The 71,845-nt window shown below is 32.0% G+C and overlaps 6 protein-coding genes across 13 annotated transcripts; 2 read left to right on the top strand and 4 right to left on the bottom strand.

Moving 5' to 3' along the window:
- Positions 1 to 20,706: 20,706 nt before the first annotated feature.
- LOC137822009 (pentatricopeptide repeat-containing protein At2g27800, mitochondrial) lies at positions 20,707 to 27,583 on the top strand. 6 transcript variants are annotated; one of them, XM_090297558.1, is made up of 4 exons: positions 20,707 to 20,807; positions 21,512 to 23,273; positions 23,817 to 23,861; positions 26,846 to 27,583. In XM_090297558.1, exon 2 carries the CDS (start codon positions 21,598 to 21,600, stop codon positions 22,915 to 22,917), a length of 1,320 nt encoding a protein of 439 aa, XP_090153684.1. In that variant the 5' UTR covers positions 20,707 to 20,807; positions 21,512 to 21,597; the 3' UTR covers positions 22,918 to 23,273; positions 23,817 to 23,861; positions 26,846 to 27,583. The 6 variants fall into 6 exon arrangements, with proteins under 6 accessions (XP_090153684.1, XP_068482986.1, XP_068482999.1 ...); XM_068626885.2 differs by having other exon boundaries at positions 23,784 to 23,861; XM_068626898.2 differs by having other exon boundaries at positions 23,534 to 23,861.
- Positions 27,584 to 28,976: 1,393 nt separating this feature from the next.
- Positions 28,977 to 29,775, bottom strand: LOC137827787 (uncharacterized). Its single transcript, XM_068634111.2, has 2 exons — positions 29,598 to 29,775; positions 28,977 to 29,499 (listed from the first exon to the last, which is right to left on the bottom strand). Exons 1-2 carry the CDS (start codon positions 29,681 to 29,683, stop codon positions 29,286 to 29,288), a joined length of 300 nt encoding a protein of 99 aa, XP_068490212.1. The 5' UTR covers positions 29,684 to 29,775; the 3' UTR covers positions 28,977 to 29,285.
- Positions 29,776 to 32,547: 2,772 nt separating this feature from the next.
- On the bottom strand, positions 32,548 to 35,469 carry LOC137827779 (vicilin-like seed storage protein At2g28490). The gene is made up of 5 exons (XM_068634100.2): positions 35,010 to 35,469; positions 34,388 to 34,569; positions 34,200 to 34,280; positions 33,405 to 33,806; positions 32,548 to 33,040 (listed from the first exon to the last, which is right to left on the bottom strand). The coding sequence occupies exons 1-5, from the start codon at positions 35,452 to 35,454 to the stop codon at positions 32,669 to 32,671; spliced, it is 1,482 nt and encodes a 493-aa protein (XP_068490201.1). The 5' UTR covers positions 35,455 to 35,469; the 3' UTR covers positions 32,548 to 32,668.
- Positions 35,470 to 37,304: 1,835 nt separating this feature from the next.
- Positions 37,305 to 40,942, top strand: LOC137827763 (exonuclease V-like protein). Of its 2 annotated transcripts, none has more exons than XM_068634074.1 (7): positions 37,305 to 37,841; positions 37,945 to 38,049; positions 38,751 to 38,872; positions 39,391 to 39,540; positions 39,640 to 39,793; positions 40,074 to 40,150; positions 40,450 to 40,942. In XM_068634074.1, the coding sequence occupies exons 1-7, from the start codon at positions 37,518 to 37,520 to the stop codon at positions 40,694 to 40,696; spliced, it is 1,179 nt and encodes a 392-aa protein (XP_068490175.1). In that variant the 5' UTR covers positions 37,305 to 37,517; the 3' UTR covers positions 40,697 to 40,942. The 2 variants fall into 2 exon arrangements, with proteins under 2 accessions (XP_068490175.1, XP_090153070.1); XM_090296944.1 differs by having other exon boundaries at positions 37,427 to 37,841; positions 39,396 to 39,540.
- Positions 40,943 to 41,385: 443 nt separating this feature from the next.
- On the bottom strand, positions 41,386 to 44,327 carry LOC137827771 (Ribosomal L28 family). The gene is made up of 3 exons (XM_068634088.1): positions 44,147 to 44,327; positions 43,766 to 43,975; positions 41,386 to 42,139 (listed from the first exon to the last, which is right to left on the bottom strand). The coding sequence occupies exons 2-3, from the start codon at positions 43,960 to 43,962 to the stop codon at positions 41,629 to 41,631; spliced, it is 708 nt and encodes a 235-aa protein (XP_068490189.1). The 5' UTR covers positions 43,963 to 43,975; positions 44,147 to 44,327; the 3' UTR covers positions 41,386 to 41,628.
- Positions 44,328 to 47,272: 2,945 nt separating this feature from the next.
- Positions 47,273 to 71,436, bottom strand: RNL (RNAligase). 2 transcript variants are annotated; one of them, XR_016517404.1, is made up of 27 exons: positions 71,073 to 71,428; positions 70,531 to 70,926; positions 69,681 to 69,731; positions 69,476 to 69,558; positions 68,966 to 69,065; positions 68,325 to 68,403; positions 67,679 to 67,802; positions 66,697 to 66,803; positions 66,089 to 66,217; positions 65,753 to 65,817; positions 65,326 to 65,490; positions 64,764 to 64,924; positions 64,610 to 64,641; positions 63,153 to 63,313; positions 61,886 to 61,965; positions 57,358 to 57,423; positions 56,911 to 57,200; positions 56,019 to 56,126; positions 55,641 to 55,738; positions 54,059 to 54,119; positions 53,601 to 53,677; positions 53,447 to 53,513; positions 53,286 to 53,362; positions 50,384 to 50,464; positions 48,757 to 48,859; positions 48,495 to 48,653; positions 47,273 to 47,962 (listed from the first exon to the last, which is right to left on the bottom strand). XR_016517404.1 is itself a non-coding variant. In XM_068624835.1 (27 exons), the coding sequence occupies exons 1-27, from the start codon at positions 71,226 to 71,228 to the stop codon at positions 47,573 to 47,575; spliced, it is 3,471 nt and encodes a 1,156-aa protein (XP_068480936.1). In that variant the 5' UTR covers positions 71,229 to 71,436; the 3' UTR covers positions 47,273 to 47,572. The 2 variants fall into 2 exon arrangements, 1 of the variants encoding a protein (XP_068480936.1); XM_068624835.1 differs by having other exon boundaries at positions 53,442 to 53,513; positions 71,073 to 71,436.
- Between the last annotated feature and the right edge of the window lie 409 nt (positions 71,437 to 71,845).

The following is a 71,845-nucleotide window of genomic DNA, read 5'->3' as shown; positions in this document are numbered from 1 at the left end:
TATGTATTCACAAGTTTTGGTTTAGATTTTGGCCATAACATTGTTAAAAATATATATTAATGAATTTGTGACAATAACATAATCATACAAAATAGAATAAAAAATAAATAAATAGGGACTACTTCAGGGGTGGTCCAACCCTTATACAGAAAAACAAGACATCAAACACCTAAAAATGCGTCTATCAACCCAACACACCGGCACCCACACCAACTCTAACCAGAATCAATGAAACAACCTCATACAAGCCAAAGGATTTAGAACCCAACTAGAATAAGGGAAATAAACAAAATTAGACTTTGCAACAATCCAAGACCACACATTTACTTGCATCGAAGCAAACACTTCAGACACATCTACCACACCTCTATTGAAGATGATCGAATTCCTATGTTTCTAGATTTCGCTCACTATACCAACCCAAATTGCACTCCAGCCATCATTAACTGACTCGGAAGCCTGACTCATCCTGAACTGTGAAAAGTTTGTCAAAGGGTCCTTGTGGATCACGAACGATACACCAAGCCACTCGAAGCACAAACACCAGACACGCCAAGCAAACCTGCAAACAGAAAACAAGTGACAAGACGACTCTTCCTCCTCCCCACACAGACAACACAAAGAATTTTCTACCACCACTCCGCGCCTTGCCAAATTAACCCTAGAGGCAACCCTATTCTCCAACACCCTCCAAGCAGTGATCAAAGCCGAAGGCAAGGCTTTACACCTCCACAACTTACTGTACACCGAAGAGGACTCCCCTCCTTGAACCCTCCTTACGTGAACATAGGCTGAGTTTACAGCATAAGTTAGACACCCCCCAACCTTCCAAATCCAAACGTCCTCCTCTCCCACAAACGGCTTCACCTCTTGTAAATTATGAACCAGTTGTTCCAACAAAGCCTTCTCCCAGTCGAAAAAAATTCTTCGCCATTCCAACCGCCATACCCAAACATCATTAAGCCAATGTCCAAGCTCAGCCACCTTTGCCTCTTTGGCCGAACTTAGAGAGTATAATCTCGGAAAAACTCCCTTCAAAGCACCACAACTCAACCAACTATCCTCCCAGAAAGAGATATCTTTACCGTCACCCACTTTCCACTTAAATCCATCTTCGAAACTTCTTCCCCAACCCTCTGAATCCCAAACCTGCTTCAAATCTTTCCACCAAAGGGAGCCCCTACTAACCTTACCACCCTCTCTTAAACTTCTCCACCCACCGTATTTAGAAACAAGAATCTCTTTCCACAACCCTCCTTTATCCGTTCCCGGTCTCCAAATCCACTTTCCTAACAAAGCCAAGTTAAAATTCCTAATATCAACGATTCCAAGACCACCAATGTCCCGAGGCTCGCACACCTTGTCCCAAGAAGCCCAAGCAATTTTCCTTCATTCGGAGCCCCATCCCCAAAGAAAATTCCTTTGTATTCGAACTAACTTGTCTGCCACCACAGAGGGCATTTTAAGCAATGACATAAAGAAAAGCGGGATAGAGGAGAGAACAAACTTGATCAAACAAATCCTCTCTGCCATTGACAAGCACCTGCCTTTCCACCTAGACAGTATAAATTATGGAAAAAACATAATATAAATTATAATGAACAAACATATAAAAGGAAATATGGCAAATTTATACATATGAAAATGCATTGTTGTATTATTATTTCAACACATGAGAGTAAGAACTTATCAGTAAAAAACAATCAAGAAGAATAATTACTTTTATTGTCAAAAAGCACCACTGTCATAAGGATGAAACAGTATTAAACGTGATAATTATATTCTCGTATGTAAGAATTCATAAATTATAAATTGGATGAATATAAATATTATAATGTCCCAGAACCAATATTTCAGGATATTATTAGTTTATTGTATTTTAAAATCCTAAATTATAGATGGAATGAATAGAAATATGATTATGTTCAATTAGCAGTATTCTAGGATATTTTTAGTTTTTTATACGTAAAAATTGAGAAATTATAAATTGAATAAATACAATCTTTACCTTGTATGTTTGATTTAATGTTATAAGCATGATTGAATAGCGTGTACATTTTTTCTATAAAGAAAGAAAACTTTTACACAATGAAAATAGAATCATAATATCAAGTTTAGATATATTAAATAAAAAATAAGTACTCAAATATATTTGTTGTTCATACCTCATATGAATTAGTACTTATAGGCATCATCATTGAACTCAAAAAGTCTAAGGTGTTAATTGCCGTTTAAAGGAGACAATGAGATATATGAGTAAGAACCCTAAATCCTTATCAATAATAAAAAATTAAGAAGAAGACATTTACAAATTCAGCAGAGGAGAGTAAATATAAAGATGTTAGGTATTTCGATATTACCTTTTCCAATTTTATTTAAGTTTATATGTCCATCTCCAATCATGAGGATTCAATCAACAAATTCTTTGATGTTAGTATCTAGATTAAAAGATGTTAGGTATTTCGATATTACCTTTTCCAATATTATTTAAGTTTATATGTCCATCTCTAATCATGAGGATTCAATCAACAAATTCTTTGATGTTTGCTACATTTTCAAGTGATTGCTATATTCTCTGAAAGTTTCATAACTTTGCAATGTTTACATAATTTTGAAGAGTTTATTGTTGCCTTAAAAATGTCATATTTGGTTCCATTTTTCACAACAGCCAAAATATATCTAACATAAACTCCCAACACAATAACTTTACCCCCTAAAGGTTTATGAAAATATTCTTCATTTTTAGCTATCATAATATCTCTTAAAGTTTTGTTCAAAGCTTCAAAACATAACCTATTCATCATTATAGTCTCATCCCATATAATCAATTTTGTTTAACTCAACAACCTTACACAAAGACTTCTTTGACTTTTGTTGCATGTTGATTCCTCATTTATTAAAAAGAGGAATGCAAAAATTTGAATGAGTTGTTTTAACTCATGGAAGTAATAAAGAAGCAATGCCACTTGAAATTGCATTCAACACAATCATTCCTTTCGATCTAATGGGACCAAATAATGTTCACTACATAAAAGTTTTTCCAGTACAACCATATCCATATAAGAAAAATAAACCTCTTACTAACGAAATTAATGTTGCCATAATATTTTCGTACACATTAACTTGTTTAGCGGTAAGAATTTGAAAGAATGATGCATGCATCTCAAACATACTTATTTTATCCTAGTTCAATTCATCAATGATAAATCTATTTTTATAAGTGAATGAATATGAACGAACAGGTTCTGGTAGAGAACTAAAGTTTTTTTAAAGACTTAACATTTACAAATAATAATTCTATTACTTGCCGAAGACAAATTTTTTGTAATTCATAATCTTTAGTTCGAAAACCTACAAGAAAAAGACATAAGTTATAAATTAAGTTTGAAATAAAAGAAAAATGTATACTTAGTAGGTTGAACTCCTTTTTTTATGTAAAATATCATTTGATATTAATTTCCAAATACTTTTTCAGATTTCATCATGCTTGGACAAGTATTCATGAGTAATAATGTAACAAACAATCTTCTTAGATGATTTTCATAAGCAAGTTGGCTAGATTCTATAATTGCATCAATAAATTCTTGATCATCAAACATCAATCCCACAACATATCAAACCTCTTGGTATGTTTTCGCATTAACACACTTGATACTATCATAATATTAATACAACCTTTTTAATTAGTCAACAATATTCTCAAATAATATAGCTCGTCTAAGCTAGGAGGAACAAAGGTAAGTCTTCTAATACTAAAACCGTGTTTCCTCAATTTTCATTCCCTCAGTTGGGCCATCTAGACGAACTTGCTAGGAAATTCAAATCTTTCCCATCCTCATAAATTTGTTAACCTCAAACCAAGCTAAAAACTTTGTTTTTTTTTTCTTTATGCTTAAAAATTCCATCATCGTCTTTAAATAGAATAGGTTGCTCACAAAATAAATGAAATGTCAACCTTTGAATACGATGTCATCTGTGATGAATGTCAAAAACAAATATTCTCCAAATTGCTTCACATGGAGATATATAGCTACAATCATAGTATTGTTTGATTTCATCTATCTCTAGGGTTTGGTTACAATTTGTAGCAGTTTTGATAATTTTTTTAGTTGCTATATCTGGTTTTTTGTACAAATTTAAACAAATATTTTATAGAATTAGATTTATTGCAATATTCTGCATTAACAAGTGTCTGATACCTCATTAGAAGCAATGAGTTGTAAGGCACAACACTTCTATTATCTAACTTAATTCTATGAACATATCATTATCTCTATGTTTGTAACATGGATATCCATCTTCATTAATAATGCTTGACAATTTGTATTTTGTTAGATAAATTTCGAACATCTACCTTGTCTCGTGCAAGGTGAGTTGAACCTATTAGCTCTACATAAACAATATATTTTGAAACCGCCTCAGACAATTGTGAATACATATTTGGATGTGGTAATTCGACAAAGAGGATTTTATCAATGTCGCTTGCATTTTCCAATTTATTTGTTCAATTTAACCACATTAATATATAAGCATGTGGGAGTCCCTTTTTTTTAAAATCAACGGTGTACATACCTATAATAGTATAAAATGAAGGCATGAATAAGGAGTACATACACAAACAAATAATGAAAATTATTCAAATGAGGTTATTACCTGCATTAACTTTGCCAAAAAAATTATTTTTTTAAATCTTCAGATCTATCAAAGAAATTCACAGTAATTGACATTGCATGTAATAATGATAAACAAATTTGGATATCCAATTTTTTTTACAAATGACCATAGGGTCTTGACAACTGTTGAACATGTACCTCATACCACCAGTAAATGATGAAGGTAAAACTATATAGTTGTCAATTGAAGAATAGTTGGTTTCTCCTTGGTTCTTTGCTTCTTGTACAGCATGAAGAAAATTGCAATATATTTTTTTTTTTGTTCCATAAAATAATACGTTGTGATATGGTGTACTAGAAGTAATGAATCAATGAGTAAACAACTCTTCTTCAATTGGCAAACATGTAGTTCTACCTTCGTCATTTACTAGTGGTATGCGGTACATGTTGAACAATTGTTAAGACGTTGTGACCATCTGTAAAAAAGTTGGATATCCAAATTTGTTTATCACTATTACCTTCAATGTCAACTGGTATGAAATTCGTGATTTTCTTTCATTAAAAGAATTGACCGCTTCTGATAGATCTGACATTGTTTGTAGAGTATTCGATATGAAATTGGATCAAATGATATGTTTGAAGATTTAAAAAAAATAATTTTTTTGGCAAAGTTAATGCAGGTAATAATCTCATTTGAATAATTTTCATTATTTGTTTGTGTATGTGCTCCTTATTCATTCCTTCATTTTATACTATTATAGGTATGTACACCGTTGATTTTCAAAAAAGGGAACCACATGCTCATATATTAACGTGGTTAAATTGAAAAAATAGATTGAAAAATGCAAGCGACATTGATAAGATCATCTCTGGCGAATTACCCCATCCAAATATGTATTCACAATTGTGTAAGGCAGTTTCAACATATATGGTATATGTTGAGATAATAGATTTAGTTCACCTTGTATGAGACAAGGTAGATGTTCAAAATTTTATCTAAAAAAAATACAATTTATGAACCATTATTGATGAAGATGGATATCCATGTTACAGACGTAGAGATAATGATATGTTTATAAAATTAAGTTAGATAGTAGAAGTGTTGTGTCTTACATCTCATTTCTTCTAATTAGGTATCAGGCGCATGTTAATATAAAATATTGCAATAAATCTAACTATATCAAATATTTGTTTAAATATATGAACAAAAGACCAAATAGAGCAACTCAAAAAATTATTAAAAAATGCTACAAATTATAACCAAGCCTCAAAGATAGATAAAATCAAACAAAGATAGATAAAATCAAACAATACTATGATTGTAGATATATATCTCCATGTGAAGCATTTTTGAAGAATATTTGCTTTAGACATTCATCATATATGATTTCCTATACAAATGATGACATTTCATTTATTTTGTGGTTAATTTATTTTATTTAAAGATGATGATGAAATTGATGGAATTATTAACCATAATGAAAATTTAAAAAAAATCATGGTTTTAGCTTGGTTAGAAGCTAACAAAATTTATAAGAATAGAAAGTATTTGACTTTTGTTAAATTTCCTAACAAGTTCGTCAAGAAGGTACATCATACGAAATGGAAACCGAGGAAATACAATTTCAGGATCAGAAGACTTATCTATGTTCCTCCTAACTCATGCCAGTTATATTATTTGAGAATATATCTGACCAATCAAAAAAGTTATATTAATTATGATATCATCAAGTGTGTAAATGAAATAAAATACAAAACATATCAAGAAGTTTGCTATGCAATGAAACTGGTGGTTGGTTAAAAAGTGATTTTAAGATTTTTTTTTTTTGGATTGTCTTAAAAAATTACCATGTAATCTTATAATAAGGGTTTTAAGTTATTTTTAGTAGTTTATATTCAAAGTAATGATTTTGTTGAGTATAAAATGAGAAAACGAAAGTTAGCTACATAGGTTTTTATCGTGACCTCTCTTATATTTTGCTAATTGATGGAAAAGTTTCCACCCTTAGACAAAAGGTGGTTTTATTACTGATAAATTTGTTGATGATTCTAGCTTTTAGCTTTTTTCACCTTTTTTGCCAGTTAACTTTGCATCTTCTGCTATTCTCTGTTACAAATTTCAGGTTGCATTTGCTTCCTGTGAAATTAACCAATAATAAAACTCATGAGTGACTTCATGGTGTGGGTTTATTGCAATTAGACATGGTGTAATTGAGTTCTTCATCTTATAAATTCAATGTCTTGGAATTTAGATATACTTTTTGTTGCTACTTGCATGTAAAAGAATAAGGTGTCCCTCATTTTGGTTTGAATGCTAGCTTCTATTGTTTGGACTCAAGTTTACAATCTTAGGTTTGGTTAAAACTAAGATTGTTTGGACTCAAGTTTACAATCTTAGGTTTGGTTAAAACTAAGTTTGCAAATTGAGATTGAAGAAGCAACAAGTCTCAATTCTACAAAGTTGAGTTTTCAGGCAAGTTTTTGAAGTGCAGATGCACTTTTGTAAGTAACCAAACATACATGTCACGAAACTTAGTTTACTCTTCAAACTGAGTTTGGATCACTGGCCTTTTCTCTTTAAAGTTTTCTCTTTAAGGCTACGTTTGGATTCAGGGGTGGTACTGTTGTCGACGACGGAAGTCACAACACCACCCCGTTTGGATCCATGCATTGTTGCGGGTGAGGGTGCAACGAAAGAGAAAGTTAAGTGAATTGTGCTTCTTCTGAAAGATGAAGAGAAAGTTTCATTGTGCAGTGCGAGTGTCAAGTCATCACCACGAATTTCCAATGTTGCCCTTACTTTTGTGCTGGAATCAAGAAGCACAGTAGCCCTGCATGCATGCCACATGAAAGCATGAGATTCCTGACTTGGCTCAGGAATCTATTGACCATGTGAAAGTTTGAAAGTTCATCAATGAAGTGGGTGAGAGGGAGCAAAGCATAAGCAAAGAGAGCGAAGCATAAGCAAAGAGAGCGCAACATAGAGTGTGTAGTTGGAGAGATTCGTAAGTCATAGTGTGTGTTAGGGGCTTCATTAACGTATAGGTTGTTAATCTGAAAGTGTTGTGTTCTTCTCTGGGTTGATATGTGCCTTCATCTAGGTTCATCTGAGGTGAGTTTATATGTTTGATTGTTGGTTAATCGATTATGGCTTAAATATCAGAGGCAAAATAATCAATTATGGTGTAGATAATCAATTAAGTTAAGCGAGTAACCGATTATCTGTAAAATTTTCCAGCCATAATCGATTATCTGTAGTGTGTAAAAGGGCTCTTAATCGATTATTTGCTGTGATAATCGATTATGGTTGTTTTTAGCCTAGTAGCATAATCGATTATGCTTTGATAATCGATTATCTGAAGTGTGTAAAAGGGGTCTTAATCGATTATTTGATGTGATAATCGATTATGCTTGTTTTTTGCCTACTAACATAATCGATTATGCGTTGATAATCGATTATCCTGTGTGTATAAGTGATGTGATAATCGATTATGTTGTAAAATTTGTGAAATAGAAATGTTTCTTAATTTATTTGTTTTCTGTTGTTTTCAGGTGTGTTGTTCTTCCTATAAGTCATCCCTATTGCTATTCTTAAGTGCTTATCTTCAGGTTTTTTAATTTTTTTATGTAAAATTATTTTATTTAATTTCTGTTTTATATTTATATTAGAATGATAATGGTTTTGTAATATAATTTGTTTAGAATTTATTTTAGTTTATTATGTTAAGGCTGTTGTTGTAATATAATTTGTTTAGAGTTTAGTTTATTATGTTAAGGAGTTACTAGATAGTTAATTAAATATGTTAAGGAGTTTAGTTAATTAAATTAATTTTTCAGTTGATTTATTGTTTTAATTTTCATAGATACTTATTAATTTTTTAACATTTAAGAAAAATATTTATTTCTATGAAATGAATTATTTAAAGAATGGAAACAGAAATTTGTAAAGTTTAGGTTTTTTATTATATTAAACATAAATTATTAATGTTATAAATAAATCAAATAAAAAAATGTTGTTGTGATTAAAGAAAACTGAAAAATTTAAGATAAATATTATTTATAAGAGAATAGATATTGTATAATAATAAATATACAAAGTTAATAAATATTGTATAAGAGAACTGAAATATTGTATAATAATAAATATACAAAGTTAAATTTTTTTAACATTTAATTTAATTGTTTATAAGAGAATAGATATTTTTTTTAAATGAATATTTGTATTTATAAGAAAATGATAAATGTATTTAAAATGAATATTTTTACAAGTGGAAATAGAAATTTGTAATTTGTAGGTTTTTTAAAAAATAATTGATATTTTAGAAGTGCTATTTTTAATTGATATTTTAATTATAAATGTAGAAAGTAATTATTTATTTCAAAATGAATTGTTTATAAAACAGATTTAAAATTTTTTATTTTGACAGAATGGAATTCAAAATTTTAAAAATATTTTGATAGGATTTTATTTTTTAGATTAAACATAATTTATTAATGTTATAATTAAAAACATTATAAAAATGTTGTAGTAATTAAAAAAAACAGTAAAAGTTTAAAGTAGAAATATCATTTTGAGTTATTATTTTTTTAATTTGTATTTCACATAAATTATTGGTGTTAGAATTAAATGTTAAAAAATATGTTATAGTAATTTAAAAAGTCAGAAAAAGTTTATTTTAGATTGATAATAAATTATTACAAAGATAAAAAAGTTTACAGAATCCAAATAAAAATTAATAATCTGTAGTTAATATTATTTTAGATTGTACATAAATTATTACAAAGATAAAAATAAATGTATTTAAAATGAATATTTTTACAAGTGGAAATAAAAATTTGTAATTTGTAGGTTTTTTAAAAAGTAATTGATATTTTAGAAGTGCTATTTTTAATTGATATTTTAATTATAAATGTAGAAAGTAATTATTTATTTCAAAATGAATTGTTTATAAAACAGATTTAATTTTTTTTTTATTTTGACAGAATGGAATTCAAAATTTTAAAAATATTTTGATAGGATTTTCATTTTTGTAGATTAAACATAATTTATTAATGTTATAATTAAAAACATTATAAAAATATTGTAGTAATTAAAAAAAACAGTAAAAGTTTAAAGTAGAAATATCATTTTGAGTTTTTTTTTTTAATTTGTATTTCACATAAATTATTGGTGTTAGAATTAAATGTTAAAAGAAAATGTTATAGTAATTTAAAAAGTCAGAAAAAGTTTATTTTAGATTGATAATAAATTATTACAAAGATAAAAAAGTTTACAGAATCCAAATAAAAATTGATAATCTGTAGTTAATATTATTTTAGATTGTACATAAATTATTATAAAGATAAAAATTTATGTATTTAAAATGAATATTTTTAGAAGTAGAAATAGAAATTTTAGGTTTTTTTTTTATATTTATTTGTTGTTTGATTAAATTATGTTATTGAATGATATAGTAATTTTGATTAATTTTTTTATTAAAATTAATTAAAAGTACGTTTTAGGGTAACTGTATTGGTGTACTTTTACACTGATACGGTAACCGCGTTCGGTATGAATTCGGAAAGAAATTATGACGAGGCAAAGATGGTACACTTTGAGGAAACAGTTGCAATTTATGACGATCTTGTTGTGGCGAACATGAACTTAATTTCACAAATTGAAGAACAAATAAAAAAAATAATGAAGGTGCATCAGTCATGATTCTTTGTATGATTGCTTTTGGATTGAAATTGTTACGCACAATGCCTACTATAAGCAACTGTATCAGTCAGTCCCAACCACAAAAAGAGCGTTGCAGACAAGAATTGATGGAGTACTTGGTTTATACTGAACAATCTCGTCACATTATTCGCATGGGACCGGGAGCTTTCATTAAATTATGTGAACGAATACGGAAAACTGGACTTGTTAAAGATGCATATCGATCAACCGTGGAAGAACAAGTAGCGAAATTTCTCCACATTATTGGGCATAATGTGAAGAATCGAAGTGTGTCATTCTTTTTCCATCGGTCTGGAGAAACAGTTTCCCGTCACTTTCATAATGTTTTGAGTGCAATTTTAAGGTTGGAGGGGGAATTCTTAATTCAACCAAATGGAACGGTTGTACAACCACACATCCTTAACAACAGTCGATTTTTCTCCTACTTTAAGGTTTGTTGATAAAATCATTCCTTGAAATTATGTGTAATGTCTTCTTTAGTTTGTGGTTAATTAAAGTTATGAATTTTTGTTTACATTAGGATTGTTTAGGGGCCATAGATGAGAGTCATGTACGTGCTAAGGTTGCACGTGCTGATGCGCCTCGTTTTCGAGGGAGAAAAGATTGGCCAACCCAAAACATATTTGCAGCCTGTGACTTTGACATGAAGTTCACATGTGTCTACCATTTTTCAATGTTTGTCATCCTAACTTTATTTAAGTTAATTAGATGGATCGCGGAAAAAATGTGGCTTCAAATTCATCAGGTTCTTATCGAGAGTTCACCAAGTGGACGGCGGAGATGGACCTAATTTTGCTCAATGCAATGATTGACGAGGTACGAAAAGGGTGTAGAATTGATGGTAGTTGGACCACTCAAGGATACATTAACATAGTTATGGCTTTAAATGAGGCTGGTTTATCGGGTCTTAAGATAAATAATGTGAAGAATCGGCAAAAAAGCCTGAAGGACAGGTGGAGGGAAATCCATGATTTGTTTGGTGGATTGAGTGGTTTCGCATGGAACTAGAACACCAAACTTTTTGAAGTCGAGGACGAAGTTTGGAGTGAGCTGATTAAGGTACAATGATAATTACTTTTTTACGTAACAATTACATTTAAATTCACATTTCGCATCATATACTAATATGTGAAATGTATGTAGGCCAACCCATCTGCGACAAAATGGCGTTTCAATACCATTCGCCATTATGACCTCATGGAGGAGTTGTGGTATAGTGATAGAGCCACGGGAAGTCGGGTCAGGACAGCCCGTGACATCAATTCACCTCCTCCTGACATGATCAATTTCAGTGTCAACCTTGGGGAGAATAATATGGATTATATCCCCGAAATACCAAACTTTGAGGAGGCAGATGACTACGTCCCACGATCACCTGGTCCTCAATTCCAATCTAATGACACTCCTTCAGACACACCATCAAACACTCCTTCTATGCCATCTGTTGGCTCTGCGGACACATCCTCATCCCGAGGATCAAAGAGAAAAGGCCCCAGTATGGACGACATTGATGAACAATTTGCAATGTTGAATACTAATCTTCAACAATGCGTGTCATCAATGAAGGATGGAAATGAAAATGCCTCTCAGTTGGTGAATATTGCTCGTGCACAGGCAACGGCAGCTCAAGATATAGCTGCCGAAATTAGACGAAGAAACGACCTATATGATGAGCATGTACACCACCATCGACGCCATGCCTCATACCAGTACTCAGAGTCTGATATTTGGGCAATGCTCGTGGAGCTAAACATTCAAGATGAACAACTCATTGATCAATGCTATGAGTTTTTATGTGACCATCCCGGAAGAGTTAAGCAACTATTTGGGATGCCATATGAGCGTCGAATGACAAAATTGTTTGGATTTATGACTAGGCATTGATTTCATATCTCTGCGTGGGGGTTACCTTTAATTATTATTAATCTAATATTCGACTGTCTTTGTTAGTAGCTGAACATGTAATATTTGACTGTCTTTGTTAGTTATTTGACATGTAATATTTTGCTTTGTGAACTTCTACTTTCATTAGCAATGTAATATTTGCTTTCTGAACTTGCACTATTGCTTTATGATATTATGTTAACTTTTGTTTAGTTATTTATTGTAGTAATTGCATTATAGATGACATCATCATCCCACAAACGTAACAGAACCCGTAAGGATAAATCTCAAGCAGAAGATGTTGACGTTCCTCCTCCACCAACGAGGATTTCAGAAGTTCTTGATTATTCAAGATACTTCAGTACCAGGCGTCAAATGGTGGCTTTTGAAAAGAACTTTCACGCAAGAGCAGTATTACCACCCAAAGTGATGCATACTCCATTTTTGCTGGTCCAGGATTTGAATTCCAAAATCTTCTGAATTGGCAAGGTTTACAACCTTTCCTTGGAATTAATCTTCCGTATTATGAAGATTTGGTAAGAGTATTTTATACAAATGCAAAATTCACACCTGCTGGTCACCTTGCCATTGAGATTTGCGGAAAAATGATACACATTAAAGAAATAGATTGGATGATACCTGAGGAACTGAATTTTGATCGAGGTCTAGCATTATCGTCCATGATTCATGAAGATGTTGAAGGTGAAAATCTGAAAAATGTCGGTAGTCTGAAAATGAATGACCGACTGTTGCATTACACATGGGTGCATATCTTGTGCCCTCGAGGAAGCAACTATGCACAACTACTGAATGAAGATATTTTCATGATGTGGTTAATCAAGAATAATGTACGCATTAATTGGCCTCATTACATCATGCAACACATCATCAAATGCCAGGTGTATGGCTTTGACTTGTCGAATGAACAAACAATAATGCTATGATGGAATCATTACTTTGGCAAAAAAAGTATGACAAAATTAAATATATTCCAGGTCAATGGCATATGGCAACTTGGTAGACCCCACCATGCAAATGAAGAAGATGATGAATTGCCAGCACAAGATGTTGAAGGTGGTCAACCTGAGGAGGCAAACCCCACTCAAAGGGAATTGTTAAATCAAATTTTGTCCAGCATACAAAACATGAATACCTGAATGGACAGAATGGAGGTTACTCTAAATGACATTCGACGTCATCAAGACCATTGAGTGTATTATTATTATGTTATTGTCATTGTTATTTTTATTTCTAATTTTCATGTTGAACATTAATGAATTGTGTTTGTTATTTTTGACGTTGACATTGTTATTGTTAAGGTTTTATGCTACTTTTCATGCTACTTATTTACATAATCATATTGTTTTTAATGCAACTTTTTTACCATCTTATTACTTCGACAGCATTGGTTAAGTGTCATTGATGTCTGCGTATCACAGCACGTCGTCATCTAGTTATACTGGTTGTAGTGTGCAAAAACGTGGTACTTTTACCCATGCTACTGGGAGCACAAGTGCCTTCGTTGATCCTATTTGTGATTGTGGACAATTTGTTGTTTTGAGAATAGCGACAACACAAAATAATGTTGGAAAAAAATATTGGGGTTGTCCCAACTACAAGGTAAAATTTATTCAATTAGGTTTGAAACAAACTTAAGAATGTTATTTTAAACTTATTCATTGTTCAATTTTATTGTTTTCTTCAAAACAGATTAGAAGTGGCATGGTTCTAGGCTGTAATTTTTTCAAATGGTGCATTGAAGACGTTGCCGATGAAAAAGATGAAATTATTACCATACAACGAAATAAGATATGTCTTCTAGAAAACCGTTTGAAGGTCTCCACAAGAAGGATTCAAATGTTATTACTGGGAATGTCTTTTCTTTTTCTAATTAACATTATTATGTTCTTCATGTAATGACGTTATATTATATATTTTGACACCTACTTAATATTCATGTTATATTCTAAATTTCTATTCTTTTTAAAATAAATTCATTTTGCTATTCATAATAATGAAAATTATTATTAAAATTAATTTTATATATATTTGTATATATATAACATAACATAATTTATAACATCATTTATAATATTAAAATTATGTAAATAAATTAACTTAAATAAAAAATAATTCTTAATTAATAAAATGTTAAATAATATAATTATACTTTAATTTTAAATTATAATTAACTAAAATATGAAATAAAATTAATCATTATTTATTCTTTTTTTTATATTCAAGGGTAAAATTGTAATCTCACAAACTTTACTATTCAAAATAATTTATAATATTCTTACAACTATCACATCACTCACAATTTTCAATCAACTTTCCTCACACATCCACTCTAACATACCCCAATCCAAACAACCTCAACTTTCTTCACACTTTCTTCATACTTCCACTCCCACTCACCCTCAACTTTCCACTCCCCTACACTCTCTAATCCAAACACACCCTAAGAGAAAACATGATGCAAAACAGGAACTTTAAAACAAACTTTGATTATCACAGGATAACCACCTAAATTATCATAACATGAACAAGAGAATGCAATCTCAGTGAACAAGAGAAAATCATAAGCTACTCAATATCATGCACTTACCAAAGCAGAAAATCCAAGTCAGCACCGGTCACTTCAAGATCTTCACATGGATTATGTTGAGGGTTTAAGCCTAAACAAGTTTAATAAAATTAGAAGGAAAATCATAGCAACCAAATTCTCCTACAAATACTTGTTACAGATCAATGGAAGCCTGCTAAAATTAAGATCACCATATGGACTTAATCCAACAAATTAAGATGTCATTTCATATCCAACATAATGAAATGAAAGGGCAGAAGAATAAGCAAACCTTCATTTTCTGACAATGGCATCCGAACCTCATCAATAACTCCATCATCAACTTCCTTCTGCAAAGCCTATTCTGATAACAGAAGAATAGTCCACATGATCAAAACTGTTCACAAAGCCGTTGCAGAGTTCTTCAGTGGTAAACCTTGGGGGAAGTTGGGACAGTGCCAACTGAAATTGGGCTTGATTGAGGGTAGTCTTGGAGGACTTCCAACGCCTTTGGTAAGATCTCAAAGGAGCCTTTGTTGAACAGGGAGAACTAAAGAGTGCAAATGGGACAGGAAATCGAGTGTAACTAGTGTTGATTTGGAATAAAAAGCATTCAAATTTGTGGGTGGTGCGATTAAAAAAACCTATCTTGTGTACATTTTTCTCAGTGGGTTCATGAAATTTGTGGCAAATGAGAGTGTGGTTTCATCTGGGACATTCCTCCTGAAAGTAGGTAGTACGATATTTATGACTTGTTCAAGTATAGAAGGCAAGAGTGAGTGTGGTTGGGCAGTGCTTACTTGCTTGCTGTGACAACCTTAATCAAACCACCTATGTTGACTGAAACAAATAAATTATTAGTTGCAAAAATGAGTATGGTCAAAGAGAAAAGCAACCTGCAATGCAAAGAGTTCATTGTTGCAGAGAACAGAAGCATGCCTACAGCTGTTGATGTTGATCGCAATATAAAGTAAAAAAAGTAGTAATGGGAGGGTTGTGTTTCATCTTATAGTATCATGTTGATTTTGAGTTTGTGATTTTCAAAATGGTAGGTTTCTATCTAAAGTCCCTAATGAGAAAGTAGGTGTTTATGGGCAACAGAGTTCGCAGTGATTGCAGAAGCTAAGGCTTTGAAAATCTTAAGGAAAAGGGGTCTGTGGTTCGTGTGATTCAAGTAGCAAGACAACTCCTTTAGGCTGTGTTTGGTTCCTTTAGGTTGTGTTTGGTTCAGCATGAGTATTCTGCACGACGACGGAAATGAGGAGGTGCTTCACGTTTGCTTTCACTGATGGAGGAGGGAGAAGGGAAGTGGAAAGGGAAGTTGGATGAATTTTTAAGCTTCTCATTGATGAAGAGAAAGCTCAAGGGGAGAAGAGAAAGCCAGCTAGACATCTCTAAATTACATTTTTACCCACAAAAGTTAATTAAAATTATTTAATTTTTTTTAAATAAACTGTGTATACCCAAATAAATAATAATAATAATAATGTAAATTATTATTAATACTAATAATATAAATATTAAAATAATAATAAGATTTAAAATTAATTTATAAAATAATAATAATAAATGCAAATCAAATAATTTTAATAAAGAATAATAATAATAATTATTATTACTATTTTATTTTATTTATATTAAATATTAATAATTTTATTAATAATAAAATATATATATATATATAATTATTTATAAAAAATAAATTTATATAATAATAAATAATATTAATCATCTAAAATACTTAATTAATTTTTTTATATATTTCTATATATAACATAACATAATTTAAAAATTCACATATAATATTAAAATTATGTAAATAAATTAACTTAAATAAAAAATAAATTTTAATTAATAAAATGTTAAATAATAAAATTATACTTTAATTTTAAATTATAATTAACTAAAATATGAAATAGGATTAATCATTATTTTATTTTTTTTATATACAAGGGTAAAATTGTAATCTTACAAACTTTACTATTCAAAATAATTTATAATATTCTTACAACTATGACATCACTCACAAATTTCAATAAACTTTCTTCACATATCCATTCTAACGTACCTCAATCCAAACAACCTCAACTTTCTTCACACTTTCACTTCCACTCACCCTCAACTTTCCACTCCCCACATCCTCTAATCCAAACACACCCTTAAAGAGCTCTGTGTACTAAGAGCTTTGTTTGGACTTCTTTTATCATTCAGTTGCAATACTGTTTCTATTTTAAGTAGGATTATTATTATTTAAAAAAAAATACATATACAAGAAAGAAAGAAAACTTGAATAATTCATTTTTTAATTTAAGTTGCTAAATTTTTTAATGATTAATAATACATAAACTCTAGGGCCACGTATTAAATATAATAGTTTTATACCTGAATGACCTGCAAATTTTTAAGTCTAGATAAGAACGAACTAGGAATAGCCTATTAGGCATGCCGGTGTTCAAACCAAAACTCTTGCTGCTATGATCTTGGCTAATAAAACAGAGGAATTGGACTTTGTGAACAAAATTAAAATGACATTAATGGTGTTTTAAATTAGGGATGGGTGTTTCAGGATTGCAGGAAGTGAATTTTTATAATTTGAAAGAAAAATGTGAAAAATAGATTATTTAAATTAAGTATATAAAGTGGATTTGTGAAAAATATATATATATTTTTTTTAAGATTTAAAAGTGTAAGTTTATAAATTTATTTTTATCTATAAAATATTTAAATAATAAATATGTATTTTTTATAAATTTGAATTAAATAAAATTTTATAATTATTTTTTATACTTTTAAATGATTACTTTTAAAAAAATACAAATTATTTTTTAAGTGTTGATTGTTGAGTAGAGAGAGTGTGAGTCTTAAAGGTGCCGATGGTTGTTCTCGGAGTGATGGATTGTGTTGACGGTTGTTTGTGGTGGTTTTTCTAGTATAACTTTATTCACTTTCCAAGAATAGTAGTCTTATCATTATGTGAGATGGTTGTTCTAGGAGTGATGGATTGTATTGACGGTTGTTTGTGGTGGTTTTTCCACTATAACTTTATTCACTTTCCAAGAATAGTAGTCTTATCATTATGTGAAACTTGATGTCTGTGAAGCTCGAATACGGCCAAAATCGAGTCGTTTGCACTTCTAACACACCGACGACGCGGATACGCGACGGGTGCGTGCACGACACGGTGTCGGACGCAGCTGTATGGGCTAGATACGGCCTTCTTCTAGGACATGTCGGAGGGACGCGGTTCACTCAGTAAACCCTTATTTCACAAAAAATCTTAACTAAAATCTCAAATAAAACTCTTATTTCACATAAAATCTTAACTAAAATCTCAGATAAAACTCTTATTTCACATAAAATGTTAACTAAAATCTCAAATAAAACTCTTATTTCATAAAATCTTAACTAAAATCACAAATAAAACTCTTATTTCACCGAAAATCTTAACTAAAATCTCAAATAAAATCATAAAATCTTAAACAAATCATTTAAATAAAAATATATATAAAAATCTTAAGAAAATCCATAAATAAAAAAGGAAATAATTTATACATAGTTGTGTCCCGTGTCCTATAATTTTCTATTTAATCGTATTTCTGTGTCCGTGTTCATGTCATATCCGTACCCGAATTTGTATCTGGGCTTCATAGCTTAATGTAACATCCAATAGTACTGATGCATCACATCCCTTCTACAAATGTTGCCAGCTTCCTAAGAAGTATATCAATTGTTTCCAACATTATAATTGCCCTACATAAATACCATAAAAGCTACATATGTTATAAACAACATGCACTCCACACAACCCCAAAAAACATCACCAGAATTATGTGGTTTTTGGTTGCACCAAAGGTTTTCTTCACCCGATGAGCATCCTAGTACTTGCATTAAAAAAACGCACCACCTTCCACTCCTCTTAGCCATCTCACACAGATAAACAAAGTTAAACCAAATGACATAAATTACATATTTTAATTCCCACATTACAAAAAAAAAAAAACAGAAAACTACATAAAGTAAGGCAAGTGAAACTTTTATTCCAACCCAATTATTTTGTTATCATGTTAATGCAAATAAAGGGAGATTGGATCCAATCAAAAAAATGAGAAGTTGACTTTCCTTACTTTATGTTTCATCCATGCCCAATACTGAATTTGTGCCATTGTAAGGATTTCCTTTGCGTCCATCTTTGTTTGATTAAAAATGACATTGTTTCTATGCTTCCAAATAAACCAAAGCACTAAGACCCATAAGCTTTTCCACAAGCTATTAGCCTCTTTATTAAAAAACAAACAGGAGAACTCTTCAAAATGATTAGTTAAGACACTGTGGTGCATAAAGTTAACCCTTAGCCAACTATCACACATATTTCAGACTGCTTTTGATACATTGCATGTGATAAGAATGTGTGATGTTGATTCCTCTTCCCTCCCACATAAAACGCATAATGTATCCCTAAAAACTACTCCCCTTTTGTGGAGGTTTTGCTTGGTTGCTATCTTATCTCATAGAGCCCTCCACGCATATAATTGAGTTGAATGCATCACCTTTAGCTTCCAAAGATAGATGAATGGTTCAAGTACTGGTACAAATATAACAAGTATGAAAATTGATTTTTCCTTCATAGTTATCCTCACAAAATAAATTTTGTTCAACACATTTATTTCACTCACATGTAGTGGTTTTCCTGTGTTTTCTTCTTCCTCTTCCTCAACCTCATAACCTTCAACAAATTTAAGAACCTCTCACATGCACACACACATCACACTTGAAGAAATAAGGGTATCATTAACTTTGAATGGGTGGACATGTACACATCTTCTCATTCACGCTCATCCTCGCATATGAGAGAAGAAAAAAAAATCACTTACTTGTTCGTCTGCACACTCTCCTTCACATCAGTTGATCTAAACATTCAAATTATACGTTCACACATTTGCTTCAAATATCAATACACATATACTTTCTATTTTAATTTTAATTTTAAATAATATAATAAATCATTGTCTAATTTATTACAAGGGGTAGATTATAATTGTCACAAAAAATTATCATAAAATTATAGAATATACTTTCTATCTTAGTTTTATTTCAATTAACATAACAAGTAACATGTTATTTATGATTGTCACTCTTTAATTTATTATGATAAATTATGATAAGTAAATTACCATGATCATCATCATAAAATCATATTTTTGTTGATTTGATTTGGTTCCAATTTATTTTTTCTTTCAAACTAAATCGCATATATATTTTTTACGATTGATTTGAATGTATTTAAAAAAAAATCAAATTACTTTACACCTATTTCAACTCTATTCTAGTCAGATATCATCCACTTGAATAATACCAATACATTCATGACTGGAATCTAGACTTTTATATTAATGTCCATTACTTTTGTTATTAATTTTGACAATATTTTTTATTTATTTAAATGGTTGGATAATTTTTTTTCTAAACTACCGTTATTTAATGCTCAATAATAACTTATGTGAAGTAGATTTTATGAATTGACGTATATTGTAATTACATGCTTACGACGATTTTTTATCATTGATACTAATATTATCTTCTATCAATAATTTATTATCATTATTTTTCTATTGCAAATTCGGAAAACATTCAACCAATTAACTATAATTTTATTTTCTAATCTCGGCTTTAGAGAAATTTTTTGGCCGATATTAATAGAAGAAAAATACTCTAACCAATAAAATTGTAAAAACAATATGGATTAATTTTAGTACAAATAATTATGATCAATATAAAAAAAAGGCTACATATATAAAATAAAGTAGTAGTAAATGTCACTTAAATTTTTTTTCACACACTTTGTAAAAACTAGGTTTAAGAAAATGTAAGAAAAATATTAACACCATATTCTCTTTATAACTCACACATGAGTTATATGAAATATAGTATATAGTATAATTATTTTGGTTTTGATTATTTCCCTCTCTCAGTTCCAAACCCTAATCGCCATCCCCAACCCTTTGACGCCATGGATTTTGTTAAGGTATACACGCTTTCTCTTTATGGGCTCTAACACACCTTCTTCATTCATGTGCACATACAACAATTCATCACTTTCTTTCCACTACGATTCCTCTCTAACTACCTGATTCTGCATGTCATTGCAAATTCACTTGGCTCTCTATTTTTTGTCAAATCCTTGATGCACACAATCATTCTCATTTTTTTGGGTGATCAGAGCACTACACGAGGTTTAGAGATTAAATATGTTAGCGAGGAAATTGTTTGTTTTCAAAACTGAATTCGCACGGATAATGAAGGACTTTTCTCTGTTAGACTGTTATATTTACTTATTCTGTGACTACTAATATATTTCCTGTGATTTTAACTGTTCACTATTCTGATTTGACATTATTTATGTTGTGATTGATTATATTATCATTGAATACTTCGTGGACAACGCAATTGCATAGCTGTATAATCTTTAGTTATTCAATTTGATCCTGCACTATGTATAGTTGGCATATAGCTACACTTAATTTCATTTGCATTATTTCTGCAAACTTCGGTGATATTTGTTTCTTTTGATGTTTTTATTTGATTATTGGGTGTTCTGTACTGTTGTGTTAGTGTTGGAGTTATGCAATTATACTTTTCTGATTAATTGAATCTCTTCTAGGAAAAATTGAACTATTTTTGTATAAAAGAGCTTAAAGATGTGCTCACTAGTTGCACCTTTCAAAGCAGGGGATGATTAAGGTTGTCACAGCAAGCAAGTAAGAGCTACCCAACCAAAGTCAGTTTTGCCTTCTATACTTAAAAAAATCATAGATATGTTTTCTTTCCCAAGAAATTGCTTCAAATATTGTGCCTCCTTCTTCAGGAGGAATGTTCCAAATGAAACCATACTCTCCACACTCTCATTTTGCCACAAATTTCAGGACCCCAATGAGAAAAATTTACACAAGATATGTTTTTCTAATCACACCCACAAATTTGACCGCTTTTTATTCCAAATAAACACTAGTTACACTCAATTTCCTGTCCCATTTGCACCCTTTAGTTTTTCCTATTCAACAAAGGCTCCTTCGAGATCTTACCGAAGGCGAGCCCGAAATAGGTTGTTGAAGTCCTCCAAGCCTACCCTAGACCAAGCCCAATTTCAGTTGGCACTGTCCCAACTTCCTCCAAGGTTCACTACTGAAGAACTCTGCAGTGTGATTTCTCAACAAGATCATCCCCTGGTTTGCTTAGAACTGTTTCACTGGGCATCTCAGCAGCCACGGTTTCGGCATGACGTGTCCACGTACCATGTCACCATAAAGAAGCTTGGTGCTGCAAAGATGTTCCAAGAAATGGATGACATCGTGAACCAACTGCTTGCAGTTCCATTAATTGGTTCAGAGGCATTGTTCAACACGGTTATATATTATTTCACCCAGGCGCGGAAGCTGACTAGAGCTGTCAATGTGTTTAAGCACATGAAAAGTGGGAGGAATTTAGTTTCCTGTTATAGGCCTTCTATTAGAACCTATAATATTCTTTTTGCTGCATTTTTGGGTAGAGGAAGCAACTCCTATATAAATCATGTGTATATGGAAACAATTAGGTGTCTGTTTAGGCAAATGGTCAATGATGGGATCAAGCCTGATATTTTTTCATTGAATTCTATGATCAAAGGTTATGTGTTATCTCTTCATGTTAATGATGCATTGAGAATATTTCATCAGATGGGTGTGGTTTATGATTGCCAGCCCAATGCGTTGACATATGATTGCTTGGTTTACGGCTTGTGTGCCCAGGGAAGAACAAATAATGCCAAAGAATTATGTTATGAAATGAAGACCAAGGGTTATGTTCCTGGTAGTAAATCTTATAATTCACTTGTCAACTCTTTGGCACTTGGTGGAGAGATTGAGGAAGCAGTAAATTATCTGTGGGAGATGACTGATAAGCAAAGGTCAGCTGATTTCATTACATATAGGACTGTACTGGATGAGATATGTAGACGTGGAACAATTCAGGAGGGCAAGAGCTTTTTGCAGTTGTTACAAGAAAAGGACCTTGTAGATGGGCATGCTTACAGGAAGCTTCTATATGTGCTTGAAGATGACTATGGGGATTCAGTAAGCAGAAACATGGGAACTCAGTGAGCAGATTTGACTCAGGCACTGTATATTCCCATTCTTTTATCACTGTAGTGGGCTGTTTCTTTGGTTTGAAGGCCAAGAGTTATTTTAAAATGTTACATGATATGTGCCAATCGTCATTTGTTTTTGATATCACATGTATTGTATAGTAAGGCACATCCAAATCAAGGTGCAATGGCTTTGTGAGAGTAAAAGTTTTGATCAGATGGACTATTCTTTTGTAGAAGGAAAATGGATGGTGGGAGTTATTGACGAGGTTCGGATGCCATTAACAGAAAATGACCTTAATCCTATACTAATTGAGATAAAGACTCATTCTCGAGACACTCTTCCTAGTGAACTGCAATAAAGAAATGAAGGTTTGCTTATTCTTCTGCCCTTTCATTTCATTATGTCGGATATGAATGACATCTTAATTTATTGGATTCAATCCATATAGTGATCTTATTTTTAGCAGGCAATTGATGTGTAACAAGTATTTGTAGGAATATTTGGTTGCTGATTATTTTTCTTTTATTTTTTTTTAAACTTATTTTGGCTTAAACCTTCAATATAATCTATGTGAAGATCTAAAAGTGACCGGTGCTGACTTTGGATTTTTCTGCTTTGGTAAATGCAGGATATTCATAAACTAAGTATTAAGTAAATTACTGAATTATCCCTTTGAAGACAACTATATTATAGCACTGCTCAATTGGAATGTAGTTGGGAGTAAGAAAATGTTTTCTATAGGGAAAACATAGTAAAGTTCCATGAAGTATTTAACTTTATCCACCATGGCATTATTCTTCTATAAAAGTTTTAGCTCAGAAAGTGAAGCATGGCTTTTATGGGATTCTCTTTCCTATTTTTATTATCGGTAAATGCAGACCCTGGATGATATGGTGGGTGGGATATTGCAGAAATACATGTGGGAGCTGGCCTGCTCATGATCAGCTCTTGTTGAGGTATGCATCTCTGAGCAAAAGCCTAATGTGCTTAATATGTATATATTGACCGCCAAAGTTGTTTGGACAAGAGCAAGACCTCTTGATAGCTTTCTACAAATATGATTTTAAATGCAATATTTACTATATTCATCATCCTTCAATTTTAATTTCTCAAGAAATTTACCACTGACTCATTCTTTTCTAAACACGTGCTTGCAAGCATATTCTCATTTATTGCTTAAACTTGAAATGTTGACCAATTTTTTAGTGACAATAAACAGTGATAAGTCATTACAAGTGTAATCAAAGTCAAATAAATGGAAATAGATTTCATTATAAGTGTCTTTGTTTAAAATGGTCAGCTCCTAGTTGTATAACATGCCATGAATATTAAAACTAGACTGCCTACATGTCATTTTTTCAATAAATAAGTCAATCAATGCATGGAAGGATATGCATTAATCGACCATGCACTGAAAATCCAAACCAACGTCAACATCAAATTCAGGTTTTGATACCAAGTCCTTGTCTGCTCTAGTAGGTTGAAATGTTCTCTTCAAACTCCGGACAGGGTTGGTTCTGAACAATTCAAAGAGGAATATGGTTAAGCCATTCAAGCTGAAAACCACATTTAAAATTAGATTTTAAACATAGACTCCGATAATTATTTCACAGGGTCACCAGTTTGTGTATTGGGAGGAAAATGAAGTTTACTAGAGTAGCTCCATCTAATAAAGATTTAGGGGAGCATTGTGAGAGGTACAAAGAGAAAAAAAGAAGAGAAAATCTTCTGTTTAGGGTGCTCCAAACTTAGTTTGAAGTCTAAACTAAGTTTCGTGATATGTATGGTTGGTTAGTCTCAAAAGTGCGTTTGCACTTTCAAATTTTGCCTGAAAACCCAGCTTTATAGAAGTGAGACTTTTTGCCTCCTCAATCTCAGTTTGCAAACTTTAGTCAAAACATGCACTTAATTCTAATAGTTTATTTTCCTGAGTAAATTCCACCACAGAACACTGTCATCAATGGTGGAAGGTCAAAATTCCACAGTTGCCTAAGGAGATTGGCAAAAAAAATCTGCCATGGCAAGCACCATACAAAAACAGTGTCACTCTAAAGAAAATTCAACACCTCAGGAAATTTAATTAACAAATGATACTGCCTCAACATTACAAATTACAATCCCTAAAAATATCATAACATAAGTCTGTATATATATCATCTAAAGAAAGTAACTAAAAAAACTTATCATCAAGTCAAAGAACTTGAACTTATGCGAAAGATATTGGACAATTGCCCCACCGCTCCCAACAATAGAAGCCAGCATTCAAGCCAAAACGAGGGACACCTTATTCTCTTACATGCAAGTTAGCAACAAAAAGTATATCTAAATTCCAAGACATTGAATTTATAAGATGAAGAACTCAATTACACCATGTCTAAATGCAATAAACCCACAACATGGAGTCACTCATGAGTTTTATTAGTGGTTAACTTCACGGGAAGCAAATGCAACCCGAAATCTGTATCAGAGAATAGCAGAAGATGCAAAGTTAACTCGCAAAAAAACTGAAAAAGGCCAAATAATACAATGCAAAGGCTATCCCTGACAATTATGATAGAATATAACAAGATCAAGTGAGGGAAGAACATTCAATATACAGAACAGAAAAATTAAATGGTCAAATTGAAAGTAAGCATCTTTATGAGACAGAAACTCACTATAAATAGTACCTCTCGACATAACTAAAAGATAAATACATGTTTGAATATGATCAATATTAGGGTGGGAAAGCTTTTTAAAAGCTAAAAGCTAGAATCATCAACAAATTTATTAGTAATAAAAGCACCTCTGTCTAAGGGCGGAAACTTTTCAATCAAAAGCAAAATATAAGCTCATGATAAAAAGCTATCAGATTATTATGCAGCTACCTTATTATGCAGCTAACTTTAGTTTTCCCATTTATACTCAACAAACCTTATCTTTCAAACAAAGATATAAACCTTTCAAACAAATCATTATTGGTCACTTCACATGTAGCTGTTTGCTAAAATAAAAAGAGAATTTGACATATGGGTACACGAGTGAGACAATACAGTTCACAATAAATTTTCAGGAACGGTGGAATGCCCTCTGTAAGTTTCTCTGGAATAATAACGCAACTGATGTGTTGCTACACGTGGCATCCTGGATAATCACATTGCAATATGACAAGTAAGATGAAATTCCAAAATTTTCATATGTAAGCAATGCATTGGAAGTCTAATGAAAAATGCATCAGATCACCAAATTGGCTGAACAAATATTATCTGCCTTTATGTGCGGATGCATAAAATTCTTTTGATCAAAATCAAATAAGCAAAACTTATCCAAGCTTGGATTTACATTATCCACAGAATGTTCAACATTAATATAATCAATCAGCTTAAATAACGTCAAAATGGCGAGCAGTTAAAATCACAGAGAAAAATAAAACCAGTCATGGGATGTGTAAATGTTACATACCAGATGGAAGGTTTGCTTATTCTTCTGTCATTTTATTTCATTATGGTTGATGTGAAATTGCATCCTGATGCATTGGATTGAATCCTTATGATGTTCTTATTTTCAGCAAGCTTCAATTCTTGTGTTACAACTTTACAAGTGTTTGTGGGACAACTTAGTTGCTTAAAATTTCCGTTCTAATTTTTTCTTCTCATTTTTGTCTTTAACCTCATCCTAATCTGTGTAGATCTTAAAGTGACTAGTGCTCACTCTAGATTTTCTGCTTCGGTAATATTGAGTTGTTTATAATGTTTACTTGGTCACTGTAATTGTGTTCTCCTGTTTCATGAATTATGATAATTTAGCTGGTTATGCTATGCTGCATTTTATTAGATCATTCACTCGTAAAGTATTGAATTTCATCATGAAAATAATCTGATTTAAAAGTTTCAGCTGATTTGAGAGTGAAGCATGACTTTTACATGATTTTTTTTCCTACTTTTGTTATTGGAAAATGCAGACCCTGGATGATGTGGTGAGATATTACAGAAATACATGTAGGATGCTGGTCTCTTGCTCATGATGAACTCTCGTTGAGCTATGTATTTTTGAGAAATTGTATATTTTGACTGCCAAAGTTGTTCTGCACGATAACAAGGCCTCGTGAGAACTTTCACCAAGTATATTACTTTTAAATGCAATATTTACAATATTCATCATCCTTTTTACATTGACTCATCCTTTCCTAAATACATACCCTAAACCCTAAACATTCACATCAATTGCTTATTTTTTTAGTAAAACTTTGAAGTGTTGACCTGATTTTTCAATGACGAGGGAAATGGTGATTTAGTTATGCTGATAAATTTATCAGTCACAATGAGTAGCAGTTGGATTGCACTACATGGGCCCCTTATTCACTTATTGGAGAAGATATGAATGTCAGAAAGTTCATTCACTTATTGGAGAAGATAAATTTGCATATGATCATGACTGGTTAAAGAATCAAATTTGTTCTTGTCTCGAGTTTTAAGCTTGGAGAATAAGAAGCCAGTGCTGGAAATGTCGACAAAATCTGAGAGATCAAAGGATTAAACGTGTAGGTTTAACTTTTTGCACAGGGGTAGAGTAGATTCAGACATGTAGGATGACTTTCTTATGGTACAAATGTTTGACTATGTTTCATTGTATATTTTGATGATCCACTTGTATGATTGCGTTGTTTCATGAAAGCTATATATATACACACTTAGGGCAAGCTTCATCCCATTTAGCATTACCAATTGCTAATTTCAGCTAAAAATTAATAAATTCAGTACTCAGTTTTTCCTATTTAAAAAATTGGTAAGTACTAATTTTCATATTAGTACTTTTTAAGTAGAATTTTATTCATTAAGAATATTTCTGTTATTTGTCACATATGGTTCAATTAATACCTCATTGAATTTTTATTTTTTTTAATTTAGTGAGTTGATAGTTTGGTAAAGTTTAATAACTATGGTCAAAATAACTAAATATCCTTTGACAAGAGTCTGGTTTTAAAATTTATCTAAGTTTTTAAAAGCAAATGGTGAATCCAAAACAAAAAATATTGACAGCACTATATTCTCTTTACTTTCAATATTCATGTCACTCTAAATTTTGTTTAATTCTAATGCAGTGTGGTTCATGAGCGATATAGTTTGTTCATAATTGTTTTAACAAATTTGAGTTTCCATTTTTAAGAATGTGAGAATTTTATTTATTTATTTCTAGTATGAAATAAAATTTATGATAATTATATTTAATTATTTATGATATTCTTTACTTAATTTCTTTAAATATTTTGCTGATTGAAATGATAACATATTTTTCAGATTACCGCTACTTAAATACTTTCTTTAAATTAAATTGCTTTCATAACATGATTTCATCCTCCTAAGTACAAAAATTAGAATACAGTTTCACTTAATATTTTTCTTTGTATTCAAAATAATATATCCGTACCTTCATTACATTTCTCTAGATATTATTAATCTTGTGTTCGGAGGAGTACTTTCAAATTTCAGAAATTTGAAATCCTTAAAATTTAAATTGATTGGATTTTTTTATATATATTTTAAGTATTTTGATCGGCTAAATTAATTCATTTTTTTTTAATTTTAAAAAAATTCATAGGATAAAATTAACTTCTAGTACATCCAATACAAATAAAAATATTTTAAAAATATACTTTTAATATAAAATACCAGATATTTTTATAAATTTCTAAAACTTGTAATTTTTTAAAAATTATTTATCAAAACAACATATTTTACTATAAACATTTTAATTTCTTTGTATAAATAAATGTTTTCTAGAATTTGTTTTTCCAGACACACAAGTCAAGTCTTTTTATTTCCTATAAAATAAGAAAGAAAACTCAGGATCCAATGCAATGTGTGTAGAAACTATAGTGGATAAAACTATTCATTAAAATTTATAAGTTTTTTACAGGAGAATGTATTTTGTAAGTTTATTTGTGAGAAAGTTTATTAAAAAGAAGAAGAAAAGGGGTCATAAAAGATTTTAATTACGTTTGTAAATAAATTCTTTCAATCATTCATCAATTGAAGTACTTGTCTGGAGAAATGGCAATAGAACTATAATTTTGTAGATAAACATTGAGATCATAACATACAACACAACAAGACAATTATAGGGGTAAAAATATACAAAATGGATCCACATTGTTTCACATAGTTAAACAAAACAAAGAAAACTATAAACATAACAAGAAAAGACAACCCAGTTGAAGATTTACTCATGAACATGACTCTAACATACTGGTAAAAATCAAATTCATATCAGAGACCTGCTCTAACTTGATATTCAACTCGCTTAATTTTTTCCAGAAAAACAAATAAAAAAAGCAGGAGAATTCAACACATATATGATAGAGTTCAGAAACAGTGGTAAATTTCAGTGAAGAACTGATAAGGCTATGCAGCTTTTGCTGTTAAACCAAGGTGAGTATAGAACAGATAATGAAGGATGACGTCATCAAGATCTCCATATTCTTCAGCCATGATCACAGAACAGGTTTCAAAGTTTGTGAAGAGGATACCCTTTTGTTGATGATTTGCATGCAAGCCCTCTCTGCCCACTGATCTTTTCATCTTCATGGTCTTCCTCCTACTGTCATGATCTGCTATCCTGCACCACCAAAAAGTTAACATAATCATGAATTAGAGAGAAAAAGAAAGAACAAAAAAGTGGGATCATAGAGCTTAGAAGGGTTGAAGTTAAGATACTCTTTAGAGAAGGAAAAAGGGTTGGTGATTCCAGAGAGAGAAAGTGGAAGGCCATGAGTAACACGAAGGTTTAGCATGAACTGCATTTTGTGATTGGATTTGAGAGAAGGAAGAGAGAGAGAGAGAGAGAGTGAGAGAAAGAGAAAAGAGAAGAGAAATAAATAATATGGACAAAGTCTTCATTTGTAAGCATTTGTGTGACGTTTCTCTCCTCTTCTCCACACGCTGTTCTTTTCTAAACTCTAATATATTATTATTTTATTAATTCGGATAATTCAATAATGAGTACAAATATTATTTTAATGTGATTTATATAACTAATTTTCTCTGTAGGAAACTCTTATTTATATTAAAATAATGTTTGTATGATAAAAAAATAACTCTTATCTCTGATTTTCTTTTTAATCACTTTTTTCCTTTAAAATCTTATATTACAAAGGAAGTTTGGAACAAAAGTTTTCATCCATGTCAGGGTTACTTTTGTAAATATATATTAAATTAATAAACTTAAAAAAATAAAATATTAATAATTTATAATAAAAAAGTGAAAACGACAGAATATAATTGAGTTTACATCACCGAAAAATGCATCTAACAACAATAAACCATTGATAATTAATTAATAGATAAAAATGGAAATATGATATTAAAAAATTAATAATTAACGTCTGGAAAATATTTTTTTTAACATATTTTCATATTTTTAAGATTAATTTTTTTAGTTCTAACATTTAGCGCCAAGACTAAATTTATTTAATTTTGGGAGAAAAATGTATAAAAAAAATCAATTTAGTTTAATTTAAATTCTTTAATTTCAATAAAACTAATTTAATAAAAAACACAACTTCATTTAATTTGAGTTATCAATTTAAGAGATGGAATGCCACGATGAAAGTTAATAATTGACATTTACTATTTTCAACAAGTGAAAAGGGAAAATTAAGGTTATTTTTGTAAATGCATATTAAATAAATAAATAAATTTAACATTTTTAAAACAATCAAACATTGATAATAATTAATAATTGAAAAATGAAAACATGGCTTTTGAAAATTAATAATTAGCATTACCATCACTAGGAAATGAAGAGACATAAATTTAATTTGAACTTATTTTAAAATTTTAGATTATAGTTTGTCTTTTCAAGGATTTTTCTTCTTCTTAGTTTTAGTATTCAAGTAAGACTAAATTGATTTAACTTTTTTATTTTACCATATAAAAGTAAGCAGGTCTCCCCGTAATCAAATTTTCCTTTTGTAAATATAAGTTGAATAGGTAAATTAAATATAAAGTAAACAAAAATAAAATATTAATAATTAATAATTGAAAAGTAAAAATGTGAAATTGAAAAAATTACAATTGATCTTTATCATCTTTAGGCTAATTAGGCAATATAAACCTATTCAAGCTAAATATATTTCCAAAATTAAGTTAAAGTATGTTTAATTTTAAGGCATAATTAAATTTAAAGTATTTTATAAATATTTTAAACTAAATTTCTATTAAAAACTTTCATTTTATTAAGGACATATAACATTTTTAATGCTTATATTGTTATTGTTTGATCTTATTTCTATATTCATATCACCAACTTACCAGATTATTGTATTTTTTTTTCATCCCTTTTTAAATTAATCGACTAATTAAAGAAGAAAAGATAAAAAAAATAGTGACCACACCATTCTATTTACATCAAAATTAAAAAAATAGTTAAATAAAAACTATTTTAAACATTAAATAAAATACAAATTTTAACAAGACCAAATACCTATGAAATATTTAAAACTTATTCTTATTACTATTAAAATTTCTTTTAATTATTATAAATTTTATATTTACCATTTCACTTAAAAATGATCATTAAACACGTCACAATTCCATTTAATAGTACTGATGAAAGATCGTTATCCACTTTTGGATTATGACATTACATAGATTTATAATCATGTCATGGGGACAGGGAATTATTATTTTTTTCACAAAATATTCTTATTTCATGTTTCTTTGTTAATTAACAGAGCTACTTCTTTTTTATTTTATTTTTTGTTTTCACATTTGTTAATTAAATTATCATACTCAACAACGGATTTTATCATAGTCATGATATTTATAATATGAATAGCACATTCTATATTTTTTATATCTATCTTATGCATAAAAAATAATTTATAATTTTTTTTATATAATTTCTCTAGTAAAAATTGATCTCAACCACTCATTATTTAAATATTTGATCCAATGATTACAAGTAAATAGTGGTTGACCCATACGCCACGTATGAAGAGCATGCAATTATAAGGAGCGTGTGGTCCACCTCACGCATTCCAATGCCGCAACAAATCACGTGCTTCTCATCTTCAATTCTACCATCACTCTATAATGTCCTTTTTTTTTTTTTTTTTTTTTTATATTTCCTATTAAAAATCAGTCCTTCAAATTTAAACAATAAAAATAAACTTGTATTTTACAACATAATTCATCTGGGAGAAATTTATTAATTTTTTTTAGAATTAAGTGTTTTTTCTCTTATACAATTTTTTTAAAATATCTATTCTAGACTTTTTCTTCCTTAAAAGAAGTATATTTTAACACTACACATTCAAATAGAAGAAAATATTTTTAAAAAGTTTGGTGTAAACTGAGATGATAATTATGTACAGATTACAACTAAAAAAGTAACTTTTAACTAAAATAGATTAATTTTAAGATTTTTTTTTTTGAAAATAGATCTATTTAAAAAATTTATTGATTAAATCAAAATCAAAATTATAAATTGATGCAAATTGAAATCTTTTTAAGTTGTCAAGTAATATTTTTTTTTTCTTAAAATAAAAAAGCTGAGGTCACAGAAAAGCAAAAGTAGCACTTTCAAAAAGTAGAGATGAATGAAATGAATGCAGAGAAGAATTTGAGAACACTAACACATCATCAAATAAACACAACACAAAACTCAACAGAAAAGCAAAATTATGTATTAAAAAACATTCAAAACCATATCATTAGCAAAGCTTCTAGTATAGCCTTTAACAGCATGTGTACCTTCCCTTCTTCTTCTTCTTCTACCATGGATCTTATGGTGGTGGTAGGATCACAGCCTCATCCCGAGGATCAAGGGCACGCCGCAAAGTGTCCTCACTCACCCCAAGCGCCGCCGCAAGCTGAGGCCCCTGAAAGGTCCTAAGAAGGGACACAGAACCAGCCAGAAACTGTGGCTTGTTCTCCCTGGCAGAGGTGGAGAAGCCAAAGAACTCCAAGGGTCCATCCTTTGATGCTATTTGACAGAAGGGGAAGTATCTAGGAACAACAAACACATCCCCTTCTTTGATTTCAGTGCTAATTGCTTTGCTTCCATTTGGATACACTATAGCAAGCTCACCACTGCCCTTCAACACTATGGCATACTCAGAAGCTCTTGGATTCACATGAGGTGCCAACATGGATCCCTGTTCATGAAAAGTGGATGAGACAATATCTCAATAAATTTCCATCAATTGTTTGGACAAAAACATATCATAGTACTATATAAGTATATACTTTGGTTCTGTAGAAGATCTTTTGTGTTATTCTCCAATAGTACAAAACTTAGTATAAACCATATGTAATGTAAGCCTTTTATTAGGCTGATTATCAATTCTGATTGGAGAACAATCGAAGTACCCAAATGAATTGTGTTAAGTTTTATAGATATTCAAATGCTAAACTAAACCAAAATTTGAAATTTGTTAGTGAGAATGTCAATTTTGATTGAATAATAAAAGCACTTATCCAAACTTTTACACCTAAATATTAAAGGACTCGTTTGCATACCGCTGTGAGATAGACATGGAAGACACCAATGTCAGGTTTGGTGAGTGGAGGATACTCTCCTCCATCCAGTGCCTTGCTCCAACCATAATCGTTTCTGAAATCAGGTTTTCTGTCATAGAGGTTTTTTGCCACGCTCCAATCAATACTGTTTTTGCTCTCTGTCTTCTCATTCACCTTGCCAAATATAGTTTCCAAGGGTTTTCTCCATGATCTACTTGTTTGATGCTCCTCTTCTTTTTCTTCTTCTTGGTCTAGCAGCATTTTCTTCAGGTGTTGCTCTTTTTCTTCTTTCTCCAGTTGAAGGAATTTAATCCCTAGGCTTGGTACATGAGAATCATCCATGTACATAATTGGCCCATCTAGTTCCTTATAAAAGATACTCTCTACCTCCATTCTTGTTTCCTATAATGATAGTTAATGAAAGAAATTTATTAGTATTTCTGTGTATTATGCTAATTTTATATAATGCAAAATGCTATGATATATATCACTATTGAATACAATAGAGTTTGATTATCAGTCAATAAAAAATCATGGTTGACATGACTTTTAAACTATCTGATGCAAAAATCAATACACTTAACATACTAAAACATGTCAATTTATGATCAGATAATCATATAAATTTGTTGTTACTGTCATGCATTTACAGTGTGAAGAAATATTGTTTATACCATATTCAATCATGTATAATAAATGATAAATTTTATAAAGAATGATTTCTGATTGAACCAGAGTGTAAAAACATATACAAGGTCCTGCATGACAGTTAAACTCATGACTGTATTAGCTTACATTAAATGCAGCTTCAAGAATAGCAGGTCCGAATCCAGAAAGCAGTGAGTGTGAATTGGCTCCTCCCCCAATATAGAAGGACTGCATGGCCAAGGAAAATTGAAGAATGTAAAAGCTTAGTCACAAGATGGCACAAATCCAAAATGATAATAGAGTGAAAGATGTGAAATTATGATGGATGCATGTACATGGAAGGTATCTAATCCCAAGCTTGTAGAGGGGTCAATGCTGCATATGATGTGAAGTCTCTGACCTTCCTCTATGTTCACAAAATAAAATGCTGAACCTGATGGAATCACATACAAGTCTCCTGTCTTCAATCTCTTTTCCACTAGTTCATCATCATACATGAATCCCAAATTTGCTTCCCCTGCAAAAAATTTCAAACTTAACTAGCAGTTTCTCCAAGGAGATAATATTTGATGCATTTTTTTCAAACTAATCTTGCTTAATCAAAATAGTCTAACTAAATAATATGATAGTTTCACACCCTCAAAGCATCCTAGTAGTATGAACTTTTCAGATCATCACACTAATCTTGCATCAAAATTAAGTGTCTAATTGTGACACTTTATCAGCATAAAAACTTTTACTTCTACTATGCATATTATTCATCTGCATGATTAGTATAACTTCTGAGAATCAAACAAAGTTTCCGCACATATTATTCATCTCCACAATTAAATCTTTCACAAACTTATAAATGGATTACTTAAAAGGGCTTATGACATTTATAGGGTCTTCCTGTTATTTGTAGTTCCTTTATATGATTTAGGATGAAAAAATGTGGGATTTGAGAGATAGTAATACCTTTATGGATGAATATGATGAGATTGGTGTCAAGGTAGTGAGGGACGAACAAAGACTTTGGTTCCATAGTGATGAAGCCAATGTGCATGTGCCTATCCAAAAACCTCATACAACCACTTTGGGTTTTCAGCACATGCATTTCCCCTGCATCAGTCTTCACCACTCTCTTGGGGCTGTGCATCAGGAACAAGCTGTCTTCTTTACCTTCAGGGATGGCCATTGCTCCATGGTAGAGAAGAACTAAGAGTAAGAGCAAAAGGGTAATCGTGTTTCCCATGGCACATGCAATTTGAGGTAGAAGATGAAAGAAAGAGGTGGCTTTATGAAGGGAGTGAGAAGAAAATATAGAGACACACGTGTCATCCAGGTGGAGCTTGGAGGTTTTGCTGGAGATGTGATGTGTAGACAACTTGACGTTCAGTGAGAAACATAGGATCAAAGACATACACACAATGTCTGCTCCAAATTTTCTGACATCAATGTCTTATTATTCCCTCCAACTTGTAGAATTCTGATTTCCTTTTTGGGATAGATTTTGCATAATGCATATTAATCACGTACATTTTTTTTTCCAATATACCAGTTAGTACTTTAATGTTGTGTTGTCCTTTTTTCTTAAATTCATTTTTTTTAAATAAGTGTCTGAATGTAAAATTCGACAGTTATATTAGTTTAAAAAAGTGTGATTTCAATCATAATATATAGATATTTTAAGACCAGAATATTGGTATATAATTAAATTATATAACTTAAATTAAATAATTAAACAATTATTTTAAAAATTTTAGCTGCAAAAGCAATGACTCATTGATAAATATTTATATAATTATAAGATTCAAAGTCAAAATTATCAATTAATCTGAGACATCTTATTTCAATTTAGGCTGTTGATATGACCATGTTATATAGATCATAGTTTGGGAAGGTAAAAAAAAATTCTTTTGTGGGTAAAATTTGCTATTGATATAAAACAAGTACATTAATAGATATTTTGACTAATGAATAATTTGATTATTGGCTGAAGCACTGATATTTATATTTATTGTTAATTAATTTTATTTAGATATTTTTAAGAATTAAATTAATTTTATTTTTAGTAAATAAAATATTTAAAATTAAATTTTTTATTTGAAAGTTATTTTTATATTTTTTATGATACCATTATTTGAATGTGTTTTTTTTAAAGACTAATTTTAATTTTACAAAAAATTTAGATTATTTTTATTTGAATTATATTTTATGATCAATTTTTTATTTTTAAAAAGATCAACATATAACATATATACTCACGATAAATAACCTGTTATACATATTTTATATTCTTAAAGTAGAAAGTTTTAATACTACGTTATTTCCCATTAAAAGATGAAAACACACAAAGAGTTAATTTTTTAAGATAACCTTTTTCCTCGTTTTAGTTACTTTTGGTGAAAGAGTTAAATAATTTTAATATAGTGGTATGATATTAATGGATCATGTCGACGTGGGTATATTGTCTAAATTCAGATTAATTTCTCTTTAAATAATAATAATAATAATAATATATACCTATATATCTATACCTTATATATAAATTACTTTCTCTATTATAACACTTTTTTTTTTATAATTTTTTTATTGTAACTTTATTTAATATATTTTATTTTATTAATATAATTGAATATTTTATCATTTCATATGAATTACTTAAAAAATAAAATTAATTTTTAAATTTTTAAATTAATATTAATGTATAATTTTTATATGATTCTCCACTCTTCCTTAGTTTCTTATTTTAACTCTCCTCCTTATTTTAAGACAAAAAAAAACATTCTTAAACATTTTGATACTAAATCTGAGTGTATAAAATAAAATAACCTCTACTTTTAATCATTTTCTATGTTCTATTTTTCGTTTTTCAATTTTAACACATCCAAAATTATTTTTATATATATGTTAGATTTTTATTATCATAAAAATTAAAATATGAATACATACCTCTAATAATAATAAAACCGACCGTAAAAGTTTTATGTTACTGTAAAAAAATATTAGTATTAAAATTATGGGCAGAATGAACAAATCTTAAATTTAAATATATTTTTAATCTTTAAAATAAAGATAAATTCAATTTTAGTCTTTTAAATTTAAAATTCAATTCTTAGTCGTTGGCGTTTAAATATTCATTTTAACTTTTTAAATTAAAAACTATATGTTTAATATTTAAATATAGAATTTAAATGGCTAAAATAAATTTTTAAAACTGAATTTAATCTTTAAACATTAAATTTAAGAGGTTGAAAAGAACTTTCGAATATGTTATACTTTGATGGAGAGTTATTTTTTGAAGTTAACTCTTGCACATAATAAAGGTCAGATTCTTTGCAATTTAATAAAAAAGTTTGTATTTTTATAGTGAAAGAGTAAAGAGATTACGTGAAAGTATGAATCTGTGTGTGGAAGTTGAACAAGAAGCGAAGCAATCGTGGAACCCCAAAACGCGGCGTTTTCAACGGTCACGACACGAACATGGCATCATCTTCCTCGGAGGACCAGAATCCACATCATATACCCATCAAAATAATCAGCGACGACGAAATGGCTCTCATTGAAGCTGCTTTCGCTTTCGCTTCCACTCGTTCTTGCTCCGCAATTCGTTCTTCTTCTTCTTCTTCAAAATCACCCCTTCACAATAATGCGTTATCCATCACCATTGCGTCCAAAAGAAGGTTATCGAGTGGCAGTGATATTGAGGACTTACCAACCCGCAAGAAAAAGCACCCTCTTCCTGATTCCTTTCTTCACCGCTTCAGGAACAAACGGGCTTTGTCCATCACGGATCTTACTTCTACGGTATCAATTTTTGTTTTTTCTAACTGGGTTTTCGGCATCATGAATTTTCTGTGTTTTGAAGAATTGGGTTACTGTGTATTTATTATTGAAAGTTGTGTGATAGGAATGGTGCCAGAAACAAGTGGAGTTTTCTCTCCTTCTTGGAGGGCGAAAGGTTAATCAAGCAATGAGAGCAGGCATTGCTCGCCATGCAAAGCTTGAAGAAGAGGTCATATCATATCTCCTTTGTTTCATCATTCATTCAACTTCTTACATTACATTCTCTCCTCTTTTACTTCTTAATGTAATTAAGAAGAATTCAAGGGCATGTGTGGTATGCTTCTGTGTAGACACTTCCAGAACAAGGAAAAGGAAATAAGTTTCTTCCTGAAATTACTAAAATTATCTTTCTATACATGAAATAGTTTGTGTAAACTTTAGTATTTAGCTTTTTCAGAAAACTTACTTTTTAATTTATAAAAATGTTTATTTTTTGTTGTAAAAAATCTTTTTTCACTGATATGTATTCTAATTAAATTCTAGCATAAATATTTTAATCGATTCAATCCTTAGTCAGCCTTTTTTAAGTAATTAAAGTCCTCAAAAGTTGAAGCCTTGTGAGATGTATCTACATGTGGTGGATGTTGTCCTACGTTTTTGAGTATTTGAAATTTGTTGATACTGTTATGGGCATTCAATCATTTGATGGTATTGTCTTATTTTGTGAGCAATTATTGCATGAGGTTCCCATTAGGCACTGTCAATAAAACACTCCAGATAAGTTTTGTTTGGATGCTATCTTTATCTTTTTATTAGTTATATGTAGTAGTCATTATGTGCTCACTGTATAACTGTCGTGTTTTTGTATTTCTAGTATTTAAACTTCAAGTGCTTCTTCAAATAATTTGGCTCTTAAAATTAGTAGTGCAGGTTTTAAAACGGCTGGAAGTGAAGGTCAAATACAAAGAAGATTTGTGGGCACTGAAGTTTCTTAATTTTATAAATGGTGTAAATCAATTATTATTTGAAGGATTGACTCGTGAACTGCCACTGTAAGTTGATGACCATTTTAAGAGTTAATCTTCAGGTTCTCATTAGTTTTGATAAAGGTTGTGTTGTGAACGTGTAGTTCTAACTGATTGCGAAGTCTCTAAAAAAAATAGGATATTACCTGTCTTATCACTTCTTATGTTCTGCGACTTAGAATTTGAAACATCTTCTGACTCTTTCAGTAGTTATGTACAGTAGAAAACTTGGTTTAGGTTCCTAATGAAATTTCTTTAAGTTGTTAGTATTTATTTAGTTATGAATTCAACCATGCTCCATTTTTTTTTTTGGTTTCAACGCATTGAATTGGCAAATCTGGTGTCACATTTTGTAGCCAATAAAGCTTTTAATGTACTCATTACAGTTTATTAAGATCTGGTGTCATATTTTATAGCAAATATTTTTTTTTAATGTAACTGGTTACAGTTTAGATTTCAAAGAAATGATAGATTTTACTTGAAATTTACTCAACCCTGTTGGTGGGATTTGGAGCAGTTCTGATGGACTATTCTTCTGATATCAGAGTAGGCTTTGTAGAAGGTACATGGATGGTGGGAGTGCTTGATGAGATTCGGATTCCATTAGAAGAAAATGATAATAATCCAATAATAATTGACACAAAGACTCGCGCTCGAGATACGCTTCCTAGTGAACCACAACGACGAAATGGAAGGTTTGCTTATTCTTCTACCATTTTATTTCATTCTGTTGGATGTGAAATTGCATCCTATTGCATTGGATTGAATCCTTATGATTTTCTTTATTTTGGCAGGCTACAATTGATGTGCTACAAGTATTTGTGGGACAATTTGGTTGCTGATAATTTTCCTTCAAATTCTTTTTTCACTTATTTTGGCTTAAACCCTCAACATAATCTATGTGAAGATCTAAAAGTGTTAAGTGCTGACTCTGGATTTTCTGCTTCAGTAAGTGCTTGATTATAATGTATTTGGGTGTTATCTCTAAGGAAGATGCAATATAAATTTTTTCCGTCGAGTGTTTAGTTTTTTCCCGCAATCAGAAAGTGATTTTTTTACACTGAAAATATTCTGCTATGAAAATTTTACATTAAGTATTTTGTTTTATCGACACTCGTAAGTGATTTTTTTACACCAAGAAATACTCTGCTATAAAAGTTTCAGCTAAATAGCAGTTGCAGCATGGCTTTTACATATTTTCTCATGATTTTGTTATTGGCAAATGCAGACCTTGGATGATGTGGTGAGATATTACAGAAATACATGTAGGATGCTGGCTCCTGCTCATGATCAGCTCTTGTTGAGGTATGCGACTCCAAGCCAAGAGCTTATTTGCTTAATTTTTATATTTTGATTGTCAGTTGTTCTGGACAATAACAGGACCTCATAATAGCTTTCAATAAATATGATTTTTAAGTGGAATATTTATAGTATTCACCACTCTCAAATTTAAAAGTGACTTACTAAACACATAAATGCACACACATTCACAGCAATAATTGCTTATTTTGAGTAAAAAACTTGAAATTTTGACCCAATTTAGCGGTCATGTTGTTTGCAGTACAAGAGCCCTTATTAACATGGTTGTGTTTGCTCTATGTCAGATATGAGTATCAGAAAGATCATTCACTGCTTGGTGAAGATAAATTCACATATGATCATGACTGGCTGAAGGATCAAATTCGCTCATGTCTCGAGTTTTGGCTTGGAGATCAAGAAGCCACTTACACTCCTGAAGAGGAACGCTGGAAATGTCGTTACTGTCAATTTGCTGCCATCTGTCCTGCATACAATGATGGTAAAGGAACGATGGCACCTAACAGCAATGATTTAAACATCAAAGAAGGCTAGATATCCGAATGCCAACTCTCTAATGTTATTGTTAGCTCTGCATCAATAAGGGTGGAAGCCTTCCATTATTAGGAAAAGCTTGATATTTTATCAGAGCTTGCCATTAGCCTAAGTAGGTTAACCGTAGGCATTATTTTATTCACCCATAAGAATACACTGTTGTTGTAAGTTGTAACCACATGTCAATTACTTTGGCAGCTATCTATTACATTCTCATCTTGTATAAAATAGAAAATTGGTTTTTAATTGGAACATCACTATAAGTATAGTATTCATCCTTTCAATTTTCAAAGGAAAATCCTATTTAATTCTAACATGGTTGTCATGTATCTGAGAAGGAATTTTGTTAACCACTGGTTTACCACTACTGAAGGCATAAAGAAAGTTAGACCGAAACATCGATTAGAAGTAAAGGGAGAGACCTCGGAATCAAGCAACATTACGGAGAAATTAAGCTTGTCTTTTAAGCATATTAACTACAATTCGATTTCTTACGGTATATCAAAACAACTTTAATAAAATGGAAGCTGCAGCAGTAAACTCTACCTTTTGGTTGTCAATTAGGTAGTGAAACGACAGACATTGAATGAGTGAATTCAGATCGCTCAAAACCTGACTCTGGTACATTGCCAATATGCAGCACAGACCAGAAGGTCCCAAAATATGAAAAAGAAAAAGAAAAAAAAAACCAAGAGAACAATACTTTTTGTATTGATTTTTACCAAGTTGCGACAGGAAATACAGTCCCGCTAGAAAAATAGAACTAAATTATTATTTTGACATAATAGATTATGCTTTTCACTACAAAAAGTTTAAAGCTTTTGAACAAAAACCTCTGAAGAAACCAATATGATCCAAAAATCGAATAAAAAAGATTTTTTTGACTGAGCTATTAAAGCTTACACCGCCATTATCAGTTGCCATAACGTACATTAATTAGAAAGAATACTTCCAACTTTGAGCTTGTCAGCAGCTAAGACATACGAGACAGGAACCACCTGTTTTGTTGAGTCATGCGAAATTTCTACATCAATTTTGTTGCCTCCCTCGTCAATAGATTGATCATCTTTATGTTCCACCTCGATTAGCTTGTGCTTGGTCATTCCAGTGTACATCTTTCTTCTGACTTCCTTTCGTGCTTCCCTTTCAGACAGTTTCAAATCTTTAAAGTCCTGCTCAAGCTTCACTTCAGCCTCAGGTGAAAAGAATACAACCTCCTTTTGGCCGAGCTCTTCATACAATTTCTCAATTTTTGCCTTCCAGAGAATGCCCATTTCAGTGTCCATCTTGTGATAAGGAGTTTTCAGCAAGTACTCATCAATCCCACCTGCCTTGTCTATGCATCGGATGGCATGGGTGGTGACCTTAACACGAACATGACGATCTAGGATATAGCTGAAGAGCCGCTTTTCCTGGACATTAGGTTTCCAAGTTCTCCTTGTCCTGTCAAAAGCATTAGAGAAACCAACAGACAACACTTAAAGTTCTGAACCATGTTGGGATCACCAAACAACAAAGAGATTCAACCTACAACTATCGTGCGAGAGATATTGCACATATTACAAAAAGAACTTTTGCATTCCATATTCGGTGTGGCAAATATAAGCTACTGTTAACAGGACATTTAGTTCCAAACATAATTAGTAATAACCACCAAGACATCACTAATTTCATTATATCCCAGACTAAAGAATTTTGAAGACCAAGTTTCCAAGAATGGTACTGGATGTAAACAATGACAGGAACAGGTAAATGATAAGTACATTATAGAACTCAATCAGAATTATAATCACTGAAAAAAGGGTCCACAAAGAAAATTTGTCCCATGTTGGCTCCATGGAGAGTTCAAGAAATTGACAGTTTAAACTAATGATAGCAAACTGCCCCCATGGAAAATGGAATTTCCGCAATTTAACATGCATCAGATTCCAATCACTAAACAAGAGCAGATGCAACTTGCAAATCAATCATCTCTCTTTTACCCATCCAACTTTTTGGAACCCAAAGATGATTAGCTCGTTACTCTTCCAATTTTTAATCTAGAACGTTATCCTTCATTTATACTGTTGAAAATTTTAACAAAGAAGGGGTTATGCTATTGAAGCAGAAAAACAGAAAAATAAGGAAAAACAGAGAGATTAGTCTAGTGACTGCCTCTTCTAGCAAAAGCAGCCACCTACTGAGCTGGGGGATGCAAGGAAGCTGGCCTCCCACGCAAAGAATAGAGGATTGGAAAAACACTTCAAGTCTAGGGTTTAGGGTTCAATATAGCTCGGAATATATAACATTGACTATTGTCATAGTACTTACTTAAGCACTATACACAACAGATATAATCATAGGCACACAATTAACAACATGCTCATCATGATGGATGCAAATAAGTTGACTAACCAGTTACTGAAAAGCACAATAAGTTTTACATTGCACAACAGCTAAAGTTGAGCAAAATGCAACAGCAGTTTCTGTTGTGCCCTAGTCAGAGAAATTTTCAGGCAGTGAGATTTTCAGGGACAGGAATATTTTCACGGCTCTACTTTGCTGCAGATTCTGAGGATCCTACCTCCTTTGAGGTATTGAAACTAGAAAGACACTGGAAAGCTGCATTTGTATCAATGCTTTAGCTTTTGTCGTTAATATAATTAGGATATCTTATCCTCTATATCTTTGAATCTCCTCCCCTTAAAACTATTTTATTCTTTTACCTAGAAACAGCTTCTTCCAAAACATCAACCTTACATTTGACTTCTTCAACTGGAGCTGTCCCCTCTCCCATAGAGTTCCCATCACAACATGAAATGTAGAATTTATTACTTCAATGGGGGGAGGGATATCTTCAGAAATTGATGGAGTTAGAGCAAAATTAACTAGAAGTTGGCCTTTGAACTGAAACAAACTAGAACCATAACCATTCAATCCATATTATTCAACCAGCACGACTATTAAACAACAGAAACCGAAAACATAGATCTAACACCAGAGGCTATAACACGAAACTTTCCACCATGACACGTACCAGAAGCAACTAACACCAAAATAAAAAAAATAGACGAAGTAGTGGATACAAACTTGTTACCGCCATCTTCACTGACACGATTCCCAAACTGAATGTGTCGCCCGGCAAAGAGACCGCGTTTGGCGCGATTCATCACAACCTTGCTTCGAGGCATGCATTTCTCCAACGATTCCTTTTCTCTTCGACTCAAACCATTCTCTCCCACCGTCTTCAGAACTTTCTTCATCATCTCTCTCCCTCTGAACGCCATTTTCCCTATCACTCTGCACCGATAAAACACTTTACTCAGATTGAAAAGCTTAGAAGATAAACCACACGAATTGCGCGAGAGTGTTTTCGATTAACGGAATTTTAAATTCAGTTATTCGAGAAACTTCGAGAATAGCGTTCGCAAAGAAACGAGGAACCAAAAGAATGGGAAATAGCGGATTAACGTGATTGGTCGCTGAACAGAGTGCCGCCGCCGTCACCACCGAGCGCCACCACCGTTACTTGGAGTGTTGTTGGACAGAGCAGAAGAAGGAAAAGAATGTAACCTGGGCAGAAACGGCACCGTATTAAGGCAAGTTTTTTCATACCCGGCCCAACCCGCTACACCGAATCTGCACCCGAGTGGAGTGAAAAGTAAAATAAAAAAATAACATATTAAGATGAGTTAAAAAGTAATATATTTACGTAGACCAAAATTGAAAGGTAACATTAGAACAATTTAGATAAAAGATGACTTGTGCTTATTTTCCATAACCAATATTCAACAACTAAATATTAATATTAAATAATTTAAGTAATTTTGATTAAATTTTAAATATCTCACAAAACTAAATATTTTTAGTTAAATGTGTATTAAGAATTTTGTTGTATTATTTTTTTATTTTTTGAAGTATTTTACCATTTGGTTGCTTTGCCTAAACAATATGCTTGTTACTTTTATGTGTGTTATGGGTCTAACTCGTTAATCAATTCGTTTCTTTTTTCTTTCAATCGATTCTAATTTACAAAAAAAATACGTAAATTGGTTAATAAATCAAATAAATTAAGGATCAAAAGAAAAATCGATTGATAAGTTGAAGATGAAAGTCGCGTTATGCTCAAGAAAAATCAAATAAAAAGATATTTACACACAAAGAATAAAAAATAAAAATTTAGAGGACTCAATTTTATGAGATATTTAAAACTTAATTAAGTTATTTAAATATATAATAAAGATTGAAATAAAAAATTAAAATAAAAAATAATATTTAAATAACTATTGTGATTTTTCTTAATATAAACATTATCAAATAATAAAAAGGAATAAATTATAGACGAGTCTGTTTGTGTCTATTTTTCTAAAAAAAGATTTATTTAATTAACTAATTGCATTTCTATTTTTTTATCTATTTTCCTAATTTATTTATTATAAAAATTTCTTACATTAATAAGATTTTTTTTCTTCTTAAATAAGTAATTATTTATCTAAAAAACTTGTAGTAAATTTAAATAAATTCATCTTATGTTTATTCAAAACTAAATGAGTGAATGAATCCAACGTACATAAACTCTTGTGTTGAACAACCAAAAATTAATAAAAGAAAGTTTCACTAAGAAAACATATTTCACAATGCAATTTTTTTAAATAATTTATCATAATATATCTCAAATTTATCCTTTTCAATGATCATTATCTTTATTTATCAATTGATATGATGTTTAAATAATTACAAATATCATCTCTACGAAGGACGACCTTTGTCCGTTGCAAAACTCTTGCATGGAAGTCATTAACTGAATTATCAGCTCGAGGAACCTATTTATGCATGATTTATGCATCAATAAAAAAAAATTACATAAGTTAAATAGAAAAACGATCAAGTTCGACTGAGATTAGAAAAAACTAACATATTCTGGAAGACCGTCTAAAGTTGAGACAACATGTACATGCCCACCAGCTTCCGTGTAGAAAATTTTCTTGAAAAATGATATAAAAAAGAGTAAATTTCTTGCTCTTCAGCACTCGGGGTGAGGCCACTCCCTAAACTTGGAAGAATTCCTAGTCTAAAACATAGAAAACCTCAACCAACCAACTTCATCAAAGAAGAACTTCATGCCCTCGGGTGGGATGAAAATTTTGAAAAAACTACCCTTGAAGTTCTTATAAGAGGTGGTGAAGGAATTGAAAAGAACATTACCCAACTGACCGATAAGTGAATGCCACAGAACAGGCTCAGCCGAGTGAAAGGTGTAATAGCTAAGAAGGTGACAGGAGTGGGACACAGACGAAATGCATCAGATATAACACGAAAAGCTTGGATAGACGCCTAGGTGTTTGAGTGAGCCACGTTGAACGTCTGAAAAACGCCCATCGTGAAATTGTCAAAGAAAAGATAAACGTGTAAGTTAGAAAACAAACAAAAGTACATATAGAAGAAGGGACGTTCAAAAGAAGACTGAGCCATACATATAGTATCAATCGGCTGGCAAGGCTCAACAGTCATGATACCATGGATGACATCTGACTTCAAAATCAGAATCCTCCCCAAAAAATCAGAAACAGAAGTCTCGCTCAAGAAGAAGGATAGACACCTTTGGATCCTTTTAATATATACAATACACATTTATTTCAAGTACTTTAAATTTTTAAGAAAATTATTTTTTAAATAATTGATATTTAAATGGCTTTGATAGAAATCAAGATAAACCATGAGTTATAAAAAGATTGAAATATATTGTAAGTTCCATGAATTTTTTTTGTTTTTATAAAAAATGGATTCAATTAATTAAAATAGAAAAGATTGCATAACATTTTGAATAAGATGCAAAATCTTATTAAAAATATCCCTGTAATTTTTAAAAACTTTAGCAAAGTTGTTATGCAGAATTCTTGTTGGAAATATTAAAATTTCATTAAAAATTCCGAAGAGAAACTTACGCAACTGGCATTATTGTCGTGTGGAACCCATCGAAATCCCAGTTACTTTGTACATCTATCTGAATATAAACACGGTAAAATATAAGTTTGAAATATTACTTGCAACCTTCACCGTGCATTAATTTTGCAGTAAATGCAAATCGCTGCAGAGATCCACTGAATAGTATAGAAAGTGAAAATCACATTTTTTTTAAAGATAACAATAAACCAATCTGTAAATGGAACATTCTTTATCATTATATTTTTATATTCTCATTATTTTGTTGGTAAAAGTATACATTCATATCAAGGTTTTCCTCTCCATTAAGTTACAGAATTATTACGTTACGTTTTTGCTTAATAAATAAGTTGAATACGGAAGGGAAATTATGATGATTTCCATACATTTGCTGTACTTCTTCACATGTTCGGATTCTGTGCAGCGAAATTTCTCCACAGCCACCATACTGCAAATTCTGGATCATTGATCGATTATTGCAATAATAGTTAACAAAGAGGGAGTATATGAGCTGCAGAGGCAAGGCAGCACAGGATCTGCATTCATGCAAAGCTTTATAATTCAATTTCTTGAAATAATTCCACCGTGAAATACACAGAAGACAGTAATGAATGCTTCATTGACATGGTCAGTGTACGAAGGAAAAATAATTAATAGAAAAAAACTTGCAACCACAAGCAGAATGGATAAGAGCGCAAAATTTAAGCAAACAAGGAAGAGAATACTATCACACCTGATACGGTGAAAATTCGGCCACAAAACTCAGAAACCATACTCGGTTTTCTAAACAGCCTACATATATATACAATTTCTCAGGAGAAAATGCTAAGTCCTACAAAAATTTATCCATCATCCTCCCTGTGTATGATATTATTAGATAATAGAAAAATAAAAGCACAGGACCAGATTCTTCATTTCAGTTGGTTTTATTTTAGAAAGATTAGTAAAAGGAACTCAATAAAAGTCAACTGTGGCAGATAGAATGAAGGGAGGATTGAAGTCAATTCGTTTTGCTTTCCCCTCTGCAAGCAACTGTGGTAGCATGTTGGCCTCCTTGGCTCCAACACCTTCAGCAGTCCATAAGGTTATATGAGGCCATGGATTTTTTGAAACTATCTTCTCACCTTCCACTGAGCCGGGACAAGCTTCGAATGCAGCCATTTTATCTGAGAAGAGTAGTGCTGTCAACTCCACCGGAACCTTTTGATTAAGATGGATACCATAATCAGCTACGGCTTTGATGCCGTGACTTCTCTTGTGGGCAAGAGTCAAATGAGCTCGATTAAGGTTCTCGAGATGTTTGTCTTTAAGGAATGCGTCAATCTTGGGATTACTCTCGGCCAACTGCATTATACATGTTATTGTATCAGATGCCGTTTCTTAAAACTAATATAAATAAATACACACGGATGAGAAAAACTATTTCGATACACAAGGTAGCAAAGCATCTTCCAAATAATAGAACTACTGAACAAAGTAACAAAGCCTCTTCCAGATACAAGGTAAGACTAATATCTCTCTATCCGGAAAAGTACATGGCCGATGACAATATCACTCACACCTGACAAGTCTCTTGACTGTTGGAAGTAGTAAGTAATAAGATAAGATAGATAGATAGCTAAACACCACTTAATTAATTCTATTTCCATTAAAAGAAAATACACAGTAATTTTCTGCTTGTTCAGAATCTCCGCCCTCACCAAAAAAATAATAATTTTACTCTCCTTTAACTTTAAATTGGATTTGCTTTGTCATTCGGCCGTGTGTGTCTCTTCAATGCCCTTATTGTTACAAATCAACAATTATACTGAGCATAAACAAGTTAGTTTGAGTATATATAACAAAATGGAACTAGTAGAGTAAATATTTCCATTACTTTATTGAGGGCGCTTTTAATTTCAGTAACTGGCATGGTGAGAGCAGCAAAAACAATGGTACCAAATTTCCTTATTTCAGTATCTGGTGGTGTGTAATGTCCGTTAGCAATGTTTCTCAACTGTTCGAACACCTGCTTGACAGCAAACTCAAATGGAACCTGCAGACGTTTTAAGGAAATTAATAGCACTGAATGTTCTTAAAATGCTAAATGTTGATAACAGTGGACAAAAAGAACAGGGAAAAAGCTTAGATGTATTAACCTGAATAGAATTAAAATACTCAGCATTTCCGCATAAAATATCCCGTAACTCTTTCTCCCATTTTATCCATTCTTTTGCGTAGGATCCTTTGGTAGACTCTAATCTATCAGAATAATGATCAGTTAAGATTGCCAGCTTCTCGGTTTACACCAGAGAGGGGCTAAATAGAGTAAACAGAAGCCAGTTGACATATTGTTATCAACCTCAAGATAACAGATATCACAAGTCATTTATGCTTTAATAACAGCTAAGTGAATACCGTGGGATAGAAAAATTACAGTGCATTGCAGCACTAAGAATGTTGGAGGGAGACATGGGTGAGGATGTACTATATATATGCCTAGGGCAAAGACTTTGCCATAATCCATAGAAAAAATCTCTAGACTTGACAATTCAAAATTAAGTTTGACCAATAATTGAATTAAAGATATGAGATTGCAGTTCTTAAAACACAAGCAAGAAGAAAACATTTTCTGCATCTTAAAACAAATTTCAGAGCTTGAAAGAGTGAGGCGCTGAAAATTTCTAAAGCTCCGGTGGGGCTGATTCACAGATAGGTGTTCCTTCACTTTCCCTGCAACTTCTATGCATTTTAATCATATTACATCCCGAAATACACTTATGTGGTGTATTTACTTAAAACAGCAACTTTGTTTTACTTATGTGGTGTTTTGGTTGATTTGGAAATCTCTAATTGTGATCATTGGTTTGTGTAAAAGGGTTGGGATACCCCTATTGTATCCCTTTTAACTTATTTCATTCTTTGCTGATAAAAAAAAGAAGAAAAAAAAGAAGAAAAAAAAGAAGAAAAAAGTGCAACTAGTGGTCTCACATGTTTAAGGTAGCAGTAGTGGTTGTGGTGGGTTTCAGACATGCTGGGGGATGTAAGCTGAAGTTGTAAACTCCAACCAATCTAAGTGCGAGATGGACTCTGGCAATTAGGAAGTTGGTTTCTGATATAAGTGACTTTAAAAAGGAGCAAATGCTGGAAGTTGGCTGGACCATACAGGGTGAAGCCAAAGTCTAATAAAGAGCGAATGGAAGATGCTGCATTGAAAGAAGTGCTTGATTCTGTGACAAGTGTTGCAATCGTGCCACTGCAAACGTGCTTGATTGTGCTATAGGCTTAAAGAGTGATGTAGTATCAAGTACTAAGCACTGGATGAGCTATCATTAAGAGAAGTAGTTGGTCTGGTTCTGTAAGCTAGTTAGAAGGAATGTCAATGAGATGCTGGAGACAACCAATTTTTTGGTGTATTTTGATGGTTTTGTAGCTGCAATTTGCAGTGCTTATAGCAGTCCAATAGAAGCAGGGTGCTAGCTGGTGTAGGGTGTTTAGCTTATGCAGCAAACATCATCTATCTACTGCTTCTGGGGTGTTTTTTCCTCTCTTTCTATTTGGAGATCTCTTAATGTGGTTTGGTTTGTGTAAAAGGGTTGGGATACCCCTTTTGTATCCCTCTTAATTTAATTTCATTCTTTGCTGATCAAAAAAAAAAAAAACATCCCGAAATACACATACCAGAGATGAAAAAAGGCCTCACTGTCCACTACACACTTAAAAATCTCAAATAAAAAAAAACTGTAATAATTTTCAAGCATGCAAGTGAAATATCTTAAAATTGACCTTCCATGTCTTATAGTGTGAAGTTTATATAAATCAATTCCTTCCTCCAAAATGGACTGCACTGGCTCAGGAAGGGGATTCCTGCACATGGGAAAACAAATAAAATGTTAATAAGAGAATATATGAATTGAATCTGCTTCAGAGTCCTAGTGATCTTTCTATTCATAAATAACGATGGATATAGTTCAAGTTATACCACAACACAACAACAGTAAATCATCCCCAAAAGCAGAAATAATGAGTTATTTCAACACAGATGTCAAAATGTTATATACATCTATGCCATGACATCTTTTCCTCCACTTCTTAAATCTCGGTATTTTCTCTGCAAGTTCCATTAATTCTATCTTTGTATTTTACATCATATGTCCAATAATGGTATCAAGAGCTTACTTCCTATGGGCTATAAGGCAAAGTCCTCATTGAGTGCAAATACTATACTGGATGATTTATTTTTCGAGCAATTGTGGTGAAAATATGTTTTTCAACAATTCTTTATCTGTCATTCCAATGTTTAATGAAGAGAATTATTATATTTAGACAGTCAAGATGAAGTTTGTTTTAAAGTCTCAACGTCTATTGAAACATTGTAGTATTTGACATTAATGCACAACCATCGAGAGAAATATAAAACCATTACTTCTTGTATTCATGACTAGCATGCTATGTAGCGCAGACACTGACACGGACACGAGCATGTCAAATTTTTACCAAAATCATGAACTTGGTAGTAGAGATATAAATGTAAACATTCAGTTATTCAACTGAATGTTAGTTATCTGGTTTTCCTATTTTCTGCAATGATTAGTGTGTAACTCTTGAGCCTATATATGATCAGCTTGTGCCTTCTTTCTTATTCAGTGAAATAATAAATCAGTTCTCTTTCCGTTAATCTTTTCTCTTCTCCATTTCTTCTCGTATCACAAAATTCTGATGGTATCATGAGCCAAAAATTGTTCCGCAATGGTCAATTCAAGCTCCCTCCCTTCCACTTCCCAATTCTATAGGTAAAAAACTTAATGATTCCAATTATCTTCAATGGAAACAAGTTGAACCTGTCATAAAGTCACCCAAACTTCACCGATTTTCTGTTAACCTAGTCATACCACCACACTTTCTTTCCGATGATGACTGTGCTTTTGGAACAATAAATCCAACCTACGAAAGTGGGAAGTGTAAGATCAAATCTTGCTTACTTGGCTTCAATTGACACTTTTTAAGTTGATCTTGTCTCGTGTTCTTGGAGCTGTCCACTTGATCGTATCAAGTGTGGGAACAAAATCGTTATCACTTCTTTACCCAAATCAAGGTGCGTGCTAGACAGCTTCGCATCGATCTATGTGCCACCTTGACAACAAGACTATGCATGAGTTCTTGGGATAAATTAAGTCCATTACTAATGAACATGTTGGCATTGGATGTCCCGTCAAACATGATGAATATGCATACGCTATTCTTGAAGGTCTTCCGCAAGAATATGATTAAGTTATTTCTGTGATTGAAAGTAAGTTTGAAACACCTGCAATAACGGAAGTTGAAGCTCTTCTTCTTGCCCGTGAATCCCACAGTAATCGTTTTCAGAAGAAAACATTTCCTCCTTCAATAAACTACTTGCAATCATATGTAAATCCTAACTCTTCAAGCTCGCAGGATTGTAGCAGTTCTTCTCATGGAAATTATGGTCGTTCATCCTTTTCTGACCGAGGTGTTGAAAGACTGAAGGAGTTAAATCAATTTTCTCCGATGACAATGATATAAGCCAAGAAATTGATGTGCAATTGCTACTAAAGTTTATATCAAGTTTAAAGTTCATAGAGCTAAATCTTAATGTTTCCATGATAAATCTTAAAGACAAGTGCTAGCATTATGAGATTCTGCCTTACTTGAATTTTGAATTATAAAGAAGTTTTAGATAGTGATTTTGTTATTGAAAATTGTCTTTCATGAATTTTTCGGTTAGTTATTTTAAATTTAAAATAAATCTAATGATAAGTTACATATTCTAGGAATTCTAAAGTGGTCGCAAGTTTATACATGTATATTCTCATTTATGAATTTGAATGGTTATTTTCATCCATTTTAATCTCTCTTATTTACTCTACAAATGTCACTATTTGTAGATATTTATTTTACATAATATTTCCACAAAGAAGTTTTGCTAAGGGAGACGAAAGGGGCATCATTTAAAGGACAACCCCAGATCCTTCATTCCCTAGCTTATATGGAAAAGACCCTGAGCTGAAACTGGCTAGATAAGCAAGCCTATCAAACAATTGATGAATTGAACAAAATCTAGACTCACTACAGGCTAACAAAATGGGCATAATCCAGAATATCTCAAAACTCCTTAGTTCTCTTAAAGCCTTGAAAGTAAATAGTGAAAAACGTTTGAAATTTGGAGAAAATAATAAATACTCCTCCAAAATCCCACACAGCCTATACAGTTCATTATGGTAACTAAGCTAGTTTTAAATTGTATAAAAATGGAAAATATAAGGAAAAAAAATTCATTAAGTGCAGCCGGAAAGGTGAGGTTTACACTCATTCATGTATTATAATTTGACCATATTTCATATAGGATCTCCAACACACCTCACACCAAGGACTAGACATCTCGAGCATAGAACTAGGCAGGAATCCAATAGCGGATGACACGATAGACCCCACAAACTTGACTAGGATAGGTTTTAAAAGACTTTGATACTATCTCAAGAAAGTAATATTTAAATTTATTTCAACCTCATAAAATCAACTTGAGGTGAGGTTCGTATCCACTTATATGTATGTATATATTATAATTTGTTCATATTTCTAATCGATATAAAATCTCCAACAAAGATAAACAAGAAAATGCAGAAAAGATATTGACATATGTGAATAGATAGTAATAACATGATAATACCTATCAGATTTCAGTAGTGGCATCTTGACAAGTGACCCAAAACGTTCAATTAAATCACCCTCAAATTCTTTACGGCTCTGAAAATATTGGAAAAGTCAGTTTAGGAAATATAAAAACATAAACAAATTGGAGTAACAATAAAAAGAAGCATTGTACCCTGCCCTGGTAAAGATAATAAAACATTAGCAGCACATAGCCAGCATTTGGAGATGCTTTGTCAAGATTTCCCTTAGAAATTTGAAATAATCAAATGAAGTCAGTGGTAGGTAATAAACTTTCTGAGAAATATATCCAGGAAAAAAAAGCAATTAATACCGGATGATTGACTCGTTGAAGCACACGAAACATGAAAATAGCTAATGAATCAAGAGAAAATGGATTTGAATCAGTTCCTGCACATTAAAATAGAGAGATGAGAACAAATTAAGTCCTTCTTCAGTGAGAAACATTGTATCAGATAAGGTACCAAAAATAAGTCATTTTCTTTACTACCGAGAAACAGAGTATGAGAGAATATGAAGCTAAAAGTAAGTCAAGTTTTTACCACCAAAAAAACATCACACAGCTGTTCCTTATGTACCCAATCCAGATCACTATCCTTTAATTTTTTTTTTCAAACTTCAGGTAAAATAATACTGAGCAAGTTATAAGGGACTAAAGCATATCAAGTAAAATATTCCAAATTTATGATGTGAAAAAAGACATGCTGTTCCTTTTATTTAACAAAATATTAAAATACTAATCAATACAAAGAATTCAGAACTAAATATTACCTTCAGATTCAGCTACAACCGGTACAGCAGATGCCCTGGTTTTGTGACACATATCTTCTATCTGCATATTTAACAAGTGTGACTAGGTTAATTTATAGAAATTTAATAAGCAAATGATTCAAAGTTGATAGCCATACAATAATGCTTCCAGATGTAGACTAACAAATCAAAAGCAAAAAAACAAGTCATTTCTCTCTAATTAAACTATAACTTTAGAAGTAACACTTTATATCCCTTGAGCAGCATGCTCTAACCTTGGACGGAGGCAACTTCCATCCCCCTAAACTTTTTTTCCTTGTAAAACACACATTTTTAAAATGAATACTTTATTCATACCAGCACCTAGAAAGTGGGTTTAACAATGTCCAGTTCTTTTTTGCTGCAATATTGACTGAAGACGATATTAAAAAAATTATGCATTTGTGCATAGTAGCCAATAATGGTTTTCAGCTGCCTTTGTGTCACTAAGTCGTGTTGTGGCAATTTCCCACCATGGCCTGTGCATCACAAATTGTTTTGCTGCTGCTTTCAGTGCAGCCTAGAAAAAGCAAACTTTGACCTTGTTTTCTGTGGTTTCCCACCCATTTTTTTTGGGTGACGGGGGAGAATTCCTTGATTCCTATTCTTTTGGTACATGAAGCCTCTTAGGGTTGAAACCCATCTCACTTGATTAATTTCATTGAAAGGAAACTCCGTTTTGAGATTTACGAAAAGGATTTATTTTCAGGTACCTCAACATCTTTGTTAGACAGACCAAGCTATTTTCTAGCAACCCAACAGTATTCCAACCAACACAACTCGTTTGCCCCTGCTGGTTCCCTCTTCACTTTATTTTGAGTTTCTTTAGCATTTATATTTGTGCAGTTTTATTATCTGCCTGCAATGTCCTTTTCGTTATAGCAGTTGTCTCATTGTAGATAAATTTCTCCGCGAACACTATATAGGAGAAGAAAATAAGGAAAAATGAAATAAAAATCTCAATAAGCTTAAATTAGCTTATTCACAAGTTCTAAACTTCTAAAGGGTTTATACAGATTAGTTGATGCACAAGTTAATTTTAACTTTTGGAGAAACTTAATTCTTTTCTTTTCAGATAAGTTTATCTAAACAAACGCATAGGACACATTTGTTTCAGTCATCTTCTATTCCTGGAAATATGAAGAAGGAATACATATTCCCATGTTTGTTAGATGGTTACCAACAGTGAATCGAGTATCTTCACTTCCAGGAAACTTATATTCCCATGCTTTAGGTAGTTTTCATTTTCATGCGTTCAATATAAACAAGGAGATTTATCCTATTTTTTCTTTTCCTTTATTTTAACAATAACCAAACACCTTTTTAAATATACTCCAAGGAATAGTATTCCTAGAATATGATTTTTGGGAAGTAATATAACTCCGTGAAACAAACACATCTAATTACGCGGATCTTTGTCAAAACAGTACAATAACCCAGCCATCAAAGATGAACACAAAATACCACCTGCCATAAGATTTTACTGAATAGAAAATCAAATTTCAAATTAGTAACCAAAGAAATAAATGCAATAAGCCATAATGAAATTAGTTTGAACACTAACCAATTTCCAAACTTCTTCATTTGGGGCATTCTTGTCAGCAAGCATTATTGAATTTGGTTTCTTTTTACACTCTGCAGCCACTTTCTGCCAATATTTTCCTGTTGATACTCCACAATGCTCCATATTAGTTTTGAGCAGAACTCACCTGATAAAGATATGTTCATTCTAGAATAGCACCCTATATGAAACCCAATTTAAGGTATCTACCACTACTTAAGCAGTTAATTGTAAAATTTAACAGATAATAACTCTACTGAAAATTTATAGCTTTTATATATAAGAGCACTGGAGCAACGGGATATATATATAGATACAAATCATGTTAAGAACCTCTGCAATTTAAGCACCATTATAAACAGATTTGGAAGAAAAAACTACCTTTAATCAAGTCACCCATGAGACTATGAACTGGTCGACCATCTTCTAGTCCTCCTTCGGCATTTAGCAATTCTTTGCAAAGGGAGGACTTAGCACAACCAGGTATTCCTGGAAGTTTGATCAAACACCTTCAAGATGAGTCTTAAACATAAAAAATCAAACACTGGGCTGTCAGCTATTAAATGAAACTGCACTAACTATGGGTAAACTATATCAACACCGGTATCTAGTCTGTAAACTACACCTACAAGATTCAGAAAAAAAGAATAATGCAAAATATTCAGCCATTGTTTACAATTTCAGTTAACTTTTTTGTTTTATAAAACTCATTTTAGAAAATTTTGACATTTCAACTAGACTGGCACATCAAAATCCTTTGCATCCATAGCTGACAACCATGCACAAAATTTCAGTTAACTTTACTTTCTTTTATTTTGATTGGATTCTCCAAGTCTCAAACAAAAAAAGTTAAGAGCCTAAAAGGCTTCAAACTGTAAGTTAACTCCAAACCCTAGTTCTTGTAGTGATACTGTGGCAGGAGGGATCAATAAATTCATGGACAATTCATTACTTCTGTCCTGTCCTACGTTAATTTGATTAAACACTAACTTCAGATAGTTTCCAATTAAACACCAAATGGAGATTTTTTGCCACAGTAGAGAGTTCATGAAACAGAAAAACAGTCAATCCTTGAACTTGCTGGTAATTTATATTGCCTTACCTACTCTAGCATAAACAGTAAACTACCCTACATGCTCACTTAAAACCTTGTTTATACTTCTAATTAATCAATTTAAGGTCTCCTGATCTTCAATGGTTTTGTAGATGATGATGAACATGCAAATATAAATCTAATTGTTGGGAATAACTACATTCACAGCAAAATAATTACCAGGAAAGAACACAATTAACCCTCCATGTTTTGGAACTGTGTCTTTGACTGAGATATTAGGCCCTGGCAGTGCTATCTCACGCTCTGCCACAAGATCACCTTCTTCATCCTGGCCTCCCTCAACAATAGCCAAGAAATCTTCAGTTCTAACTAAATTACCAGCAGAACCTATCAGAACTTGGTTCTGTGGACTACGTTTTGCAAACTGTTCAAGAAAAGGTTCCGCTTCACTTAGATATGTTGATGATGACAGTTGCTTATTTCCACACTTCCTTCGTATATACACAGCCCTGTAAGCAGAGAAAAGAAAAGATCCTAGCCAAATGCGCCACTAAAGTACGAGAAAGAAAAATAGACAAGCAGGCAGAAGGAAAGTGAAAAGAACACTTTAGCTGAAAGTCCAAACTCATAGTTAGAGGGAAAAAGGAGGAATGATTCAGGAACTACCATTCATCAAGCATCTTGCTAAGTTCTCTCTGCTTTGCCGGAGAGGTTCCCCAAATTTTCATTTGTCTACAAAAAGAAATAATCAAACAAAAAATCTAATTCAGATTACATAAACTTGGATGACAAGCATAAAGATAGATAATTAGGAAGACGATTTATAAATGGAGGAAGGGATAGATTTAAGATCAATAAAGGCTTTGTTTCCATGATTAGTTAAAATTGTTCGAAAAAGGTCTTTCATTGAAATACTCCCTTGGTTGGTATTTAAGATCTTGTTCTTGTTTGAGATCCCATATTGACATTTCATAATATATAAGTGGGTAAACCTTACCTTATAAGCCGGTTTTATGAGATTGAGTTAGGTTTAAAGTTCACTTCTTAATATGGTATCAGAGTCATTTAAAGCCTATCCTAACGAGAGTTTGTTGGGCTTATCAGGCCACCCATAAATACATTGTCCCATGCACGAGCTGTCACTCTCAGCGTGAAGGGGGTGTGTTGGAGATCCCACATTGACATTTCATAGTATATAAGTGGGTGCAAACCTCACCTTATAAGCTGATTTTATGAGGTTGAGTTAGGCTTAAGGTCCACTTCTCAATAGTTCTCTATTTCGTAACATGTTGCAGTATCGTTTTTCATAGAATACGTCTGACTAAGGTTTTCCCAAATCTCCTTAGCGGTGGAGAAGAATATACAATTCCGGTTTATCTATGGTGTCATAAAGAGTCATAACCAGGTCATGATAAGAGAATCTTCATCGTCCCAGGCTTCATATTTAGGATCGATTTTAGCTAAAGGGTCCTTTCTTGGTGATTAAATTTTTTCTTTCCCTTGTACAAACCAATTGGGCCCACTGCAGGTAGTTGCATCCATCACGACGATTGATGCCTTGCAACAGTTCAAGGTGGTGGTCAACAGAAAAAAAAAAAAGGTTACAACAATGAAGGTTGTTCGAAAAAAATGCAGAAGCAGTCTTCCAAGATCGAGAGCTCTAATACCATATTAAGAAAGTGGACTTTAAGCCTAAATCAATTTTATTAGACCAGTTTATAAGGTGAGGTTGCACTCACTTATATACTATGAAATGTCCTTATAAGGTGAGGTTGCACTCACTTATATACTATGAAATGTCCTTATCGTTAATCAATGTGGGATCACCAACACCCCACTCACGCCGAAACTTGCAAACTCGGTGCGTGAAACTATATATTTATGGGTGGTCCCATAGTGACCTGGTAGCGAATGATTTGATAAGCCCAATAAACTCTCGTTAGGATAGGCTCTAAATGCATTTGATACCAAGTTGAAGAAAAAGATTAAATGAGTGTGTTTACAAATGTGATAATAATCTAAATTTATAAAGTATTCACAACCTAATTAAGAAAATAAATACTCAGTAATTAAAATAACAAATAACAAGTAATTAAAGCTATACAAATCAAATCAAATCTCCAAAAGATATCAAATTAGTCCTAATAAATAAAAAATGAAATCCACACTAATTATGGAATAATTATCTCCTAATTACGCAACACCATTCATTCAAAAGTTGCCCAAATTCTAACAATGTGTTATAAAACTACATTCTTAACCATCATTCTTCATACGACTACTTCAACATTTTTAAATAAATCCAAAAAATCAAAAATAAAACAAAATTGCCAAAAGAAAGAAATACAATGAAACCAAATCACCAGAAATGGATTAACATGAATCAAGAGGAAACTCAACATCCTATCAACAGAGGTGCAAGTCCTAATTATCTCTGTCACAGTGTTGTCGAGATCCTTTGCTATGGTGTGTGTATAACAAAGATGAAAACAGAGTGGAAATAAACAAAAATGGAAAGGTTCAAAAGGTTTATCAACAACCTTCAATGGAATCTTCAGCCTTCAATGGATTTGTATTCAATTGGTTTGTCTATCTTCAACAGAGAACACAAAGATGCAAAACAAATTTAAAACGCACTGTGCTCTTAAATTTAGAGTTAAATAAGTGCTAAAAAGGGCTAAATAGTCATTTTGGTAAAAAGATGGCTTTTCATGACCTTGAAAGTGTGATTTTCTTTCAGCCTGCTCAAGTTACCACTTCCCTGTGCAAAAGTGATTTTGCAACCATTTTGGCTAACCTCAGGCATATAGTATTAGTGTTGTACACATTCAGATTTTTCAACTAAAAGTTGGGAGTTACTGTTTGGGTTTTCTATTATGGTTGTGTAACCACTTTTGAGTCTATATATAAACTTTGCTTATGTACTCTTTACATACAAGTGAAATAATATTCACTTCAGCTTCTGTTAAGTTTTTTCTCTGTTTTCTTCATATCAAAATCTGATATGGTATCATGAGCCTATAATTAGTTCGCAATGGTCAATTCAAGCTCACTCCCATCTGCTTCCCAGTTTTTTCCAAATTCAATAGCTGCAAAACTTGATGATTCCAATTATCTCCATTGGAAACAATTGGGATAAAGTCACACCAAACTTCACCGATTTGTTGTAAATCCTATGATACCTCCACGTTTCCTTTCTGATGATAGTAGCTTCTGGAACAATCAATCCAGCATATAAAGAATGGGAGGTTCAAGATCAAATCTTGCTTTCTTGGCTTCAATCGACTCTATCAAAGACTATCTTGTCTCACGTACTTAGAGCTATTCATTCTTATCAAGTGTGGGAACATATTCATGATCACTTTTTTACACAAACCAAGGCCCATGCCAGACACTTGCGCACTGATCTTTGTGCTCAATCCCTTGAAAACAAGACTAAGCGCGAATTATTGGGACAAGTTAAATCTATTGCAAAAGAACATGCTGGAATCGATTGTCCTGTCAAGAACGGTGGATAGATTGATGCTATTCTTTAAGGCCTTCCGCAATAATATTCCCCAACTATTTCTATTATTGAAAACAAGTTTGAGACACCTCCAATCACAGATGTTGAAGCTCTTCTACTTGCCCATGAATCTCGTACAAATTGTTTTCAAAAGAAACCTTTCCCTCCTTCAGTAAATTACTCTAATTCCTATGAAAACCCATCATCTGCAAGATTGCAAGTTTGCAACAACAATTTTTGTGGAAATTTTAGAGCTCTTTTTCTGATCAAGATGCTCGAAGTCGTGGTGGTTGTTTTCCCAACTTTCGATGCCAAATTTGTCTTAAATATGGGCACACCACTAATATTTCTTTCTACTGTGCTGATTCATCCTATCAACCTCATTAATCCCTTGTCCTATAAGACCCACATCAACCACTGCAGTCTTCTTCTAATTGGTATACCCAATCTTCCAAACCCAACACTTAGGTCAATCCGGCCAATGCGCCTACTCAACATCATTCTAATCAAAATATTCTGAGTGCAATGATAGCAAATTCCCCCGCCTAAGAAAATAATAATTCCAACTGGATATTTGATTCATGAGTCTCTTTTCATGTGATAGGTGAATCACAAAACATTCAGCAGTTTAATTATTTTCAAGGACCTGATCAAATCTATATTGGCAATGGTGAAGGTCTGAAAGTTCATGGTTATGGTTCTTCATGTTTCAAAAACCCTAATAAACATAATTTCTTTCTATACTTATAGAATTTACTGCATGTTCCTTCAATTACCAAAAACTTGCTTATTGTCAATAAATTTGTTGCTGATAATGGTGTTTATTTTGAATTTTTTTCCTCACTATAGTACTGTTAAATCTCAGGCAACCAATGAAGTCCTTCTTTGGGGCATTGTTGGAGTTGACGATCTATAGTCATTCCCTAATCTCAAGACTCAAGAATGTTCATCTCAAGTCATGTCAAAGATTCCTCAATTTTACACAACTACTGGTTCAGCTGGTAATTCTAGTCTGTTGTAACAAATTTTTCTAAATCTAGCAATTTGTGGCATGCTAGATTAGGTCATCCAAACACTAATGTGTTGGAAACTTGTTATGACTCATTGTAAAATAAGTCCATCAAATAAAACTTTGGATTTTTGTTCATCTTGTTGTGTTGGCAAATCTCACCGATTACCTTTTTCTCCATCTGAGACTGCGTGTAATCATAAATCAGGAAATTCTACTAAACAAAACTTGATTTTGATAACCTTGGTGGTACATCATGAGGTACTTATATTACATAGCAGAAAGGAAAAAATCAAATTAAGAATTAGACTACTAATATCCTTCAAGCCCAATTTGGCAGTTGTGGAAAGTTCAAAAATTTAAAAATGCTTTCTATTAAGTTGCTGTTTGCTTATGAAGCCGCTGTTCATGCTTAAAAAGCTAACCTAGACCAAGTAGAGCAGTCACATAGCAAACACATCATTCATGCAGCAGAAAGAGTGATGTTGATGAACAAACAGCCCAACGGTCAACACACACATCTATCTCAAACATCGACCATGAAATTTTTGACTGGAAACATATATGAAGTACTATATGCAGTTAGCCAATTATCCACATAAACTTGTTAAAATATACCAAAGCAAAAATCCACTAAAAACTAGATTTCAGTTCTCAAGTGCAAGCAACACATAATTTACCTGAGGTAATAAGCCTTGTAAGCAGCTGGACCTTCTTTGAATAGAATTGACAGGCCATTTCGAATGAGAAAGGTTCGCAACTGGAGCAAAGATAAAAAAATAAGAATAAGAATAAAACATAGTTATTAGATTCTTACAATACACAATTCAAATCCTACCATTGGGTATATATTTGGCTACCTTCCGATTTATATAAGTTGAATCTCAAATGATTTTTTTACAATACACTAATAAATCCATACAATTTTTGTATCACTATATGAATCACACAATTCAGTGATTCATTATTTTCTATTTTTTATAATTTCCTTTCACCAATTCTCAAAAGAAATTGAAAAGTCATTAAGCTTAAATTGTTCATAAAAAGGATTTGGAGTGTCACTTCTAAAATATTATCCAATTTGATTATTCCACCACTTTATTTGTCACTATTTGGTTCCATCCTTCTGAAAAGTGGCTTCACAAACTCAAATATAACTAGTAACGTTGTTTTATGAGGCCTATATTTTAAGTTGTTTTTATCCATTTCTAGTATAAAACTACAACGTTGAACACTATATATCATATATATGATATGTTTGAAGCTATTTCTGTCTCTGAATCTTACAATTTAATTTAGTACAAATTATGATTCATGATTAAAAATCAGCTTAGCAATTTATGGTTACAATCTCCATTTGTTAGCCTAGTTAAAGCCGTTAGTATCAAATAAGACATCGTTCTTGACCAAAGAGGCAAATCCTAGTAATATAAAAAAATGAGAAGGATTTTCTAACATAATTTGGAAGCAATTCCAAAAACATAGAAAACTGAAGGCATTTATATGAAGAAAAATGACTCAGAAACAGGGTATGAGGATAATCGTAAAAAGAAAGTAAGAAGTTTCATGGATTCAAAATATTAAAGCATATAAGGGGACCCTTCCTGAGAGACTTTGTTTAGGCTGGTATTTTGAGCACATTAAAGCATTGGTGTCACCAAATAGTTCCAACACACAACAGATTATCATTGCTTTGCAGCTTCTCTCTCGTGTCACCCTTAAGGAGATATTTTTGTAAAACTATTGCATTACATAAAATATAAAACACATGTTAACCAAAAAACACGCAAACTACATTTTGTCACCTGACAAGTTTAAAATTATAGGATAGAACAGATACAGCATACTACAATGTCCAAATAAATAAGATATGTTCTATAAGATACAATATCACCATATAATTACATAAACAATATATAATTTCATATTTAAAAAATGGATGTATACCTTATATGTAAGAAATTTCAATTTGACCATTAAATTTGCATCTTCATCAGCAAAGTCATCTTCCCCAGAGCTGTAGCTACCAGTTTCATTTACACTGTTACTAGAAATTTCAGCAGCTGTCTCCTTGTTTGCCGAAAATAAATTTATGTCAACAAAAAAACCTGGGAAAATTAAGGAGTCAGAAACTTGTATGAATCAATAAGAATAACAAATTGTTTTTCTTAAATTTGAAATGACAGAAATTTGGTTTTGCATAAAAGCAATTTGACCATCATGGGGTTCCTAACCTTGAATCTGTTCTAAAGTTTATTAGCTTAGATCTTGGAGTCAGCTTTCCAATAAGTGAAATAATTTTTCAATCTCCTCCAATGGGAATGTATCCATTGAAATAGTTAAAGGGGTTGTAAGGAGTCAGTTTTAGGGTGTAGACGAAGTAGAAGGAATGCACAAATAGTACAGCTGTATAGAAAGAAAAATCAGGTTCTGTTTCTGTTCCTGTGTAGCAGGAAAAATCAAGAACTGGTTCTGGTATGAGATAGGCTGCTGGACAATCATTTATTTTGTATAAAGTTGGGGTGCCCCTTATTTAATATACTTTCTTTCCAAAATAAAGAACCAAATATGAACAAAATAAAACTGTATAAATTGGTCATATATAAAATTTTATGCCGTGTTGTTTCACAAGCTAGCATACCACAAGCTTCAGCTTCAGCAATAGAGTTGACATAATGAATACTCATGCTTTATATCCCCAAATTTTTAATAATTTAAGTTTGCCCTAAAGTTGAAAATTATCCATAGGATTAATAATTTATTCCAACTTCTCTATTGCTGCTTGGGAGAGCATATTATCAATACATGCCTTTGATTTACTTATTTTGAATTTCAGAGTAATTAAATAAATTTGGGTGAATGAAACTTGTTTAGTGCTTTTCACATTTTTAACAGTAAAAAATTAACTAAGCAACTTCGATTAACTTCAATTTCAAAATTCATGATCCATAATCCATGAAGAGGATAACCTGTCAAATATACATTTTCTATATAACCCTTTACATATCTTAACAGCAGCTATCAAATATTAAACCAGTACATACTTATTATTGGCAACATAATTAACAATATAATCATTAGTTGCTCAAAGGGAAATGCAAACATTAGCTAAAAAAATTATATAATGAATAGTGTTGCATAATCAGGAGAATTATTCGGTAATTAAGTGCAGATTTTATTCTCTATTTATTAGGACAGATTTGTTAGTGATTTGATTTGTACAGCTTTAATCACCTATTATTTCTTGCTTTCATTACCTATTATTTCTTTCCTTAATTAAGTTTTAAACAGTCTATAAATTGAGACTATAATCACATTTGTAAATCATCTCAAATATATTTTATCTATTTCTTTCAACTAATAGGATATTTGAAAATTGAATGGAAGGAAAATAAAAAATTTACCTCGATATAATGGCCATAATCCTGGTTTAAGCCTGAAAATACCAAACATTCAAAACTCAAAAGAAATCCGCAAACTTTTTATGTAAAATGTTGAAAAGGCTGAAATAGAATATGAAGCTATCTGATTATTCAGGGAGAAAATAAAAAAGTAGACCTCATATCTTTCTGGTATCGTCGAAAACCAGAATCACTGTGTACATGAATGACCATTTTATAGAAAATATTGTCACTTGACATGGCATCAACCTTGTGGAAGTTATGATAACATTTGAATGCAGCAGGGTAGCGTTTTTCCCTCATCAACCGAACAACTTCCTGATTCCAAATACAATAAGCTATGGTTACAATGACATAATGGAAGACCATAAAGCATGGGATTTATAAAAGGTATAAGAATAAACTGCTGTGGAAAATTAGAACAAAATTTCAACACTAAATAAGAATTGAGAGGCCCTTTCACCCGTGCATTGAGAAAAATAAAGATGATTGAAAACTATTTAGTCTAGAAGGAAAAGACTATTATTATACACTTTCATTATACAAAAATAATTTATAGAAAGGAAGTTCTGCGAACTATGTAATGAATTGAGGATTTATTTGTTGTTTAAAAATCAGGATATGCAAACTTGCACATGAACAAAATTGAATGCGTGGAGTTTGTGGAAATTAGCATAACTCCAAGTGTAAGGTTAGGATACAAGAAAGGCTAAACTGACCTGCAACTTTTTAGTCGAATAGTCTGCAGGATGGGCTTGTAAAAACTTTGAAAGAACAGATCTGTCCACATTTCTTGAATGATAATCAGCACCATCAGTCCCAAACCAATCTGACTGGCTAGGACAAAACGAACTACCAACACTCTCGAGAAGTGCTTTTATTTGCTGCAAACATTCCAAATCAGAATACCTTTAAGTCTATCCGGATTTGTATATTCTAACTTCTGCTCCTATATAATCTTGTCATTTTAGAGATACTCAACACCCTGAACAAAGGGAATGCTGAACGCATATTTCCTGCTTGACAGGGTCCAACCGTTATCTTTGCTAGAATTGAAATGTGCTATAAGCTATTTTGGAAGAACCCACGTCTACCCCATGAATAACAATTGACAACTTCTAATCAAAGTAATGCATTTTACTATACCTGTTTTTCATCATTTCTATTTGCTGCACATATTTCCCTTAGACTTGGTCCAAAATCAAGGGCCACTGAAGGAGAAAGGAAAAATCATATATTATTTTAAATTGCAATATATACTTTCACCAATATTGTGAGTTTCAATATCTGAAACTTTACATTAGAAAAATATCCCACTTTTGCTTTGAATAGGCACACTTGAACTTATTACGTGTACTATGATCTCAAGCTTTAGCATATCTAATCATCTCTCAACTATCAAGAATATATGACATGGCATAAAGTAACAAGGCCATCAACTACGAAAATCAGAGTAAATGTTATTTTGAGAAATACACTAACCTCCATCAGCATGTGGAGGAGGAAATTCTTTCAAAGTTTTCTCTATATGGATTGAACTATCGTGACTTACAAGACGAGCCACAAGACCTTCTAAAATTTCACCTTGGGCCTTTACATGGTCTTTTGAACCTACAGTTATCAAAACATATGTACATTTTAGTGAATTTGACAAATAGTTCACACAGAAAATTGAGTTGCTAAAAGAGACACACAAAAAATGAAATACTTAAATTAACAAAACAGAGGACTGAAATTGAACAATCATACATAAACTACAAACCTATGTATTAGAGATACAACGTTGACTAGAGATATGACCTAATTATAGTATATAAAAGGACTTAAAACTCACCTTACAAACAAATTTTGTGAAATTGAGTTAGGTTTAAAACTCACTTTCAAAACATTATAGTATATTCAAACTTCAAAGAGCAAATTTAAGTAGAATATCAGTTCATAAATGGAAGCAGCAAATATAACAAGTGGTTACTAACCACCCGAAGTTGATTTCAGAAGGATATTATTTGGCTATGATAGAAGTAAAAATACATGGGAGTGAGAGATGCTTAGTCTATCCAAAAGAACCATGGGAAGCTCAAAAATTTTACCTGGTACAGAGATCTCAGCAATTTCATCAAGAGCCTTGCATACAGACGTTGCAGTACCCTCCTCGCATAAGGCATCAAACGCAGCAAAGAAAGAAGCGGCTGATTTTCTACATTTACATAAAGCCATGAAAATGAAACCAAAACTTCCTCATGTTCTTGGAGGCTTCAAATTATATTAATGATAAAAATCCTAATAAATTAGTTCATCAAACATATTATATGGTTATTCAAAATATAGATATAACTATGAATATAAAAAAATCAACCAAAGAAAAAGAACCACAAGAAACATGTGTCCAACTTCTAACATTCGTAATAACACTAAACCTGAGGTAATTATGGCTAGACCACCCCAATAATGCTCTAAGTAAAAAAGTTTACCATTATAAATATAGAAGATGAAGTCCCAAACTACTAAGAAATTTTACAAATAATACCAAAAATACATCATACTCCAATCTAACATATTGAAAATAGTACCTCCAAAAAAGTCAGTATTTTTAATACCTAACATAATAAATATGCAAATATGTTCCTCAGAGTAACTTTACTACTCTTGGATTAATAATAATGACATGTAATCATCCTAGTCACACTATTAAGATTGGCATGTCAACACCATAACTCAGAAGTACCAGAATAATTGTCAGGACCAAATTCACATATTCATTAAATGTTGAGTATTAAAATCACTGGAAAAAATTTTGGAGGTACCAATTTTAACGGGTCAATTTTTGGAGCTACCAAAAACTAATTTAATCCATCACAAAATAATAAATTCAAAAATAAAAGGTAATTATTTGGAAGACAGTTTTGTACATCAATATAAGTACAAATGATCCACTACTTCTTATGAAACCCTAGTTATTGCAGTATATCACCATTTTAAAAAAGCCATTTTTTAAACAAATACAAGTAAATCATCTGTCGTATGTAAAGTAAGAAAATCCTATATTTTTAATAAAAAAAACTAGATGTTCACCTTGTTGAAAACAACCACACATGATTTGTTGGAAGGCGCCATTTTCGACAGAAAGCTATTATCTCTGGAGTTGAATAGAACTTTGGCTTTCCATTGCCCAGTTCAGTAACTGCCGTAACTACCGCTGCCCAGATTAAAAAGAACACAATCAATATCTCACGTGAAAAACTCTAAATGAAAAAAACCTTTGAACAGGAATATTAAAAATTGGAAACATTCTTTGCTTCCTAATGTGGTAGACCATTTCCATGGCAAGAGTTTCACTCCCTTTTAAACTCCTGGTCCAGGAGAAAACTTGGAATTCCTAATAGTGTGGATCAGAAAGATACAGCAATTACTAAAAGATCTAAAAGACAAATCAGGTGTATGTAAACTACAATTACTACACACTACTACATATTAAAAATTGCAATTGCAGCTATAGCTTATAACCATACAGCTAGTCTATACATTGCTATAATATCCTTATAATTTAATATCTGAAATCTGACAGTCATGAACAATAATTTGACCAAAATTTTAAATTTTATACACAACATTTTGGCTGATTAGTAAAAATCAGTCTGTAGCAAGCAATATTCTGAATTCTATTTTCAGATCTGTACCTATTTTTTTCAATTGAACTAATCAAGTTAAAGAATTTTACCATAATCTTCTTGGGGACGCTGTCCATGGTCTCCAAGAACAGCAGTTACTAGTTCCATTGATATGCACATGTGGTTTCTCTGAAAGAGAAGGTAACAACAATATTCATTTCATGAGCTCGAGCATGAATTAGAACTAGAAGTTAAATAAACGCAGCAACAAAATCCTGCACTAGTATCAACTTATAGTTACAAATGAATACAATTAACAGCCACGTGAACAGGAAGAGCATGTTTGAAGGAATGAGAACTATTAGTAAAATTATACACAAAATGCAAATATGCCTAGTTCAAAAGGCAAGAGAAACAGAAAACTAGACTGTCATCAACCACATGTTGAAAGGGTGCCATATTGAGCATAAGCTAATGTTTTATACATTTTTAACATCAATCCTGCAAATGACACCCTGAATTTTGAAGATAAAATAAAAAGTCTGAATGTGCACGAAGTGAACAAATGTTTGGGATAAAATTATTGCAATCTTTAACTAAATTTATTAGAACTGAAGCAAAATTTAAAACTGAAAAAATTCAATCCTCTAAATTTGATCTATCCTTGAAGATGCTTCTGCTAAACACTACTACCATAGAATCCTATAGATGCTATTAAATTCAATCCTCTTTGTTCTTGATTCAGATTTACCTCAAGAAAATTATTAAATTCAGCCTGCTGTTTTGAAGCTTCAGTTCCCCATGCCTCACGAAACATCCGTCCAAGAACAAATACACCAACAGCAGTATATCTGCTCAAAAAATAATGGTACAACCGATAAATAACAAAAGTAGCTACATAAAACAAGACAATAAAGTAAAATGTATTCGGAAATATGGAAAACCACTGCAATACTCCTAGCAAATCACTTATGTACAAATAAAGAATTTTCCCGTGCCACAACATTTCACCATTAGATGAATTACTGTATGACCATTGTTCACACTAATGGAAAAAAGAAAATATCAAGCATAAGCTAAATGAAAAGGAAAACATAAAGGAGACAAGATCTGTCTTGATCATACATATTTCCCAATAAAAAAGATCTGAATTACTGCATGACCATGATTCACAAAAAAGGAAAATAAAAATGAAAATATCAAGCATAGGCTAAATGAATAGGGAAACATAAAAAGAAGGCAAGATCTGGCTTGATCGTACATATTTCCGAAACTGTTTTTTGCATAAGCTCCACCCTCATGACCCGCATACATAAAAAGAGATCCAGAGTGTTTAAGTGAAACCTGCACAGGCAGGTCCATAAAATTAAATCCACCACTTTAAATAAATCTAATCAAAGTTCATTCATCTAGTATTTATCAACCCTAAAAAAAAAATTATGTAACATGAAGCATAATTGCTATACCTCTAAGGTAGCCAACCCTTTTGCTACCAACTCAGTCATCCTGGTCCGGACCTACAGCGATACAGAATACATACAAATAACAGTCTTTAATGTATATACGCACGGTAATTGCAGGAATGAAAACAATACCTCTTTATCCAGAAAAACAATTTAATATCCCACCGGCATAAAAATATTAAAACCTGAGTCGGATAGAGGCAAATAATTTACTCTAATATTTTTTCTTAGAAGTTAGAACTATGCATGACAATACATCATGCAGCCTTTAGGAACTTGGGATTATGTCATGCCTGAGTCAAGATCTAAAATTGCAAATTCCTTCATATCAAAGAGAACTTCTGGTTCTAGGAAATGTGCAAAGATCGGAGTGTCATATCAGCTAACATGGAGCAGAGTAATTTGCCACGAGAAATAAATACATATTCCCATGGCAATTTAGAGGTGATAAAAGTTTCTCTTCAGAATTTGGAGTTAGAACCTAACTCAACAGTACAAAATCAGCTTAGCTTGAAAGGTGAAAATTAATCAGCTTTTAAGGTGAAGATTGTTTTGGCCTTATATGGACTACATTGATCACATCTCTAACTGATCTGTTATATCAACAGTTTTTTTCTGGAATTGTTTGTTACTTTATTTCACTCTCCCTGTATCACAAACTCCTATTCTCTCCAAAACATCAATAAAATACGTGTTTACTTGTCTTGAGGTATACAATGAGGCTAAGATTTTTTTTTTATCAGCTACAATGAGGCTAAGATTTAAACACACTTCGAACAAAAAGCGTAGATATCACATGAAAGACACATTTCAGAACAGGAAAAAAAGAAAAAGCCAGACAGAAAGAATATACCTCTTGATCCGACTTTTCATTTTCAAATTTCGGATAGAAAGTAGCTCTGACTTGTGCACGTGCGTACGTGGACTTGTCCACAGTGAATTTCTCTATCAGATTATCTCGAAATATCTTACTCAAACCACTTCCACCATTCTTTTGCGTCGAAGCCACACTTGCCTCAACTCCAGCTCCATTTTCAATCTCAGTAACAGCGCCTCCACTCGCAGTTCCATAAGATTTAGGTTTCCAAACCGAACCTTGCGCTCCGGTTTTCCCACCGCTCTCACCAATACTCAATCCTGCAAGCTTACTAGTAACAGTTTCCGCAGCAGTTGCGTCACCCGTAGCCGGCAACTGCGCCTCGGTTTTCGCTTTCTCCTTCCATCGCCGCTCCACGTGCGCGCCACTTCGCTGCAAAACACCAACCCTTGAAAACTCAGGTTCGATCCAGAAAGCATATGATCATCGAATTTAAATTCGGAAGTAGGAATTCGAGAATGAAAGCAAAGAGAATCGAACGGAAACGAAGAATCCAGAAATCAGAAGAGAAACAGTACCTGATTGCGAGGCATTGGTGAGAGCAAAGGAGTTAGGGTGAGGTAAGAGCGAAGAAAGGGAAGAAAGAGGAAGGTTCTAGATTTGAAGGTGGAGAGAGAGGAAGACAGAGGGTAAGCGTGGGAGAGAGTGCAGAAAAATCTCTGCTGTGCCGACATTCAAGTGAGGACGGTTATATACAAATATATACGCAGAGTGAGAGTGTGTGAGGTTTGGGATTGGGATTAACGAATGAGAAGAAATTGAGAATGGTTGGAGGACAAAGAGAGACTGAGTAAAGGAGAACTAACGTGGGTTACTGAGTCTCGTCGAAGTGCGGCGCCAAATGCTTCACGCCCTGCATGCCATGGGGTGGTTTAAGCGATTAAGTGAGAAGAATTAAAATCAATTTATAAATAAGTTAAAAATAAAAACTAAGATAAAACTATATAAAAAAAATTCTACATGTTAATTTACGAAAAAACAATTTTAATTTTTCTCTTGTTCAAGGAAAAAAAACGTTTCAAATGTAAGAAGTTTGTTTATGTAGATATTAATACATAACAAATGTATTCATTACTTTTTTGAATTAATTATCACAATGATAACATATTTATGTACCATATAGAATGTTTTTTCAATATGTCTTCATTAAACTGCAACTTATCATTTTGTGAAGAATTAACCTTTGTGAGAAGTTGGTCATTGTATAATGTAACCGTTACTTTGGTTTAAATCGTCCTGAATAATAATAAATACGAATAAAAATCGTAAAATGTTAATATTGAAGAAAAAT

The sequence above is a fragment of the Phaseolus vulgaris genome, chromosome 11, assembly GCF_051622355.1.
Source record: "Phaseolus vulgaris cultivar YP4 chromosome 11, ASM5162235v1, whole genome shotgun sequence".
NCBI classification, from domain to species: domain Eukaryota; kingdom Viridiplantae; phylum Streptophyta; class Magnoliopsida; order Fabales; family Fabaceae; genus Phaseolus; species Phaseolus vulgaris.
The sequence above is the reverse complement of the archived record's forward strand: the minus strand, read 5'-3'. Positions and strand labels throughout refer to the sequence as shown.

Bases quoted from the DNA above. Each gene is read 5' to 3' on its own strand.
- LOC137822009 (XM_090297558.1), top strand. From the start codon at position 21,598: ATGTTTTCTTTCCCAAGAAATTGCTTCAAATATTGTGCCTCCTTCTTC.
- LOC137827787 (XM_068634111.2), bottom strand. From the start codon at position 29,683: ATGCAGTTCATGCTAAACCTTCGTGTTACTCATGGCCTTCCACTTTCT. The intron at 29,500-29,597 runs GTATCTTAACTT...TTGGTGGTGCAG, and splicing joins CCTTTTTCCTTCTCTAAAGA to GATAGCAGATCATGACAGTA.
- LOC137827779 (XM_068634100.2), bottom strand. From the start codon at position 35,454: ATGTCTTTGATCCTATGTTTCTCACTGAACGTCAAGTTGTCTACACAT. The intron at 34,570-35,009 runs GTATTACTATCT...AATTTTTTGCAG, and splicing joins CATCATATTCATCCATAAAG to GGGAAGCAAATTTGGGATTC. The intron at 33,041-33,404 runs GTATGCAAACGA...TTTCATGAACAG, and splicing joins TCCATGTCTATCTCACAGCG to GGATCCATGTTGGCACCTCA.
- LOC137827763 (XM_068634074.1), top strand. From the start codon at position 37,518: ATGGCATCATCTTCCTCGGAGGACCAGAATCCACATCATATACCCATC. The intron at 38,873-39,390 runs GTAAGTTGATGA...TTCTGATATCAG, and splicing joins TTGACTCGTGAACTGCCACT to AGTAGGCTTTGTAGAAGGTA. The intron at 39,541-39,639 runs GTTTGCTTATTC...TTATTTTGGCAG, and splicing joins CCACAACGACGAAATGGAAG to GCTACAATTGATGTGCTACA.
- LOC137827771 (XM_068634088.1), bottom strand. From the start codon at position 43,962: ATGGCGTTCAGAGGGAGAGAGATGATGAAGAAAGTTCTGAAGACGGTG. The intron at 42,140-43,765 runs GTTTGTATCCAC...TGCTTTTGACAG, and splicing joins AGTGAAGATGGCGGTAACAA to GACAAGGAGAACTTGGAAAC.
- RNL (XM_068624835.1), bottom strand. From the start codon at position 71,228: ATGTCGGCACAGCAGAGATTTTTCTGCACTCTCTCCCACGCTTACCCT. The intron at 69,066-69,475 runs GTACGATCAAGC...TTTTTTGAGCAG, and splicing joins AAAAACAGTTTCGGAAATAT to ATATACTGCTGTTGGTGTAT. The intron at 64,642-64,763 runs GTCTACTTTTTT...TGGTATTTTCAG, and splicing joins CGATACCAGAAAGATATGAG to GCTTAAACCAGGATTATGGC.